This window comes from Clytia hemisphaerica, unplaced genomic scaffold (genome assembly GCF_902728285.1).
Source record: "Clytia hemisphaerica strain Z4C2 unplaced genomic scaffold, Clytia hemisphaerica genome assembly, whole genome shotgun sequence".
In the NCBI taxonomy this organism is placed as follows: Eukaryota; Metazoa; Cnidaria; class Hydrozoa; order Leptothecata; family Clytiidae; genus Clytia; species Clytia hemisphaerica.
The window spans coordinates 82,007-148,459 of NW_027104321.1; the positions used below are offsets into that span (position 1 = coordinate 82,007).

General features: G+C 36.1%; 5 protein-coding genes across 5 annotated transcripts; 4 read left to right on the forward strand and 1 right to left on the reverse strand.

Annotated features, from left to right (window-relative positions):
- The first annotated feature begins 14,463 nt into the window (after nucleotides 1–14,463).
- LOC136817600 (uncharacterized) lies at nucleotides 14,464–16,265 on the forward strand. The gene is made up of 2 exons (XM_067073927.1): nucleotides 14,464–14,937; nucleotides 15,189–16,265. The coding sequence occupies exons 1-2, from the start codon at nucleotides 14,464–14,466 to the stop codon at nucleotides 16,263–16,265; spliced, it is 1,551 nt and encodes a 516-aa protein (XP_066930028.1).
- A 3,725-nt stretch (nucleotides 16,266–19,990) lies between these two features.
- Nucleotides 19,991–20,484, reverse strand: LOC136817601 (uncharacterized). Its single transcript, XM_067073928.1, has 2 exons — nucleotides 20,223–20,484; nucleotides 19,991–20,049 (listed from the first exon to the last, which is right to left on the reverse strand). Exons 1-2 carry the CDS (start codon nucleotides 20,482–20,484, stop codon nucleotides 19,991–19,993), a joined length of 321 nt encoding a protein of 106 aa, XP_066930029.1.
- Nucleotides 20,485–43,341: 22,857 nt separating this feature from the next.
- Nucleotides 43,342–44,212, forward strand: LOC136817619 (uncharacterized). Its single transcript, XM_067073942.1, has 3 exons — nucleotides 43,342–43,390; nucleotides 43,653–43,868; nucleotides 44,019–44,212. The coding sequence occupies exons 1-3, from the start codon at nucleotides 43,387–43,389 to the stop codon at nucleotides 44,165–44,167; spliced, it is 369 nt and encodes a 122-aa protein (XP_066930043.1). The 5' UTR covers nucleotides 43,342–43,386; the 3' UTR covers nucleotides 44,168–44,212.
- A 686-nt stretch (nucleotides 44,213–44,898) lies between these two features.
- On the forward strand, nucleotides 44,899–54,877 carry LOC136817610 (uncharacterized). The gene is made up of 2 exons (XM_067073937.1): nucleotides 44,899–46,614; nucleotides 47,356–54,877. The coding sequence occupies exon 2, from the start codon at nucleotides 47,940–47,942 to the stop codon at nucleotides 54,504–54,506; it is 6,567 nt and encodes a 2,188-aa protein (XP_066930038.1). The 5' UTR covers nucleotides 44,899–46,614; nucleotides 47,356–47,939; the 3' UTR covers nucleotides 54,507–54,877.
- On the forward strand, nucleotides 54,785–57,128 carry LOC136817611 (uncharacterized). Its single transcript, XM_067073938.1, has 2 exons — nucleotides 54,785–54,877; nucleotides 55,252–57,128. The coding sequence occupies exon 2, from the start codon at nucleotides 55,260–55,262 to the stop codon at nucleotides 56,292–56,294; it is 1,035 nt and encodes a 344-aa protein (XP_066930039.1). The 5' UTR covers nucleotides 54,785–54,877; nucleotides 55,252–55,259; the 3' UTR covers nucleotides 56,295–57,128.
- Nucleotides 57,129–66,453: the final 9,325 nt, after the last annotated feature.

Sequence of the window (66,453 nt, forward strand, 5' to 3'; positions counted from 1 at the left end):
CTACTATTTAGTACTGAAATAACTTCATCCATTATCCAAACTTTCAAACAATATTATCAGTATAAAGGTTCTTTACAAAAATTGTATTTTCGGCTCTTTTGCAAAGACTTTGCTTTATTATCAGCGAGTCAGGTTCGTAATCAGTGCCATATTCTTTCGTTCGCGTATCTCTACATAAAATAGTCACAAATGAAGTGTTTAAATTATATGGTTCATATTCAGATTTGTTCTCCTTTTCTCCTCAAGTCCACAAGACTTCGGCCATTTCTGAAGTGCATTTATCCAAATGTTCGTGTTTTTGTTTTTAGATTTTCGCCATAATAAAAGAATAACATCATAAATAAATAATATTGTTTTACAAATTCGCAGGCCACCGTGCGGACACATGGGCCTCTATGAATCGCTCATACATTATGGGTTAATTTTTACATTGTTAATATAGACAGGTATGCAACAATAGTGACACTTTCAATCATATTCAAACTTTTTAGCTTTCCAGGCCACACTAAGGGTCTCTTTAAATTCTTCCACTGAGGAAGAGTTGACTACTTTAGAAGGCAAACTATTCCACTGCTTAATGCCCCGATAGTATATCTTTTTACTTGTCATTTGGTCAGCGTTTGTGTAAATTATCCTGAGTTCTTTAATTGTTGGGGTTGTTTCTGTAGGTTTGTTCATGTTTTGGTTTGATGGGTTTTCATTTGAGCTATCGTCGTTATCATTTTTGTTTGGCCTTATTGGCTGGTTGGGTTGTTGTGTGTTACGTTGGTTTGGCTGTTGTTTAGTGTCGTTTTTTTGTAAACCTTCTTTAGGTCGAATCCGTTTTTTGAGGATCCTCGGACTCTCCAAATGAACTCATTCGTGGTGAGATTACGATTTCGATCTTTAGCCTGCTGGGACAGTTCTTTATAGCATTCGCGGTCGGATCTAAAGAGGTCTTCCGTGATGCTCATGCCCTTATACTTTTCGTATCCCTTTAGTGACGGGAGATTTCCCATTAGCATATCTTTATCTTTATCTTCCTTCATCGCGGAAAATCGCTTAATAGCAAAGCCGACTTTCCTTGACCAGGTCGGGTGGATTGTTGGCTAGTTGTGGGGGGGAGATTCTTTACCAGGTCGGGTGGATAGTTGACCAGTTTGGGGGCAGGTCCTTGACCAGGTCGGGTGGATTGTTGACCAGTTGGGGGGGGGGTAGACTCTTGACTAGCTCGGGTGGATAGTTGAACAGTTGAGAGGCAGACCCTTGACCAGGTCGGGTGGATTGTCGACCAGTTTGGGGGCAGGTCCTTGACCAAGTCGGGTGGATTGTTGAGCAGTTGGGGGGGGTAGAATCTTGACTAGCTCGAGTGGATTCTTGTCCAGTTGGAGGGCAGGTCCTTGACCAGGTCGGGTGGATTTTTGACCAGTTGGGGGTAAACTCTTGACTTGCTCGGGTGGATAGTTGACCAGTTTGGGGGCAGGTCCCTGACCAGGTCGGGTGGATTGTTGACCAGTTGGGGGGTAGATTCTTGACTAGCTCGGGGGGGGATCTTGTTCAGTTGGGGGGGGGTGGCAGGTCCTTGACCAGGTCAGGTGGATTGTTGACCAGTTGGGGGGGGGCAGGTCCTTGATCAGGTAGTCACTAAGTTCGTTCGTTAAATAAAGAATATTTATTTGCAATGCAGTGGTTTTTTAAAATTAATTGACGTCAAAAAATCAAAAAATAATTGTTTCTTGCGCGTAGTCATTTTGAAAAATTTATTTACATTAGAAGTTTTGTTAATATGTACCGTAGTAAAAAGTAAACAAGACAATACGCATGCGAACCAATATTTTGTCTCTTTATTACTAGTAGTATGCCTTTGATTTCACATTCTCATCTGAGAATGTAAAGATCTTTTTCATACCCTTTTTGATACTTTTTATTTATATCCTAAAAGTGTTTCTCACTAGTTGAGTACGTTTCTACTCAGAAGCAGATTTCCTGTGAGAAGCATAGTATAAAGCAAATTTTTCTTGACATGCGTACAAGTTCAAATAAACTTCTCACAAGTAAGACATTACTCCTCAAATTTTTTGGGTTTTTGCAGTGCAACCCTGGATCCCATTTTATAAAAATTCAAAAAGGTTTTCCCTACCACGTTTTTCTGGACCGAAACTTTGTCTTCCTTCCTTTTTTTCTTTTTCACAGGTGCCTTGTTTACTTCAATCGTTTGTACTTCAGTAACTTCTTCCTGATAGGTAGCGACATGTAAACGGTATTCATATCACAGATGACTTGGATACCATATTATCTCGAATAAACCAGAATAAACGTCCCATCGAATAAAACACCCCTTTCAGTCAACAGAAATATGCTTGATTCTTTATGTCTAGCTCTATGCTTGATTCTTTATGTCTACTTCAATCGTTTGTACTTCAGCAACTTTCTCCTGGAATATAATGAAAAAGTGAATCAAATAAAATGAGGAAAACTCAAGATGTACCGAGACAAGCTTCTATTAAAAAGCGACTTATAGTCAAATCTAAGATTTAGTAAATTTAAGGGCGGGGTCATTATAAAGTGATTTCCGCCCTCTACAATATGAAGCCCATCAGAGCATTTTACCTTAAAGCTCATAATGGGAAGATAAAACGGTAAGGATTGTCAAAAAGGTACTCTAGAAAATACTGTCTTACCATCTCATTTTTTTAATGCTTTTGTTGTTCTGTTGTTTTCGGTTCTGATTGGTCCCTTTCTTTCCTCAATGTTTTAAGTTTATGGGCCAGTGCTGTGTGATCATCAGAAAATAAGAAATAGATTTGCACTCGTTTCGAACTTAAAAAATATAACAGGTTGCATGGAACTATGATTGAAAACACGAGTATCCAATCGAAATCAAACTTGTTTTTTTTCTTTCTTTCTCTTCGAATTTTCTTTTGCTTTGAATGCAGGATACACGCTTCAATTCAAATTTTTGATAAACAAACTCTGAATTTTGAAGTAGTTAAGGTAGTTTTGATGATACAATATAGCTGTGAGACAGGGGTGTTGTATTTTGTAGACTAATAGATTTTCTGATTAAAGATTGAGAAAATAGTTCAAACAGAAGTTCATCCGCATGATAGCTCGGTTGTCTTGCTGTTTCACTCAGTAGGTTGATTGTTTTGTTCGGTGGTTCAATCATTTTGGTCGGTGGTTCAATCATTTTGGTCGGTGGTTCAATCATTTTGGTCGGTGCTTGTACCGTTTTTTTCCGGTATTTTAACCGTTTTACTTGGTGTTTTGGCCATAATGTTCGGCGCTTTGATCGTTTTGTTTGGTCTTTGCACCATTATATTGAGTGCTCCAATCATTTCCATTGGTAGTTTAATCATTTCGGTCGGTGGTTCAACCATTAGGTGGTGGTTTGACCATTAGGTGGTGGTTTGACTATTAAGTGGTTTGACCATTAGGTGGTGGTTTGATCATGAGGTGGTGGTTCGACCATTAAGTGGTGGTTTGACCATTAGGTGGTAGTTTGACTATTAAGTGTTTTTTTGACCATTAGGTGGTGGTTTGACCATTAGGTGGTGGTTTGACCATTAGGTGGTGGTTCGACCATTAAGTGGTGGTTTGACCATTAGGTGGTGGTACATCCATTAGGTGGTAGTTTGACTATTAAGTGGTTTTTTGACCATTAGGTGGTGGTTTGACCATTAGGTGATGGTTTGATCATGAGGTGGTGGTTCGACCATTAAGTGGTGGTTTGACCATTAGGTGGTGGTTGAACCATTAGGTGGTGGTTCGACAATTAGGTGGTGGTTTGACTATTAAGTGGTTTGACTATTAAGTGGTTTTTTGACCATTAGGTGGTGGTTTGATCATGAGGTGGTGGTTCGACCATTAGGTGGTGCTTTGACCATTAAATGGTGGCTAAAAGTCAATTTAATTTTTGCGATTCATGACATTTCCACTTTTTGATGAACCTGCCTCCTTTAGGACCAGCAGTCAAGCTCTATCCAGATTGTATAAAAAGAAGTAGAACAAATAGGATACTGACAACGAGCTTGCAATTAGGCTAATTTTGGAATTAACATAACATAGTAACATAACTTTAATATTTGAAGACTTTCGGGTCTTAAAGTATATTTGTAGTTTGTGTCTAAGTTTGTTGAGTTTGTCTCATTTCCTAATTTGTTTCCAATGTGTACGGCCACTCGGTTACGGGGTTCCGAACCGGGCTCTCGGTCAACCTTTCAACTTCTTCTCTTTCTTTCTGCTGTACTTCACTGTATGGTCAGAAATTTTAAACTTTTTTGTTTACAATTTGTTTTATTTTAATCCCTTGTCTCTGTTTTTTTTTATGTACGAAATAGTGTCTGATCAACACTATTTCTTCTTTGGTAAAGATGACGGGTGGCTCGCGGGCCCTAGAGAGTGCTTACTCTTGGTACGTATAGTTGTTTGTTTGAATGTTTTGTCTGTTTTGTATCATATTTGTTGGTATTGGAGAGTTCATTCGAGCACTGTTTTTAAAATAGGCTTTTTCTTTAAAATAGGGTCTCTCGTGGATATGCGGTCCCATAGATAATAGAAAAGAAAGTTGAAGAGAAAAGAGAGAAGATATTAATTTTTCACAGATGTGTTCTGTAAACAACACTCACTCCTTCGTGTGTTGATTTCTAAGATAAGGGGAAGACGGGGAATTAATTTTCAAATACAATAGATAAAATAGAGTAGATTAGAGGAAAACCATCTGTAAAATAATAATGTTATAATTTTTTTATAAGAAGAAACAGTTTATGACATCTTTCTATAAACCAGTTTTCTTATAAAAAAAGATAAAGTGATGGTTTTTATTTATAAGAATTTTATTTATGTATCACAGGGGGGTATTTATATAAGAGGTTCGGGGCTGCTGAGCTTTATATAGACCCTGGAGGTAGGGTTTAGAAAGGTCAGTGATCGGGTCGGGGCGGGACACTTAGCTTTTAAGCCGACTCGCATATAAACGACGTGAAATAAAAAAAATTGACTACTATTCCGGGGGGATACACGTTTTTTTATATGAACAAAACTATATAAGAACATAAAAGGCTTCGATGGTCAAAATATCAAAAACAAGTTAAGTTAAGAACATTTTAAGGCTTTCGTGGACTCTAAAACACCAATTTCTTAGGAAAATGCATGGACAAAAATATATTCAAAAATGGCGAAAATAAGAACATGTTAAAGGACATTTTTAGGCTTAAAACTCAAAAAGTTAAGAGCATCTCCGAAGGTAGCCTGGGAATCCAAGCGTTAAACTTTTTTCACGGTCTAGTTTATGATATTTTTGCTGCTGGTTTAACGCTTGGCACAGGTAACTCGCCTGCAGGGAGATTTTTCCCTGCAATGCAGGTTCGGCCTGATTGGCCAGCTTTCGGCGTATTATGTAGCAGTATTTTCGCGGGCATTTTGATAATTTCGATGCGCGCGCATAATTTATGGAAAAAGCTGACTCTGCAGAAAAAAGGAAAACAAATGAAAATGAAAACATAGATTCATTTCGAAACAAAATGGCTGTTGGCTGGAAGTCTAAATACATGTGGCTGATGTTTTGATGTAGTTTTTAGTAGTTTTGAAAGTCTTTTAGAGCTTGTGAAAGAGTTTTTATGGTAAGGTAATTATGTGTGTTTGCCTGGGTTTCCAAAGTTCAGAAAGTCTGTCAACAAGGGTTCACACACAGACTGTTTATAACATTCTGTGTCAGACTAATCTACCTGCACCAAGCTCTATAATTTTAGAACTTTGTGAGCTGAGGTATTTTTTGTTTTATGTTTTCGAGGATATTAAGTCCGAAAATAGTAATTCTGAGTAATGAAAAAGCCTGTAAAAACGTCTAGAAAAATCCATCAAACCGAATAAAGATGCAACTCTCTTATTTAAATTTTGGAACTGTTACAGCCTAGCTAGCAAAAAATATTACTCATTGAGTGAGAATTTGGTATGCGTTTTCGTTTTTTATTTACAGATTTGAAAAAATATAAGATTTTTTTTTTATTTACAAACAGAAGAATTTTCTTTTGGGATCGTCATTCAAGTGTGCAGTCAGAAGTCATCCACAAGATTAATGAAGTTATCCAGCCAATCCTGGTTTTGTTCTTCCTGCATTGTTATGGTTTGGTGAAAAAAGTCTATAGTAATTATTGTTATCGTAATGATCGTGTTCACTTCCAAGCGTACAACATGTTCTGAAATCCACGTCACGGTGATCATAATTGAATTGGTTTATTAATTGCTAAATGATATAAACGAAGTTCAAATTAATCAATTGTAAAATCTGCAAATTTTTACGTTTGCCTAAACTTACTGATAAAAAGCAACCTTTCACATAAACCACGTCCACTCCACTCAGAGTTTTGAGACGTAATGAGAAAAATTTGGAAAAAATTGCTTAGGTCATTGAAATTTTCATACTCAAAGTTAGCAATTTTTTTCTTCTTTTTCTTCACCATGTGCACAAAAGTAACACCTGGCAAATTTTTTCTTCGCCGCCTAACTTTTTGTACAATTTGGCGTTTTAAACGAAACCTTTTTTTTTGAAATCATTGATGAACAAGGAACAGAATGACACCAAACAGTCCTATGTCAAAATAAATATTGACACTTTTATGACATAAGCAATCAAAAATGAATGGACAATTAAAAAAAATGAATGGACAATTAAAAAACATCCTTCTAACGTCCTTCTAAAGTATTCCGTAGCGTCTTTAGGGGTTGGGTTAGTATATCGGGCCTAACTCCTCGAGACTTTGACCGGACCACTTGAGATTGCACCCTGACCTTTTTTGGGTGTGGCCCGACCCCATCCGGGTGTTCCGGACTTTTCAGACCCCTCCGGAACTCCCCGGCAAGCCTCCGGAACTCGCGACTTTCTGCAAGCTTTGGGGGCTCCTGCAAGGCCCCCAAGGCTTGTTATAATGAACTCGAAAAGTGGAAAAGATGTCCGGGCATAAAGACCGGCGATTTGGGTCGTTTGGGGCATTATACCGGCTTTTCCCGGCTCAGGAAAGTCCGGAAATGCCCTTTTTAAGAGTACCGTAACCAAATCAGTTCAACGAGAAAACCAAACAATAATGTACATATATACATGCATTTATGACAGATAAGAAAAACCTCATGTCATGTTTGGCACCGAAATCGAATTACTGTTTTCTTCGAACACCGAGACACGGACGGAAAAAAAGCTAATACCGTCAAACCTGTACACCCCCCCCCCCCCCAAAAAAAAAAACGATACTTCAGCTGAGACAAAGTAGATGAAAAGTTGTTAAAACTGACAGATGTTTGATTGTCACCTGATTCGTCACTATCATCTTCATACAAACTAGTGTTGTCAATTATGATATAACGATTGCTAAGATTTTCGTGAAAAAACTTTTGGTCTAGATAAACTAAGAAATGTAACTTCCGATCAGAGATTGTATTCAAAGAACCCTCACAGGTAACCCGTTGTTCTTTGAGGCCGTCAAAGCGAAACCAGTCTTTTGAGATGTAACGGAATAGGCTGACATGGTTCATTGCTTGTAACTTCAATTCCAATTCCTGATGAGTAACAAGGACCAGTACAAAAGTGAATTTCTTATCTGACATATCAAAAGTTATCAAGGTTGGTAGCTTTTCAAATCTATTCAAACAATCAGCTGACATCATAAGGAAATGCGGAACCTCTGATATTGTCTTTGTCACACTACCTTCACAATCTAAACAAGGCTCCTTTTTTGGTTTCAGTGAATCGCACATCCTCTCTTCAAGTGGCGAACGGGCTGTCGAAATTTTTATCAATGTTCTCTCATATTTTGGATTTGAGCTGCAAGAACTACTACACGTTGATTCAAAAGTAAAATGGAACCCTCCGCTTCCAGATAAAGGTTTGAAGAAGTTTTTTTCATCGCCAGTGCGGAAATCAATATCATTGTAATGATCAATACTCTTACCAATGATTGAGGAAAACCATTCCAACCTACCCATATCTGCATCTTTCACAAAGCAATCTAATACATCCAGCAATTCTTTGGCAGAGTCATACTCGAGCAGCATTTCTTTTAGCTCTTTACAATAGTGTAGAGTTTGCGATAGCCAAAATAAAGGACCATCGATAAAATGAGTGTGTTTTAATGACAAACCTTTGACACAACCTCCTTTTTTAGGAACAGAAATCTCAAACAAAGGCTTTTTGGTGATGCATTCGAGCTGAGTCGCAATGATGTGGTTTTCACTCAGAATTTCGTTACTGGAATGAACAGATGAGGCTTTTCTACATTCAGTGCATGCCAACCTTTTGTTTGTATCGGATTTTAACGGATCACACTCCAAATGGTACCACTTTTCACAGACATTACATTTCTTGAACGCTTCCCCGTAATCGGGCTTCAAACAAGAGCAAAATAATTTTTCTTCCCACTGAAACAAAACGTCTTGCTTAGGTTTACTGCGCTTCTCTAAATACATGTCAATTCCTTCTGTTCCTTCCATGAATTTTACGATGCCATCAAGAATTTTTTGTTCATCAACGAATTTCAGAGTGACAGGATTCATATTTGAAGAAAGCATATAACCTAAACAAATTGCATATGGACCAGATAGGGAAACTTTCGAGGCTTGAGGAATATCCATAATCTTTATATTGATGCTGCTTCCCGGATACTCGATGAACGAACGAACAGCCCTTAAGAGAGACAGGGGGTACGACACTCGCTTTTCTTTGTGCTTGTAGAAGATTTTGTAGTGAGGGTCAAATATAAAGATCTTATTTTGAGGATTTTCCTTCTTTGAATGCACTTTAGGAAACCACTTGTAACAACTACCCAGTGGCCAATGGCAACTTCAATTATTTGAATAAATCCAAGTTCACACGGATAATAGCTTCCCTCTGACAAACATTGAAAGTCCGAAGACCTTGCTCCCTTCAGAAAAAACATAGCAGCCTCCATTATATTTTGATTAAAAGACTTCCCGAATAAAATCCAACTTTTATCTCTCAAAGTCATACAAAGGCTATCTGAGTCGGAGAATGGCAAGTTCCATGGCTCATCCGGCTCGGGTTTAGACGCACGGGATTTTTTGTCCGACGCAACGTTTGTCTTCTTCGCAACACTTTCGTCACTCGCAGAGCCTAAGAACTGTTTTTGCTTGTTCTGATGGCCTAACAACTCAACCCCTTGATTATCACTGTCATTAGTTTCATCATTACCAACTTCAACGAAACACCGACGTTTTGCTGTTCGTTCATCAACCACATAACCGCTAAAACGTTTTGCTTTATGTCTCGGTTGGTTCTTCCGTGTAACTGGAACTACATCAGAATCATGTTTTTTATCGAGTGATAATGAAGATTCCTCTGATAACGGTGATGAAGGAAGGGTTGAGCTGTTGCACCCCGTTTCAGCAGATCCAAATGACTGCTGGGATCTTCCTTTAAGACTACCCAGGCCCTCAGGCTCTTGTGTGTCTTTTGAACTGGACACCGTGGTTGTGCTAGAGTTTGACATATTAACTGCGTGGCTATCGACATTGCTGTTGAATTCTTGTAAATTACTCCTCCCAAAATTCAATCTACCTAGAAAATCATAATGGACTCCGTCGTATTTGTTTAAGTATCCATTCACTAACTTTCGATCTCTTTTTAAGTTTTAATGCCCTAACATCGATCGAAAAAGAAATATATGGTTGATAGGCGAACGCATATTCAAAGAATTCGTTGATTCCCGAAACTTTCTATGTAGTTGCTCCTCAACTTGGGTGTTAATCTGAGAATGAAGCTCAGGTATGATAGTTACTCGTCTCAAAATTTCGATTTCAGCATTAGTATTTTTCTCATGAAAGCGGTCAAACAGACAAAAGTGTCGATCACTACCGGTGACAGGGTGGCAATTGGGATTGTTATTTTCACCGCTCTTTAAATGTTTTGTTGGATCCATCCATGGAAAGGATCTCTCCAGTTCAACATTAGTTGCATCAGCAACAATTTCTGGGTCATCTGGATCATCAATCCTTCCATCGAATGGATAGAATAGTTTGCCTTCTTGATCACCTTTCTCTAATCTTAAAGTGTCTTCCCGTCTTGAGCCATTGGCATGACGCGCCAATATATGTGCCAAATCAACTATGATAACATTTGGTACATGTTTAAATGAAAGAATGGCATCAACATAGTCTCGACAACTCTCGGCTCTCAATAAAAACTTGACATAATAAACGATACCGTGCACACATGAAAGACTTAACCATCCCCCAGAATGACCCCAAAGCTTTGTGAAAATCTTTTTAAACTGATTACCTTCTCTCGCAAAAGAGTTTTTTATTCGGTTCAAAATGTCAAATTTAGAGCCGTCACTACTAAACCCACAAGACCTGGCGATAGTTTTCACCCTTTTTGCGGATTCTTGAGTTAGCATTTCCAAGATTCTTTCCTTACATACCTCTCTATAATCCTCTTCCATGGAATCAGTACGAGAAGACACTTTCTTGAATTCGGTATTCAAGAGTTTATGGGAACTTCGAGATTTCTTGTTCATAAAAGGTGACCAATAATGGAGGCTAGGCTTAATTTTGACAGTTTTGGATTCTTGAAGTGCCCTATTTACAATATCAAACTCCACATCTTCCCAGAACTTGTCAGAATCAACCTCTCCGTCAAAATCATCTGTGATTTCATCTGCACCAATGTCCTCCATGGAGCATTTGAATGCAATTTTGCGATTAACATCCGTTACCAATGCCCAAGGATGGTCACCACATATCGAGCATTTGAAGCAGATCTCACTCGTTGCGAGTATTTCAAAAAGGAAATAAGCGTTTGATACTTTTTGCTGATCCAACTTCAAATCAATAACAAAATCTAAAGACTCAATGTACGAATTTATTGAGTTGTTTTGCAGAGTGTGTCCTCGAAGTTGCATACAAACATCAAATCCCAGTAAAGGGCTGTCGTTATAGTTATGTATACCATCTTTACTTTCCTGGTATCGATAATATATCCGACAACCGGGACAATAACTATGGTAAGTCACAAAGTCTGTGTAAACCTTATTGGCGGTAATTAGCCTTGCCTTACGAGAGGCTATTTGCGGAACGGACAAATCTTCCCCACAATGAAAACAAACCTTTTCGGATGGATATAGTTTTCTCGGCGTATTTGTAATATCGATATGTCTTTTTTCACGCAAATCAGATTCTGAGTAAGTTTTGTTTTCGCGGATATACTTGCACATTCGGGCATAATCTAAATCTGAAGAACATTCGCTAGAGGTTGCGTTTATATCACTCTCAACAGTAACATCCCCATCTAAAGCACTTTCAGAAAGGAGCCCTTCATTTGACGTAACAAAAGTTGGCTTGGATGATAAAAGATCATGCATTGTCAAATAGCACAATGCCATTGCTTTATGAACGCAAATATATAATCGTTGCGCGCACCCACAGTCAAACTGCCCAGACGATCGATCATAAGTCACTACAAATCGTTTAAGTAAAGCATTGTGGTGTTTTTTATTTGTGAAAACAGAAATATGAATGTACTTAGGAAATATCCAGGGAACGGCCACTGGTTTGGAAAATGAGTTGGCAGAGTGCAGTAAGTTTATACACATCTCAATTGTTTCTTCTTTCAATGTGGAAGAAACAATATCATTCATAGCCACTTCGTGTATCTCTTCTTCGGTCATTTGTTGTTCTTGTGGAAAATCAGCGTTGCCATCTACATCCTTAAGATGGCGACACAGCGCTTCTCTGCGACTACTCAAACTGGCAACCCCAAACTCAACGTTGTACTCCTTGGACTCACAAAACACTAAAGGAGTACTAGAATGTACTAGAATGTAATGTCTTTGAACGTGAATTGGGAATGGTGTACCTGTTATGTTCTTCTTAACCATGAAGATAGCACTTTCCCGGTCTACACAAATTGCCTTTGATAAAGCTGGCGTGACATCAGGGTGTTTTAAAGACATGTGCCTCTTCAAAGAGCTTTTTAACATCGACTGACAACAAACGGAACAAGTTACATTTTCACCAGGATGTCGACGAACAGGCTTTATAATCGATGTGCTACGCTGGGCTGCCTCATTGGTCCTTTTCTGAACATTATTTTCCGTTTTACTACCTTTGACACTCATCAAATTCTTCTTGACATTTTCCTGAAAATGGGTATTGTAATGAATCAAGAAATTATTTTTTTGAAGTGTGACCTTGGAGCACTCGGGACAATGATAATAGTAGCTTAAGTTTTGAGTTTTATAATGATCTCCCTTCTTAAACCCAATTGATATAAAACCGTTTTTCAGCTGTGGAGCATGTTTTAAATTGAAGTGAGTATTTTCGAGATGTCTGATCGAACGAGAGCGCTTAACCTCAGTCCTGTCATCACACAATCTACAATGGAAATGCTCATTTTCGTATTTAGAGCATACTTTATTTTCAGCGTTGCACAACAAGCCAGCCAAGTTAAAAACCTCATCTTTATTAAGCCCTTCAAAATATTCTTTAGGGACATTATATTGAAAGCCTTGACTACCATCTTTAGGCGCACTATCAGCTCCACCTTTTTCTAACTCAAAGTCGACAAAAGATTCACCTTTATCAGATTTATCAGGAGATGGAAGCGGGCATGTTGTTATATTTTCTAAAGGTATTTTTGGGATTGGCTCTCTCCCCTGCTTCAAATCATCTAACAAATCGAAACCACAGAATAACCAACGAATAACACAGCGACGCAAAAAGGTACTGTAAGATGTAACATCTCTTAGTACGAGTAAACAAACTTTTTTCTTGGAATACTTAAAAGATTACATAAGTAATCTTTTTTGTAAATACACATTACTGCAACTATTATAACTACCACTCCACAAATCACTCCACAAGTTTGGAGGGGATAGTTCTCGGAACATTTACCCTTTTGACAAACGTGTTTGAATTGGTCTACCCTCTCGTGTGACCGGTCAATGGTAACCATGATAACCAAATAACTCCAGTAAAGAGTTCATTTTCTCGCTGAATTCTTCAGGGAATTCCCAGCCTGCCGAGCAGCTGTAAGTAATTTTCTGATCTTTTACGTCGATTATTGCTAAGGCATAATGACAAGCTGTAAGTCTCTTATCATTTCAGATTTGCCTTCCCCTAAGTAGGTCCTGAATTCTTTTAATCAGTCATAGCGGTAGCAACCTGTGTTCAAAAATACAAAAATGGTTTCAACATCGTGGGCATTCTCAAACTTACACTTAAATCTAGAAACAACTTCTTCACTCCATGCACCGTGATATTCTCGAGTGAAAGAAACACAAAATGATTTGTTACTGTCATCAGAATTCAGTCGTTCGATAACATGTAAAATAAGATCATCGCTAAGTCTTTCATCGGCTAGAAAATCATCAGCTAATGCCTTCAATCCTTCATCGACTACCCTCCCGTTTACAACCCCGTCTATTGAACCATAAAAAGATGAATTTAATCGGTAAGGACTGCGAACTCCAGCCTTCAAGTTTTCTGCCATATAGTTACTTCTTGATGAGGTTGAAGGTTCTGCTTTTGTATCTCCGCCATACCGCCTTGAAGTTGAGCACTAAATGAAAAAAAAAGATTTATCATAGTTTACCAAAATCACAATAATAATGGTCATAGCCCGGGGTCAAAGTCAGATGGTACACAGTATCTAATTCAACATAAGTTTCAATCATGTTTTAACCGGTTTTACCAAAAATACTTTCTTTTAATGAGTGACCATATAGTCAGGGGCTGAAGTTAGGATATTTGGCACAACCTATACATGGAGTATGAACAACATTTTATTGCTGGAATTGATAGTTGGGACCCTTAGGATTATTTTAAGCCAGAGTGCTATTTTTCTAAGGTTGAGCATTTTTCAAAATGGCAGATTTTTCAAAATGGCGGATTTTTGCAAAAATCCAAAAATGTGAAAATTTTAAGTTCTTCAAACATTGTCATATTATATACCGTTGAAAAGGAAATTTCAAGCTCGACAACTTTTTTGCTTACATCAAAAACTAAAAATGTACTCAAAGTGAGAAAAATGTCAAAAACGATGACGTCATCATTTTCATTTTTTAATTTTTTCTTTGAACATAGGCATGTGACACACCGTTGGAAAGGAAATTTCAGACCGAACAACTTTTCTGCTTACGAGAAACGATGAAAATGTACTCAATGTGACTCAAAATGAAAAATGATGACGTCATCATTTTCACTGTTTTAAGTTTTTCTCTAACCATATACACGAGACGTGTATCATATGAAACAGGAATCTGAAATGAAATCTCTTTTATTTGTAGTGAGAGCTAGAAACGTACTCAAAGTGAGTAAAGATTTTCCAGTAGTTTAGTCTTTTTTTCCTTTATAATGTTAAATTTGAGTTTGTTATCACGTTGAAAAGAAGTTGAGGGTTTTTCATGGAGTTCAAATGTCAAATTGTCGTTTTTTATCTTTAGTGAAAAAGAAAGAAAATAGAATAGTAGAAAGATCAAAATGGAGGAAGAAACAGAAGGAAAAGAAGGAAAAATTCAAAAAGTTTGCTGCTTTAAGAACGTTCTTGAAAATTGTAAGAAGAAAGAAGAAGAAAGAGCATTATTATTGGAATTAACTCAAAATCGACTATCAATAGTCAAAAAGGCAAGTCGAAAACGTAAAGATAACCTCGATTTATTTAGTGGAGAAGCAATGAAATTTGTTCATAAAGAATGTCTTCTAGAGTATACATCTACAGACCATATTCAGAGACATAAACGTAAAACTTCAGACAGCCATCAACCTGCAGCAAAACGGACCAGGAGATCTGATACTGCGTTCGATTTTAATGAACATTGTCTATTTTGTGGGAGCACATGTTTAGTCCAACGTGATCCAAAGAACCAAAAACGATGGAAAAAGAATAAAGGTATGCTTTGTAGAACAGCAGACAGAGGGGCTGGAATGAAGACAGTAAAGGAAACCTTACTAGAGGTATGTTATATTTCTAACATTTGCATTTCTGCTTTTCTGATTAATTTTTTTTTTCGAATACGAAATACAATTTCGAATTTCAGACAATAAGTGAAAGAACGTTAAATTGACAAGGAAAAGATGCCAAGAGAGAGGATAAGGATGGATGGAGAGATTGTGAGGTGAGGGGGAATGGGGGGGGTGGAGTGAGGTAAGGAGGGGGAATATAGAGGAAGAGATGTTTAGCAAGTTTTGCTTTCATGATTTTTCAGATTTGCGATAAGAGGAAAGACGATACAAGTGAGGCAGTAAGAGTTCGTTTGGAAGGAGCTACATCAGACTTGCATGCTGCTAATGGACGATATCATGTAAACTGCTACAAATCGTTCACAAATGAAAGAAGCATTGATTCTGCGAGGCGAATGTCTGCTAATGAGTCAAGCTCAGATAAGTCTCTCCAAAATGTTATTACCGCACTAAAGAGTGACCCTGAAAAGGTTTGGAATTCGATTGAGATTCATAATCTTCATATTGATAATGGCGGTACCGAATCGAATAGAAGTAGATTTATGTTGAAACTGAAAGAGGAGATGAAAGACGAAGTATTTTTGCTGTCATCGCCAGGAACTGCAACGATAGTTATGCTAAAGACAAAAGCAGAAACAATATTGAAACTCGAAAACGATGACGAGCAGGACTACCACGTTCAAATGAAATCGATCGCGGAAAAAATTGTAAAGGAAACCAAATCTTTGAAAAGAACTTTCGACCGATACACCCTAATAAACGAAAACATTTTTAACGGTAGCGAGACACTTCTTGATCTACTCTCAGAAATTTCAGATAAGTTAAAACATTCACTGCCTGCAGCTATGATAGAAAGCATTGTATCAAGCACGATTCTCGGAAAGCCTACCATGCTCCAAGTAGGTTTATCTTTGGTTGCTAAAAGCAGAGAAGCAATCGATCATTTTCGCTGTTACGGTGTATGCTCCACCTATCAGGAAACTCGACGGTTCAAAGTTTCAGCAGCAGCTCAAAACAAAAATGTGTCCCAATTTAGCGCAGTCAATGGACTTATCCAAGCCATCTCAGATAACTTTAATGCTAGCATTAATACTCAAAACGGTATCAAACAAACCAACGCTATGGCTACTATCGTAACCCAAACTCAGAAGAAACTTGAAGCTAAATATCTACACATTCTACTACCCTATGAACCTCCACCAGGGCTTGGCTCTGGACCCACTGTGGGGGAGGTTTTAAAAATGCCTACAAAACCCAAAACTTTATGGATGCACAGTTTGTTGAGAAGATGCCCTTTCAGACTTATTAGAAACTCAATCTAAATTTACAAAAACGGCCCCAGTTCAAAGTGCTTAGAAAAATCCCTGCAATGGTGTTTTACATCTTTCTTTCACAGTTGCCTGATTTTTAATATTATTAAAAGTGATTATCATTAATAAGATATTGAAAAAATAAAAATAAAAATAAATTTTTCCACAAAATTGTTAAAAAATGCAGAAAATGAAGAAATTCAATCACCTAACACTTTTTCTTTTTATGAGTATTTATAAAGCTCATAAAAGCATAAAATCCTATGGTGGTAAGCATAATATTTAAAATCCTATCATTACAACAATTTGAAAAGTCGAATAGGCTCTTCATTCTATTAATTGCATTCAAAAAAGATGAAAAAAAATCTGTCGTTGGTCTATCATCAACCCTAAAAAATATTTTGAAAGATGAAAGAGAGGACACCTTCTCTTTGATGAAAGTTGGAATCAAGTTGTGTAGACCAAGTTCTTCAAGATATTGTACCACCTGTTGAGTAGAAACCAAAGGGAAATTCAGAAAGAAGCCATTAATGCTGATAGTAATTGAAACATGAACGTACAATGTCAAAATGTGTGGGTTTCAGTCTGTTCACTTTCATTTGGGTAATTGTAATTTTGTCAAATGGGTTTACAAAGAATCAAACAAAATGCTTTATAAAAGCCGAAAACTAAACAATCTAATCTAATTTTACTTTTAATGAAGACAATAGACTGTCGATTTTTTCAAATCATTTCAAATTTAATCAAAGCTTGTTAAAGACATCATTAAAGAAAGAAAACTGAGCAGACTATATTTCTTATTATCACGTGAAGATTACACCCACATAATATAAAATGACAAAGGTTTTTGTAATCACTAATAGTCTAATGAGGGTAATACAAACATGAACATACTTTTTCTATACTCTTTTCTCTTTCGTGTAAAGCCATTTTTTGATGTTATGTCGAATCAACAGTTTTATATCTAGAGAGAATAGTTAATAAAATGATCAATCTGTTGTAACATTGATTTGGTTACCATTTTTAAACGAGTTAGATCTTTCAGTTTTGTATTATGGACAATTCTACAGCATAATTTGCTAATATTTTCTTTTCTCGGTTGATTGAGAGACGTTTCAGTCAACTATCTACTACTACTTCAGTCAACCCCAAAACGATTATAATTTCAGTTGATTTCAGGCCCTTTGTTTTTTGGGACTAGAACTGGTCTCCAGACCCAAAAATCAAAATTTAACCAATATGAAAACCAGCCAAGGAACAGTTGTATCAAATTTCAGCTTTTTGCTTTTAACAGCAACCATGTCAATGAATGTTTTTGTGAACAATTGATACAGAATTTAAACTATCTTAATTACAATGAAACCCTACAAGGAAAGTGCAATTGCTGCCTTTATAATAAGCCTGACTAAATATCAAAATCAACAATAGACACCGTCAACTGCTCTAACTTTGGACAATTGGTGAAAACATGGGACTGTTGCATATCTGGTCTGTATTTTCACTTACTGTAAAATCAAAAGAGAAATCGTGTATTTTTAAATACACCGTTCCTTAACCCAAATCAAATGACTTTGGTGGTTCGATGAAATGGGGGCCGAATTGCCGCCCCATGTTTTGTCAGATAGTCCCAAGTTAGAGCAGTTGACGGTAACTAGCCATTGTGAGTATCAATTTTAAAAATTAAATTAATTTAAAAAATTTTATCAATCAGTTATCGATTTTAATAATTTTAGATAATAAGTGAGTCCATTGATTGCCAGTAGCGTAGACAATGATCTGAGGAGAGCAGACTTTTACGACAAAGCACTTATCGGGGGGGGTTTGTACTTTAACGGTGTGACGGGATTGGCCCTTTTTTAGGGAAAACGGTATTTTGAAATCAGACGAAGACGTTTATTTGGCCTTATTTTTTGTCATTATGCCGGTATTTGAGCCTGTACAAACCGGTGTGACGGTGTTATTATTTTTTTTAATTTTCGGGATTCCGGGAATACAGAAAAAGTTTTGACGGGAAAACGATATTTTGAGCCCCTACAACCCCCCCTATCTATTCATAGAATAAAAGCATAATTACAGTACTGTGTTGTTTCAATCTAATTACCTAAGTACCGTGACCCGTCTCATGTCGACATCCCTCCTCTAATTTCGACACCCTTTTTATCAGCTGAAATTGATAGAAAGATTGAAACTGTTTTTCTTTGCTTAATGGTCAGAGAGGAATTATTCTTTTTCAATCAGTGATTCAAGCTTATTATTCCTGTCTCTCGCGCATTATTTTTTTAATAAAAATTTTTTTGTCCGGTGTCCAGAAGTTCTAAAAATTAACACCGGAACTAACACCGGACAAAAGGTTTCTGATGTGACTGAGGAATACTTTGTGGCACTGGATAAACACACTGGACTGTCCGGCCGGTCCGTTGCGTCAACAGGGAGGACCCTGCCGACGCACCGGACTGTCCGATTTATTTGTCCGGTGGCAAAAAGTATCCTTTCACTACACCAGACGTAATAAGTCTGGTGTCAGTCCGGTGTTGCATACAAGGAATTTTGGACGCCGGACATTTATGAAACAAAAAATTAAGAAACACCGGATGCACCGGACTGGTCATGTCCGGTGTTTTGATTGTCCGGTGGGAAAAAATATTCTTCTCTGACACCGGACATCCGACTTCCTTAAGTCCGGTGTAGAAATTGTCCAGTGGTAAAAAAAATTCTCATTTTACACCTGACTTTCGTAAAAAAGTCTGGTGCGTCGACAGGGTCCTCAACAGGGTCGTCCTGAAAGCCCTGGCTGGAAAAGGGCCGGTTTTATCTATATCAGATATTTTTTTCCTTTTATAGCTAAATCTCTGGAAATTTTTAACTCCAAGGCACCCCAATAACTAAAGGTTTGTACAGAACTCCAGAATTGATAAATGAACTAGCCCAATGTGTAAAAACATTATTTTTAAATGGATGAAAAGAATGCTTACTTTTAACCCAGTTCCAAAACTGTCCAATGCTACATACAGATATGTCATAAAATGTACGTACAGAATATACCTAATAGAAATTAAAAAAGAATACTTCCTCTTCTAGTCTGCTACACGCTTCAACCATATATTGGTCAAATTAAATTCTTCATGTTTTCAGATTACTAAATCAGGCTCTTGCATTCTTGTTTCACCTGGACCCTTTCTTTGGGACTTCGTCAGGACTTCATGTATAAAAACATAATATGTGTATTCTTATAACGATAGTATGATAAGATGATAAAATTATAGTATAATAGTATTAAATCTTTGATAGTATAAAAGTATGATACAATGCGAGGATGATGGTATTATGGTATTATGGTATTATGGGTAATATAAATTGCACATAATACGATACACTATATATGTTAATTTATACATGACCCCCTAACCATTTCTTTTCCGACATTTTTAAAAGTTATATCACGTGACTTGTGATCACGAAGTTGTCTCGCACTATTACCTGACAGTGCTGCTAGATATCGGAGTGTTATCTAACAGTGCTGTCAGATATCGGGGTGTTATCTGACAGTGCTGTTAGATATCAGAGTGTTATCTGACAGTGCTGTTAGATATCGCGGTGTTATCTAACAGTGCTGCTAGATATTGGGGTGTTATCTGACAGTGCTGTCAGATATCGGGGTGTTATCTGACAGTGCTGTTAGATATTGCGGTGTTATCTAACAGTGCTGTTAAATATTGGGGTGTTATCTGACAGTGCTGTTAGATATCGGAATGTAATCTAACAGTGCTGCTAGATGTTGGAGTGCTATCTAACAGTGCTGTTAGATATGGGAGTGTTATCTGACAGTGCTGTTAGTTCTGTAAATGCATTCAAAAATGCATGCAAATGCAATGCATTTTTTACAAAAGTATTGTCACAAAACATTAATTATCGTAGAAGAAAATTTAATTATAACATTAGTGACTTGTTGGTTTGGCCCTATTGTCATACCTTGAGATTTTGCAATAGTGATGGCATAACCTGTTATCAATGGAAAGCCAGTACGCTTACAACATTTCTTGACATCTTCACAAGTGTCAATATTGGCTGTGATTGGAACCCAGGTAGGGTGGTGTTCATCCCAAACTGGTCCTTTGTATCTTGGAAAGTCAACAATAACAATCTCTGGCATCTGTGGTGGTTTGACATTAGGTTTATAGATAATACTAATAACTGTTCCAATAGCACCATTGTTTAATCCAAGCCTGGCCATACAACCTTGATTTCGTGTCAATATAACTCTACATCCAACAGCAATGACAGTCCTGTTGGGTATTTGCGACAAGGACTCTTTTGCAGTGTTGTGGTGTTTTCCATAGCCATTTTGAATTTATCATTTACAACTCTCTCATTATTATGATATTTTGATTTTAAAACAGAGCGGTTGTAACAATTTGCCTTCTTCCATGTTTCTGTTAAGCAAATAACATCTGAAGTTTCATCATCAAAATTCTTTTTTTCTTCAGGAGATAAATTATCATAACATCGTTGATTTATTTCCTCCCAGTCCTTTCTGGTTACATTACCGATTCGTAGATTGTCTAAGCGTCTCAGCAATGCGGATTGGTTGGGCTGTTGGCGCATGATTTCTTCTAATACAAAAACATCTTCAAAATTTTTATAAACGAGCGCACCTGCTATATCAATTGGATCAGTTTATTCCAGGACTTTATCAAATAGATTGCGCTCCCCAATTGCTCTCAATTGAAATATATCACCAAAAAAGTTAAAAGTGGGAATACATCCAAATGGTACACAACTTTCAATGTCTAATAGATTGGTTGACATTTCAGAAAACCTTCGATGGAACCATGCCAAAACATACTGACCCACCAATCCTCTTTCGTCTGCATTAAGACATATGAGAGAGAGTTGTTTCTTATCATCATCAAGTGTTAAAGTTTTCAAATGGTCGCTCTGATCAGCAGACATGGGGCGGTCAGCAAGAGTAAATTTTTCTTTTGTTTTTCTAGGAATGTTAACACATGAATGAATGGTGCCACCATCAGGTAAAAGCAGACCTGCAGCACTTGTGGGGGCAACATTTAAAACAGATCGATTACATTTGAAAATGCAGCGGACAAGACGGGTGACGATTTTCACAATCTGTGATTTGCCCGTACCCGCTGGGCCCTGAACAATAACTCTTTTACAATTCTCGTACCCAACAGAAAAATTACCTCTGGCATACTCTAATAGAATTTTTATATTGTAATTAACAATCAGCATTTGAATGTAGTTCACTAATTTTGGGTCTACATCTGGCAAAGTACAAAGTCTTCCTTCTCTAAGAAAAGCTTCATTGGCTTGCTTCGATACGTCTGGCAGCCACATTTTAGTTTCTTCAATCTGAGCATCAGAAAAAGATTCAACACCCAACCATCTTAAACCATTTGTGTGCCAATCGAAATCATCCCCACCACTATATAGCACTTCCTCGTCAACAGGAGCCTCTTCAATGGATTCTCTGTTCTCTCTTGTAATGTCTCTAAGGAGAAGGGCTCCTATGTGTCAAAGACAGAGTCTTGTGAAGCTTGACTATCTTGACTTCCAAGTGTAGATTGCGAGAAATTGATCTCTTCCTGTGGTTGCTGTCTTTGATTTTTTGCTCTCTCACGTCTTGCAACCTTTTTATCATATCCTATCTTGGCAAATTCTGGACAGTGTTCAGAATCAAGGAAAACGGAGAAGGACTGTGTATATGTATCAAAACCATTCATAAGATCTTCAACTTTTCTCCAAGTACCAGGTGAGAACTTCATCAGGAGTTCTTTGGAAAAGTCTTCACCAGTTGACCACACCCAAAAGCGTTGACAACCAGTAAAAACAGGAACATGGTCCTTACCGCAAGGAGATCTCTTTGGGCAATCACATTTTTTAAGAAAGTCACAAAAAGTCTGGTAAGGATTTCCATTTCTTCTGCCTTCTCCAAGAAATTTATCCAATTTGTTTTCCTTTGTAACTTGTCCATCATTAGCATTAAGATCACACACTCTGTAACCACTAATACCAGCTCTTTTAAATCTTCTGCTGCAGCTGTATAACTTTCTTTTAGTATTGATAAAGTCAGCAGCAGATGATGGAGTGTCTACATAACCTACTGTCTTTAAAAGCAATCTCTGAGCTACCGACTTTAGGGATATTGTTGGTTCTGCTTTATTCAGTATTTGCTTGTATAGATCAATCAATTCTTGGGTTGAAGTGTTGCCTTTGCAACAATATCCAGTTATATATCTTATCAGTGCTAAAAGGTCTTGGGAGACAATGGGTTGGGTGTCACATTGCCCTGCCCAGGATAACAGCCTGAGACGTATATGTTGAACCATCCAAGGATGATCATTTCTCCCTTCATATCTTTGTATTTGACCTTCTGTAAGTCTAGCTGCAAAAGGAATTGTCTCTTTTGCAGAAGATCTTTTACTTTCCTCATCATACTCACCAAAATGATGCCTGCAGTATCGAACAACTTTTTTAACCTGTTGACCATTTTCATCTTTTTCCTTTGTGGTAACAGTATTCCGGCGGAGACAATATGAGCTACATGAGTGTAACATGACCTTATTAACTGTATCACTATGTAGTTCTTTAACTTTGTTTTCATCTGTTTGACAGAGAATACAGCTCTTTTGGAACAATTAACTAGCTTTTACGGTCTTTTTACTTTGTTTGAAAGTTGAGTCTAGCAAGCAGTCACAACAGTACACACGTGTCATGATGGCAGAAAATGAAGGCGTTCAAAATACAAAAACACAGCAAGAACATGAGGATGAACATGAGGATGTATTTCAATATATTGACAGAAAAGTACAGGAAGGGGAGCAACAGAAAATCAAGACAGACCTGAGAAACATCATACGTGAAGAATTAAATAAAGAAAGACAAACAAGACCAAGAAATACAAGGTACTCATTCAATGACACTTTCGAAAGAAATTTAGCTACAGTAAATGACTATAAGGACAAATTCATCTCAATGTTGGAAGTGCACATTATTTTCTTAGAGGAGGAAATTCGACACAAGAACACTATCATTGAGTCTCTTATTCAAACAAATCGTTGCACCCTTTTACAAGGAAAAGGGCTGTGTCAAACTCTAACAAAGAGATCACACGTAAAAACACTTTTCTACCTACAAATCAATCTAAAAACAATAATCTTGAACAAGCTAATGAGTTTTTTCAAATTCCCAAGAGAACAAGTAAAAACGTGCAAACAAAAGATGGGGAAGCTATCACTTTGGAAAACAGATTCAATCCTTTGCAAGTTAATGACAACACAAATGTACGACTATTCAAAACTGACTTCAGAAATGAAACCCGACCAACTTGTGATCCACGTGGGAACAAATGATTTGAAGAAAACTTCTAACAATGATGAAATTGTAGACAATATTGTGAAGCTTGCTTTACACTGCTATAACTCGAATGAAATACCGGTTGTTATATCCTCTCTAACTTATCGAGATGATAATTTCAAAGATAGGATTGGATTGATCAATGATCAACTGAAAGCAAAGTGTGAAGAACGAAACATTGGGTACATCGACAACTCAAATATTGGAAAATTTCATCTTAACCGGAGCAAGCTGCACTTGAATGCTACTCTGGCCAAAAATTTCAAAATGGTAACTACAAATTGACATTCTAGTTCCAACTCTCATAAAGAAAAATTAAATCAGAAAAGTAAAAACATAGATCTGGCTTATTTAAATATTAACTCTCTGAAAAATAAGATGGAAGGGCTGAATTCAGTCGTAGGAGATAAGTATGATATTCTATGCATAGCTGAGTCCAAACTAAATTCTTCTTTTTCCAAAATCACAGCTTGTCCGAAAGGGGTACAAGCCACCATATAGATTGGATATTTCATCTACGAGTGGAGGTTTAATTGTCTACGTTCGTAATGGAATTTCCTCACGTTTTCTTAGAGACTTCAGCTTACCTAAGGATATCCAGCTTATTCCTGTTGAGTTACGCCTAAAATCTCACAAGTGGCTAATTTTGTTTTTATACAGACATCACTCACAGAAGCTAGAATCTTTTTTCCAATTATTATCTGATTTGTTAGACTTTTATTCCAATTTTGAGCGATGTATGTTGATTGGTGACTTCAACTGCGAACCAACAAACCCAATCTTAAATAACTTTCTGGGAGAAAATTCATTATATTGTCACATTAAAACAAAAACTTGCTTCAAAAAAGTTGAAGGAAGTCGCGTTGATTTAATACTTTCGAACCAAAAATATGGGTTGCAGAAGACAGGTTCTTGGGACACCGGTCTTAGTGATTTTCACCACTTAATATACACCCAGCTCAAAAGTAGATATACTAGACTCGTAAAGCAAATTATCGATGCTATAATGATTTTGTCGAAAAGAATTTTTTGACAGATCTATCTTTACAAATGACATCATCAAATATCAATGAAATTTATGATTTTGAGAACAAATTCGTAGATGTTTTAGATAGGCATGCACCTCGAAAAACAAGGATAATTCGTAGGCATGAAAAACCCCACTTAAACAGGACCCTTCGAAAAGCCATCATGGAAAGGTCCAGACTTCGTAACATCTATCATCGATCCAACAGTTTTTCAGATATGCGTGCCTATCATAAACAGCGAAACTATGTTTGTAGCTTGAATCGAAAAATTAAGAAAAACTATTTCAAAAAGGTTGCCTCAAATCCCGGAAATTCTGGACAAAACTTTTGGGAAATATGTAAACTCTCTTTTTCAGATAAGCATACCGTTTCGGAAAAGATTATCTTAGTTGATAAAGATGAAATTGTAAATAGTGATATTACTACTGCTCAACTTTTCAATAATTACTTTAATGGCATAACCAAGACACTGGATATTTACGAATGGCCGCAATACACTGAGCAGGTCATTGGTGATCCGGTGCTCAATGCTATTGCAAGATATTTAGACCATCCTAGTATCATAAAAATCAGAAACATTTTTGGTGATAATTCCTTTGAATTTACAAATGCTGACACTGAAACTGTCCATCAATTGATTATGTCATTAAATTGTAATAAATCTACATCTAGGGATGTAAGGTCAAAACTCCTCCAAAAGTCTGCTAATATCTGTTCTTTTGTACTCAAGAACTGCTTTAACTCTTGTCTTAACCAAGCACTTTTTCCTGAACGCTTAAAGCGGACCACAATAACCCCAGTCTTCAAAGAAGGCAACCCAACGAGTGTTAAAAACTACAGACCTTTTAGCATAATTCCTACAGTATCCAAAGTATTTGAAAAAATCATTGCCCAACAGTTAAATCTTTTCTAGAAAACTGCTTCTCAGAGTTACTGTGTGGCTTCAGAAAAGGGCACAGTACACAGCATGCTATATTGCGATTATTACATCTCTGGCAAAGGGCACTTGACGATTCAAATATTGTGGGTACTGTACTCGTGGATTTATCTAAAGCTTATGATTGTCTACCCCCTGATTTACTTATCGCAAAGCTAGCAGCATATGGTGTAAACCATAATATTCTATTATTTTTATATGATTATTTGACAAATCGCCAACATAGAGTTAAAATTGGAAATAGTTTAAGTAGTTTTTTATCTATTAGTATGGGTGTTCCTCAGGGATCCATTTTAGGCCCAATTCTTTTTAACATATTTTTAAACGATCTTTTACTCTCTACCCGCGAGGTTGAACTTTGCCGATGACAACACCCTCTTTGCAATCGCAAAAACCCTTGCTGAAGTTATTTTGAAACTTAATATCGAGATTCAAGATATTTTACACTGGTTTAAGATCAATGGGCTTGTTGCTAACCCTGGCAAGTTTCAAGTTATGTTTCTCGGTAGATTCGAACCTATACATATTTTTACTATAGGTAATATCAAAGTCAAAGTCAAAAATCAGGTTAAACTATTAGATATATTTATTGATGACAAACTACGCTTTAGCTCTCACGTTGAATTGAAATGCCAAAATGCGGGAAACAAAATCAGCGCACTTAGACGCATCCGCCCCTTTCTTTCTCTGAAAACAGCGAAGGCTTTATGCCACGCCTATATATTCTCAAACTTTAACTATTGTCCACTAATCTGGATGAATTTTGTAAAACACAACAATAAGCAAATTCAGAAAATTCAACGTAGAGCATTGGCTGTAGTTCATCAAGATCATGACTCTAGTTTATCTCAATTATTAACTATATCTAAAACAGCATCTTTTCACATCAAATTCATTCTTAAAATCCTTGAAGAAATCTATAAAACTTTGAACAAACAAAATCCCTTATTTCTAGCAAAACTTTTTACCATTAAAAATTCTGGCTTCAATCTAAGAAGAGGAGAACAGCTTATGCTACATCCAGCAAACACTGTCAAGTTCGGTTTGCAATCTTTAAGTTTTGTCGGCTCTTTAATCTGGGATCGTCTCCCGAAGGATGTGAAAAGCTCTGCAACATTTAATATTTTTAGGGGAAAGCTAAAAATGCCTCCAGATAATTTTTTTACTTGTCCATTATGTAAATTGTGGTAAATAGCTATTTTTATGAAAGTTGGAATTTATTAGTAAACGGTCACGGCTGTAACTATTTAGGACACTAGGTCCTATCGTTGTTACCAACTGAAAATAAATTGATAATAATAATAATACATTTTTTTAACACATTAGCATCTACATCTGGCAAAGTTCCTTCTGGTAGTGGCCATTGATGTTTATTTGGAATCCATTCAGTTGGTTTATCCTCATAGTATTCAACTGCACCCCCTGCAGGATGCATAGAAACAAATTGGGGAGAAAAAACACCTTCTCCATTCAATTCATTGGTTTGGAGCCATTTATCTAAGTCACTGGCAATGTTGACTGCTGGATCATCCTTATCTTGAGATAATGTAGCCTTGACTATTAGATAGTGGAGTTTTCAAAAATATAATGAGTGAGAATGGATTTGGCCCCGTGATTTGGCAAATTCATAACGACTCCAAAACTCTTCATATTGAAACAGGTCTTTTAAAACAGTATCTTTATAATTGGTATGTCTTATATCAAAGTAAGGGGTGACAATGTGTTGGTTTTGTAATATAACCTGGTGACGGTACTTGGAATCATTTGTAAATTTAAGTCTAACATCACTTTCTGATTCTCCATTAGTTTGAGCAATATATTTGATCAAAACATTATGCAATTGAGGCCAGTGGTGCTCAGCACAGCTACTGGTGTCAAAATAAGTAGGGTAAACCTGGTGTTCTTTCAACATAAAAAACAGAGTTAGTCTAATTCATGTTTTCTCTCTCGCCAATATGGTGTTGTGTCAACTAGATTAGCACTCATTGATAATATTTTGCGAGGAATTGCCTCGTTTTCATTTTCTAGTTGTTGAACTAACTCGTCCCTTGTTATATGCTTTTCATTAATTTAACGCAAAAACTTCCTTGATTTAAAGCTTTTTGACGCAGACTGATATTAATGAGATGAAATTTTAAGAATCTGTGAGCAGGTACACGATTGTCTTTACAAAATCATATATGATCAATTCAGTCCTCAAATTTTAAATTTCTGGCTGCTTTGATAGTGTAATCACAGGTTTCCATTAACAAATATACGAGGATAGCACATAGTAAAAAATCCCTCTGTGGAAAGCTCTGGGATAGGTTTTTCCCTTTTGTTATTGTGTAGCTTACCTATGTCGGCTATCACACCTGTTTCAATAAGTTCTTCGATATTGCAATTTTCTCCGAGAAATAGGCGTAATGCATTTTTAACATTTTCATCTGCATCAGAGTTGGTTAGTGGGGCTGCAAATCCTGAAGATGTTGTTAATTCTTCATCTACAGCAAGCTTTTCAAACTGACCTGGTGCTGGTCCCCTATCTTCAGTAGCCTGTTCAGTGTTACTATTGTCAGCTGAAACTATTGGAAGTCCTTCAACAATACCATGATTTTCAGGAATGTTAAGAAGCCGATTTAGTTCAATTGTTACATCATGATAATATGGATTGGGCTGATATAAAAAATATTTACCTTTCAGAATTCTCCCTGATATATGATCTTTTCCATGATACTGTGTGTATCCGTGTTGTGGGTTGTCTAATCCATAATAAGGAAATCCAAAAACTAAACCATTGAGAGCATCTTGAACCCTTTGTCTAGAGGCCATGTATGCTTTAGAGTTATTGCTACCACTTCTTATCAACAAAATACCAATCTCAGTGGGCAATTGAGGCAGTTTTGTAAAGATTTTTAAATTTGAAGGTATGGCTACTGCATGTCCTTTTGAAGCAAGCATGCCATATTTCAAACAATGAACATAAATGGCAATAGAGATTTTTCTAATTAGCAATGTTTCAACAAAAGTCAACCCTTTTAAAAATGGAGGAACATCAATGAAGTTTTGATTATTGTGCATCAAATTTCTTTGGTCATCATGAAAACAATCAATAGGAGGGGACAGAGCTCCTGATAAAAACAGTGCTTGGTTTTGATTACCTTTTTGCTTTTTATGAAATTCATTACTGCACCTATTACATCTTTGTTCTTGAACTTGCCAAAAGTTAGGATCCTTTTGTTTTTTAGGGACTTGTAAAACAAATTCTGGCATGTAATACATTCGGAAACAGTATGGCTGTCTTCTCCTTCAATAAATTTTGAAATAGCCTCTTTAACAAGAACGTTTTCATGGATTTGAAGATCACCGTGACTGTGGACATACGAGTTAGGTATAACGTTGCTTGTTACTTCAGGTTGTTCAACCATTTCAATGTCTCCATTATTTTGCAAGGGAACATGATTGTTATCTGAATGATGTAGTTGTATATCGTTTTTCTGTGTTTTAAGTGGATTTTTTGGAAAAAACGTACTTTTACATAAGATGTCTAGCTCCTTGGCAATCTCTTGATGCTTTTTTGATTTACCTATGGGTATTTGTTGATATGATTTTGACACAGGAGGAAAAGTTTTGGTCAGCCTTCTGAGAATGAACAGGAGGATTAGTGTTAATTTTTTTGTTCTTTTGTGATGGAGATGTACATATTGAGTTGTGACCAGAGTCTTTAGACACACTAGCAGAACTAATTTCAAAATGAATTTCTTGTGCATTTGATTCATTTATTTTAGACTTATTATCACATGTTTCAATGTTAACGGACTTTGTAATCTTATTATTATTATTGATGGTTTTCTCTACACAATTTTTTTCTTCTTTAATTTCACTTCGCATAGCTTTTCTACGTTTCCTCTTTTTTGTAATCGATTTATTTTCAATAGTTGGTAAAAAGATGACATTACACATACTACATTCTCCCTGTAAAAGTTTATCAGCTTTGTCTTGACGATGTTTCTCTTCGCCTGTGTATGTTGTATTTTTCTCTCCCTTAGACAATGTTAGAGATGAAAGCTGTGTGGTTTGATGATACTATTTTCTTTTGAATTAAGGGTTGATAAATTTGATTGGGTGTTGCTCCTTCTTTTTTGTTTGATTTTCTATAGATTAACAAATATGGAACAATCTGATCATTGACTTTGCAATTGAAATTGGGATCTGGAATATTTGACACTTTTGCATCGTTGACAAAATACCATATGTTCCCATAGTTAACAGCAGAAGTATAGTGACCTGTGTTAGGAGTATCGCCATGATGGTAAATAACTGCTTGCAAATTTAGATTCCCTAGCAATGTATTTTCAAAATAAGTTTCAATATTCAAGTTGGGAACTAATTTTCTTGAAGTGTTTGAAGCATGATCATAGCAAAATATTTTCAGTGAGACAATCAAATATTCAGATATGTTGATAATAGTTTTACTTCTTGTGGCCTGTGTGTGGCATGGGCAATTTGCACAATCATATAAGTCATGAAGCAATTCTCCATGTGGATCGTTTACTAGTCTCGAAATTTCATTTTTTATAGAATAATGATTTATTAAAATATTTAAATAGTTAGTGATACTTACAAGAAAGCACGCGTGTATGGTCTTTTTTCAACTTTTTGCAACAAGCTCCTTTTCTGCTGCTTTGACTTGCTCGATGGAAGATGCCTGAATTTGTCGAGAGATATACTGGATGACGTTCATCACTGCTCGAGGGATGGTGTGCATCCCGTCAGGTTGTACGTCTCTACTGAAGTCGTGTAATTACCTGTTGAACATAGGAGTATCAGCTTTTTAAAATAATAATAATAATTATAATAATAATTTAAGAGAATAGATCAATCACTGAGTCACCATATAATTTAAGAGCTGACGCTTTTACTTGGAATTTCAGGTGTTGTTACTTTAATATTCTTTCTATGTGCATTCAATTTTATCCCAATTCTTGTTTCGATGAATCCCACGAACACAAAATCAGGGCGCAGGTTGAATTTTTCACGAATGGAACAATATATATTTCTCATTGTTGCCTCATTTATTTTCTTCATTCTACTGGTACCTTTGATGTTCCCGTATTTAAGTTCTTGTGGGCTGAATTTATTCTTCATCATTTCGATTCATCATTTCATCTGATTTAGCAATTGCCTCTGTTTCTTCAGTTGAAACCTCACTGGCTGACTTCTTATTGTTGATTGTCCCACTTTGGTTGATACCATTCCCCAAGAGTTCCTCCATGTAACCACCAGGCAAGAAAAGGTCTTGTCTGGTATCTTCAATTCCTCTTTCAATGTTTAGATTTTTCAGTTCATTTTCGACCTCACCGTGATGAAGAACTGGCATTGGTGGTTGGTGGTTTCTTTCAAGATGTTCATTATCGTGTTGATATCCTTTGCCTGTTGCTCCATCACCCCACGCATTCTAACCAACTCCAAAGAAAGTTCATCAATCTTATCACGTGTACTTTTTTTATCTTTGCTTTCTTGAATAAAACGACCACCACTTCTTGACGAAACAACATAATCTGTTTTTTTTAAGCGATTGAAAAATATTGTTGCAATAGAAAATTTTGGAAAAAACTTCCGGGAAGTAGATGTTAAAGTTTTCATGCAGCAAAAACTTTTGTAAAACCTCTTTTCCTCTAGAATTTGAGAGAAATTTTAAATTTGATCGACGTTTTGGGGGCCATATACTATAAGAAAAACTTTACCTCTTGCCAGCCATGGTGATTTTTCAAATCTTTGTTCTTGTTGGTGTAGACACTGCCCTTGTAGCCAGTATATTCTGGTGGAAAATTAACCAAATCAACACGAGCTTCCATGAGTCTTTTCTTCGCCTATGGAAAAGTAATCAATTGTAAAAGGGGTTACGCACGATACGAAAATCTCGTGTTCGCAAGCGAAAGGATTTTTACACTACATACCGTAGGATTGCTAAACTTCCTTATTCCCAGCGAAACTTTCCGATTGCTAGTGTACAACGGAAAGGGACCAAAACGCCACAAAAGTAGACTTAACACCGATTTTAGCCGGAGACGCCTAGAAGCAAAAAGATCCCGGAAACGGGGCAGGTATGTTTTCCCGGGAATGAGAAAGTTAGCCATTTTATGATACAATTTTAAAAAGTTGTACCCAGCCGATTATAGAGTTATATCGTCGTCAAAATCGTAACACTGTAGTGTCGTCCCTTCGTGCTCGACGCCGTATAAATTATCGAAACTTCATGCTCAGCATTGTACTAAACATCGTCACTTTGTGCTCAGCATCGTGCTCAGCATCGTACAAAACATTGCCACTTCGTGCTCAACACCGTACAAAACATCGCATCTTTAGGCACAACATCGTACAAAACATCGCAACATTAGGCTCAGCACCGTGCAAAACATCGTCACTTCGTGCTCAGCATCGTGCTCAGCATTGTACAAAACATTACCACTTTGTGCTCAACACCGTACAAAACATCGCAACTTTAGGCACAACATCGCAACTTTAGGCTCAGCATCGTACAAAACATCGTCACTTCGTGCTCAGCATCGTGCAAAACATGGTCACTTCGTGCTTAACACCGTGCAAAACATCGTCACTTCGTGCTCAGCACCGTGCAAAAAATCGTCACTTTTTCGTAAACAAACTCGTTCAAAGGGATACACTTCATATAGTACATAATATATAGTTCTATATAGTGCCTACTCTCTATCACTTATTATTCCACTATACCTGTATTCCTCTATGCCCGTTCCTCCATTTCAGTGTATTTTCTGTATTCCCCTATTCCCTGTATTGCCCCTATTCCCTGTATTCCCCTATTCCCTATATTCCCCTATTCCCTGTATTCCCCTATTCCCTGTATTCCCCTATTCCCTGTATTCCCTGTATTCCCCTATTCCCTGTTTTCAGCAAAAAAATCCTGACGTCAGCAAAACTTGTTTTTTGAATAACTCCAGTTAGGCTTGATGGTATCAACATGAAATTATATCTTTAATAGAAACATTTTTGCATAATTTCTTTTTCGAATTTTGCTGACGTCAGCAGAAATTAGCAAAATACGAAATTTAGCAATAAAATGCTGACGTCAGCAAAACTTCAAAATTTCAAAGTGATCCTTTTAATAATGTGCAACTCTGGTCAAAATTTCATGTTTATAACATGAGCCAACTGGAGTTATTCGAAAAACAAGTTTTGCTGACGTCAGTATTTTTAATTTTTTGCCTAATATAATAACTTTTTTCAGTGCAAAATTAATTCTATTAACAGTGATTTTTCAATTCTACATCTTAATACGCTTCTTTGAAGGTATAAATGAACATGTCTAAGGCCCCCAATTTCTGCGCAAAACTTATGTCCTTTTGGACATGCCATAAGTTACATGAGGAACAATTGAAGGTCGTACAAACTTTCGCGAGCAGAAACTTTTGCGATTTCGCGAACTTTGGCCTTTTTCGAGAAAGTCTTTGAAAATTATTAACATTGCAGTTTGCAAAAGTCTATGCTTGCGAAAAATCCCCCAAAAAAATGAAAATCTATAAAACCTTGAAATCGTCAAAAACATAAAATTTTTGGTATACTTTAATGCCTTTTTTAAGTCGAAGAGCAACCGTATTTATCAGATTTAAGGTAGTCTATATGTTCAACTTTTAAAGCAATTTTCATTCATAAATTCTCATTTTTATCCAACGATTCGCGAAAGTTTATGCTCATGAAAAACATTTTTTTTGCCTCGAATTCGCGAAAGTAAATGTTGTAAATTTTGTGATTTTTCGACCTCGCGAAAGTTTATGTTTACGGAAGTTTTTATGCCTAAAGTACCTCGCTTCTTTAACAACATTGTTACTCTAAGGGTCAGGTTTTTGAGGTCCACTACTAGTATTTTGGTGGAAGTTGTCCCCCCAGCGGCCGATATTTCTGGGGGGCGACATATGAAGCGCGGACAAAGACGCCGAACTTATTACGAATTTCGGCGTCCCTTTGCCGTCTTTACACCTTAGAATTGTTAGTTTTCGTCAAAAAAGCGAAAAAGTACCCAAAAATTATCACTTCGTTCGCATCATTTTACAAACATTTCTACTTTTAAAAAGGGGTTGCTACAATCGAAATTTTCTGAAATTGCCTCCTCAGCTTGCTCGAATTTTGGTCATCCTATCACGCTACTGTATCCACCACACACAAACGGGTCTTCCCCCAATCCCAGTACATGGCCTCCTTGGAGGCGTTTTATAACTGGAGCCCTTGTTGAGGCCCTGTGGGAAGATAGGTGTGCGATACCGTGATTGAACCATTGAATTCAAAACCCCGAGAATATAATTTCCTGGTGGGAAATGAAACCACTCATCTTATCGGCCCTTTTTACGTCGACCCTTATTCCGCTCCGCATGTCAATTTTAGCCTTACGCCATTTAGGGCCGCAAATTACGCGAAAACTACCAGGAACGGGAGTACTTATTTATGCAAAAATGGAGATCACCTTTCCGAAAGGAAAGGTCGGAAAAACCACACGCATCTCTAGGAAATTTATGTGATTTTGAAAGAAAAAATTGTAAAAAAGTCTCTCAGAGGGCAAGACTTTTTTCAAAAATTGAAGAAAATTTTTTAAAATTAGCAATGTTTCACTAAGGATGAGAGAAAGTAACTGAAAATTTAATTACTTTCGAAAAAAAAACATAAATCTAATATCGGTATCGGTATTAGGCTTCTTTCATCGACAGTATTACGGTATTTCACTAACAACTTTGTCGGTATGACGGCATTTAAGACCCCTCAAAGCCCCCCGTGAAGGAATAAGGGGAATAGAGGAATACAGGGAATGGGGAATACAGGACCAAGAGGAATACTGGGAATATAGGAATACAGGGAATGGAGGGAATGAAGGAATGCTGGGCATAGAGGAATACAGGGAATAGTGGAATGCAGGGAATGGAGGAATGAAGGGAATGGAGGAATGAAGGAAATACGGGAATAAGGGAATACAAGGAATAAGGGAATAAGGGAATACAGGGAATAAGGGAATACAGGGAATAAGGGAATACAGGGAATAAGGGAATACAGGGAATAAAGGTATAGTGGAATAAGTGATAGAGAGTAGGCACTAGGAGAACTATATAGGCACTATATTATGTACTATATGAAGTGTATCCCTTTGGACGAGTTTGTTTACGAAAAAGTGACGATGTTTTGCACGGTGCTGAGCACGAAGTGACGATGTTTTGCACGGTGCTGAGCACGAAGTGACGATGTTTTGCATGATGCTGAGCACGAAGTGACGATGTTGTGCCTAAAGTTGCGATGTTTCGTACGGTGTTGAGCACGAAGTGACGATGTTTTTTACGATGCTGAGACTAAAGTTGCGATGTTTCGTACGGTGTTGAGCACGAAGTGACGATGTTTTGTACGGTGCTGAGACTAAAGTTGCGATGTTTTGTACGATATTGTGCCTAAAGTTGCGATGTTTTGTACGGTGTTGAGCACGAAGTGACGATGTTTTGTACGGTGCTGAGACTAAAGTTCCGATGTATTGTACGGTGTTGAGCACGAAGTAACAATGTTTTGTACGGTGCTGAGCACGAAGTTGCGATGTTTTGTACGATATTGTGCCTAAAGTTGCGATGTTTTGTACGGTGTTGAGCACGAAGTGACGATGTTTTGTACGGTGCTGAGACTAAAGTTCCGATGTATTGTACGGTGTTGAGCACGAAGTAACAATTTTTTGTACGGTGCTGAGCACGAAGTTGCGATGTTTTGTACAATGCTGAGTACAAAGTTGCGATAATTTATACGGCGCCGAGCACGAAGGGACGGCACTACGGTGATACGATTTTGACGACGATATAACTCTATAGCCGATTGCGTGATGCGTGATCGGGAAATAATTCGAGGCATGATTTGGGCTATTTTCGCGATATTTGCATGGTGAACCAAACCTTTTTTGTTAATTTTCATGATCGTCACGAGAGAAAGGAAAATTTCTATTAATGCATTTTAAACATGTACAAACTCTACTGGTGAACAAAAAGAAAGTTGATATTCTATTTTCAAAACAAACTGCTTTTTTGAAGTTTTTTTAACTCAAATATCTTAAAATTTCAACCTAAAATACTTTTTCTCTTTTCTCGTTTTCTTAAAGTATGTGTTCACCTTTCTTGACACATTCTCTTTAATTGATCATATCTTTAGAACAACAAATTTTTATATATCAAAAGTATATATTTTCTGAAAGCCAATAATATTTTCTTTCTAATGGTAAAAGTTTCAGCTGAATTTAAAAAAATGGGCAGGATATAATTAAAATTTTAAGAAGTTTAACCTTACCTACTTTAAAGAAGTTAAAGTCACCCATAGCTTTTTAATTTTGAAAAAATAATTTCGATACTATGTTCCCAATAGATTGAACTAAAAAAGTGTCTTTGGGATTTTTTTTGGAATTGACTTTAACTCTTTAAATCCTAAATTCTGTGAAAGTATCGATAAAAAAGTAAATTTAAATGAGATTTCTTCAGTTATCTGTAAATTGAGGAAAAACAACTCGGTTAGAAATAAAATCCTGAGACAGTTTTTAAGTTTGATCTTTTGGGAATCTCATAAAAAAAGAATAAAGTCGATACCTAAATGCTATGGGTGACTTTAACTTCGTTAAAAGTAGTATGGTGTGGTAAAATTTCGTTTTTTCTACATCAATTTGAAATTTTTAACGAGATGATTGCTGTTTATTTGAGTAATCAGTGAAATGTGTCAAAAATATTACTATTCAATAGAGGTGAGAATAAACATCAGCTGAATTCTCTCTTTTGTCTTTGTTGTTTCCGAAAGAGACAATTATTTGAGTAAATAATCCATCATAAGACAAACTTTGTTTTGAAATTTAAATGGTTATTACGCACGGAGCGAGCGTTAGCGAGCGGAGTGCGACTCTTTTGGCAAACGCATGCGCGTAAGCAAAATTTACAAAATTTCAATGATATGCGGGTACTAAAAATGGAAATTCAGTTTTTTTTCACGATTTTTTTCGTCTAGCCGCTATTCCAACATGTTTAGCCTCTGGAATGTTTAAACTTTGAAAATTTCGTGAAAATTAGCGTTTTTTGAGATGAAGTCGTTGCAGTGTCAATCTTTCGCAAATTTAAAAACCCACTTTCCCTTGGAAAAAATTGACGTTTTTTGGTTTTTTGGGACCCTTGGGGCACAAGGTACCTGTTGACCGCGAAAATTTCAAAATTCGCGAATTGACCGTTGATAACATCAATCGTAAAAGGGGTTACGCACGGAGAACGAGTCTCGTGTTCGCAAAGCGAAAGGGATTCTATAGAGCCCACTAGTATGTAAGAAGAGGTGGAGGCTATCAATCCGCTGCTCAAAAGAATATCGTACTTTTTTTCCGAAAATCCCAAAAGAAATTCCGAACGAAAATCTAAAATTCCATAAATCTAAAAATTACAACTTAAAACGGATCAAAACTCAAAATACTGCGAATATTGTGATGATGATGACGTCATTATGGCCCTAAATCTTTGAGTGCAATACGAGAAATATTTTACGGGGACAAGCTAGAGTTTTTACAAGCTATCGTTTGATTTGGTTGGTCGTTAACCTGTAATAAAACAACTTTGTTACTTTTTCTAAAGAACGCGCCATCTCTTTTACTTCAAATAACCAATTAAATTAGTGAAGTCTCTTGTAAAAACTCCAGCCCATTCCATTTTACGAGGCGAGCCTTTTTATTAGGCCAATCAGTGTAACGTAAATCTATTAACAGAAAGTTAAAGGAGGCAAAAATTCCCGAGTTAAAAAAGGAAAAATAACTCGAAAGCTAAAGGAAGCAAAAATGCACGAGTTACAAAATAAAAAATAACTCGGAAAGTTAAAGGAAGCAAAATAAACCGAGTTATGAAATGTAAAATGACGTCACTTAATTCCAAAAATGACGTCATCGCTCGGGATAACTCAGTTTTTTCGTAACTCGGAAAAAATAACTCGGGAATTCCGGGTCTCTATAATTTCGAATGTTTTTGTTCGAAAATCTTGTTAGATTCGAACAGAAAAATTCGACAAGTTCCCGCGCCGAAAATATGCACATCAAAATAAAGAAAAAATTTTTCGATCCAGAAGCTTCAAAATGCAGGAGCTTTTTCAGAGATGTGAATTATTATGCATTATACACAGAAAAAGAAGATGTATTGTATTTTTTCGATTGAGAAGAAATTCTTCATCGTTGCGTTTCTCTATCAGATTGATAACACTTTTCAATGTTTTTGTTTCGATGCATGGATGAGAGAAAATGCATACTGCTGGAGAGACACGAGAGACCTTTTACAAAAATCCCTCGTTACCTGGTTTAATCAAAGACATTGAATTTCTCTTGTTTTGTTACGGAAAATATTTTTGACAAGTATTAAAGAATTTCAAGTTTTTATGCATGCATTGTATTGATAAAAAACTGTTTGGTTTTCACGAACGAAAGTGCCAAAAGCTGAATTTATATGCTTTGGGTTGTGTCATGTGTGTGTCGAGTAGTTTTGTAATAATTTCTTCATATTTCATCAGATTTAATTTCACTGACTTTTTGGAAAGAATAGAATAAGAGCTCATCAAAAAATAGTTTTTTTTAACGTTTTCCCGTTAGCAATATTTATTCCGAGAGTTCAGTTCTTTTCGGCTGTTTTGTTTTGATTTTCTCACACCGCTTACCCGATTGTTAGCCAATTTTTATTTATTATCTCTTTTTTTTTTTGATGACGTCATCAGCTGAAAATGGCTAAAGATTCAGCCAAATTTGAAAGTCCTACTCAAGCGTTATAAACTCTTCAATCTCATTCCCCATAAAATTCCCGATAGAATGAGGGGTCAACGACCTTCCAACTCCTTTCCAATCTCATGTTATTGCATTTTTTTGTTTTGATGACGTCATCAACTGAAAATGGCTAAAAATTCAGCCAAATTTGAAAGTCCTTTTCAAGTCTCATAAATCCTCCCATCTCATTCCCCATAAAATTCCCGATAGATTGAGGGGTCAACGACCTCCCAACTCCTCTTCAAGCTCGAGATATCGCATTTTGAAGTTTTTCCCAAACCCGTGACGTCATTGGGTCCCTTTACCCCTAATGTTATCAACGGTCAATTCGCGAATTTTGAAATTTTCGCGGTCAACAGGTACCTTGTGCCCCAAGGGTTCCAAAAAACCAAAAAACGTCAATTTTTTCCAAGGGAAAGTGGGTTTTTAAATTTGCGAAAGATTGACACTGCAACGACTTCATCTCAAAAAACGCTAATTTTCACGAAATTTTCAAAGTTTAAACATTCCAGAGGCTAAACATGTTGGAATAGCGGCTAGACGAAAAAAATCGTGAAAAAAAACTGAATTTCCATTTTTAGTACCCGCATATCATTGAAATTTTGTAAATTTTGCTTACGCGCATGCGTTTGCCAAAAGAGTCGCACTCCGCTCGCTAACGCTCGCTCCGTGCGTAATTAGCGAATTCAATTGACATTGATAAAACGATGAAACATGAAACTTTTACTTATGTTTACCGAGGGTAATTCCATCCTGAGTCACTTGGAAAGTCCCTTCATACAACAAAAAGTATAAACTACTGACTTAATTTTATCATTTTTATCCTGTATCAAAAAACTTTTTGCTAAGATCTCTTGCCTATTATAACAACAAAAAGTCTTATTGATTAAATAAATATTTACTAATTTCAATTAGTCTAGATGTGACGCTCATCAAAGCTGTTCGCGCACTGGATTTCCACTACTTGCTGCATATAGTATTCCTATTGCTAAAAGTCAAGGAATGACGATTGGAGAAGGTAAACCAGCTACGCACATGCGCGTTAAATTACAGCAGAAAACTTTCATGGAATCTTTATCGTTAGGCACTACCTATACAGCTCTCAGTAGAGTAGAGTCCGACAAACGGTGGTGTCTTGTCGATGAAGTGCCCATGGATCGTTTAATGGTTATCAACAATCATAGTGGAATGCCTGGTAGAATAGAAGAGGAGAAAAGACTGAAAGGGATGTCCGATCAAATTGTAGCTGACTATGTTCATTATATGGATGGTTCCGATTCCTATCTAACTCTTTTAAATGCGTTTGACGAGTTTTGTGATGATGGAATAACGTCAACTGTATGTGAAAAGAATGATGCCAGTTGCCCATGTTTACTGTGCAAATCACGTCATTCAAATTAATTTTTCACTTAATAACTGTACAAAAAGCCATTCAAAATTTACAACAATGCAACCTTACTGCTCTTTCCAGGTCACATTTTCCGCATAGAAAATCTCGTCAAAGAAAATGTTTCGTCGTAAAGTTTACCATATTTTCCAAAATAATACTTTCTAGTATAATAATTTTCAAAAACAAGCCAATCTACGTGCTCCATTAAATTTCCATATTAACCTGTAATAACCTTTAAAAATGATTCACTCTTTGACGATTTATTTTCTCGCTGTAACCTCCTTGTCACAGATTAAGTTTGTTGTGTGCCTATTATTTTAGTTTTGGACAGTTTTGTCCTGAAAGCATACGAAAAAAACTTCGGAAAAATCCCTGAAAAGACAACTTCTTGCTATTCGACCTAAAAAATATTTTCAATAAGATTCTTTGACATGTTATGAATATAAAAGGTAAACTTTTAGAATGAAATAACTATGTTGCTTTAGCCATATGGTTTTTTATCCTCAAAATAGAGAAATAGAGGTTTTTACCATGTAGTGGAATCAACGCTGTTATTTTGTTGGGCAAGCGGAGGGGTATGATAGATTTAGCTGAGAAACTAACTTGTTCCTTGATGAAAAGGCTTATAGCAAATGCTTGACCTGGCCAACTATCTATTAAATTAAGAGCTTCATTCAAAGGAGGACTCGCATTATCAAAGTCGTACTCGTAAATAGGGATCTAAATAGAACCCCGGCGCCATAAAAAACAATACATATAGTGTTGTTGCTGAAACAAGCTTTGTGCATTAATAGGGAAATGCGGAATCCCGGCGCCAGAAATCAATGACTCAGTATTTAGCTGCTGTCAGCACTACTTGTTTTAGCCTATGGGAATAAAATTCCCCTTGTACGACTAATTATTGTTTGCAAGTCAAACTCCCTTGGATAACCATTTGAAACATTTGTTGTAAATTTTGTATGGACACTATGAATCATCACTATTTGGCGTGGCTAAGGGCTGACTGTGAGGGGAGTAGGGAGGTCAGCCGTGATGATTCAAAATTTTCTCTGACATGACTTAATAATCCAGACGTATATGACAATACTTTAAAATATGTATTCTTTTTCTATTTTAGGTTGGTGAATTCATCCACAACAGCAAAATTTTACTCAAGTTTGATCTTACTTTACTTATTGCTTCTTTATACTTCATAAAAGTGTCTAAAAGTGAAAATCGGCCAAATCGTATGAGGTACTTCATGCATATCTCTGAACTGGAGTGACATTTTTCAAACAAACAATTTTGCATTTCTGACGATATGTTAAAAGTTAACTTAAACAAATTTGTTTACTTATAGATTTCCTGGGCTATCTGTTCTGCTGTATAATGAAGCTATAAATTGCCACTTACGACATTCGAAATTGTTTCTAATTCACCCAAGATATTGATCACACTTTCTTACTGAACGCTCATTGGTTCTTTCATGTTGAAAGTGAGTATTCTGAAGTTTTATAACAACCAAGTTATATCTTCTTAATGATTTTTTAAAAACGAATCTGAAATTATCTGTTCGCTCAGTCTGACCGGAGAAATTGACCTGACCGCTAATCTTTGAAGAAGAGTCTCCTAGACATCAGTTCTCCCAGCTATGAAGTTATCAGCTAGAGCGGGAATATAGATATTATCAAGGGTATATTCACTCTTTTTAAACATTTTAAAATACTTTCAATTGTTTTTTTTTATTTACAGGTTTCTACTCTAGCACGGTGGATGAGCATGTTACGACGTCTATCAAAGCCAACGACGCCCAAAGATAAAATTTTATAAATAGCTGTTATTTTTTATGAATTTGGGAAAATAATAAATTGAAAGTAAACTTTAACTAGTCAATTTCCTGCTGGTGTTCCGGGGGGGGGTGAGATACTACGTTTGCGAGGTGAAGTATATGTCCGAGCCAAAGTTAGAAAATCAACCCTTTGATAGACTGAATTTTGCCGCTGTTGCGACAATTCAAGGGACTACTTTTCTATTTTTTACTCAATTACCAAATATTATAACTTTTTAAGGGAATTGATTTTGAGAGACTTTCGAGGGTTTTAAAAAGGAACCATTTAGCACATAACCGACACCCATTTTGTCCATGTACCCCCCCCTCCTCCTCCACACGTGGTGTATCTACCATTTCGGGAGTATGTATTAAGTCAAAAACATAATAGAAAAATGTCCTTCTAACCTTGACCACAGAGCCAATTTTACAGTGGAATAGCATTATTTATCTTTTCTCAACCGGGACAGAATTCGAGAGATCTATCGCCACCGGACACGAAGTTTGAGCATATTTTTCCAGTGGGGTGGAGATCCCTGTGACACAAGGGTGTTTTAAAAATATCTACTCGATCTACTTTATTTTTATGTGATTTTTTGTGTACATGTTTTTTTTATAAGCAAGTGTATGCCCCTTGGTCAGGCTCGTGTATGCTTAAGTTCTTTAAGCATCCAGGCATATCTTATGCTTATTATATGCTCATGATTCACCTCGAGCCAAGTTTGTAGTGAAATTTCAGAAAAACGTACGTGCTTGAAGTTTTGCAAAGATTTGTTCAGATTTTGGGGGCAGTGGAATGTAGGAAACCTTGGAAAGTCTTATTTTTACTTGACCTCTACCAAACCTTTTTAAATAGATAAAAATGACAACTGGAAAAATATTTTAGGCTGACATATATGCTTATGTTATGTTTAGGAATCCTGCAAATCTGAGCTTCATATGCTTATAAACGCTATGCTTAAAAAAAAACATGTACTTGATTGTTTCGCGTAACCCCCCTCCCTCTTTAGACCTCACGGTAGATCGTAAAAGTATGTAAAAGATTTCTTTTTTAGTTTGTTATAATGGACTGTGCAACTTCTTCAGCCATATGTTGGTAGAATCGAGTGCATTCAAAATTTGATAGTGTTTTTTGTTCAAAATCCACCAAACTAAATCCCCGCCAAATTTCTGCCTTTTGGTAGGTCACGTACGTGATTTCAAACCAGAAAGCTACATTTATACAGATTTATGTAACATTGAAAAAACATTCGATTTTCGTAATGCAACAATAATGAAACTCCGAAAATTCGAATGTTTTCTTACATAATGGTTTGTTGCAACAAGTTATGTATTGCAACAAGTTATGCAACTCAGCGAAAATCTATAATTATGTAAGAAAACATTCGAATTGCAATGTTGATTGAAAGTTTGATGTCAAATTGAAATTTATGTCATTCTCAGTTCAGACAGCACCCAGTCAACATCAACCACCAACGGAGATATATCATGGAAGAACAACAACTTCAAGCACGTATGTTTTATTTCAAACTATTATTTCCTTTGCTAGAAATAATGTACTCTTAAATTCAAAGATCATTTGTTCGGTTGACTGGAAATAGAATAGACTATTTTTAAGAGCAAAGCATAAGGTTCCCTTACCAGCACCTTTACTATTTTCAAATTATTCTCTAAGATCAATCGTCAAGTAAATTATTAGTATTTTTATAGCGTATCTAATCTGAATTATGATTGTTCTTTTAGAATTGGCGCAGAAAAACAAGCCCAAAAAGTTGCTAAGCAGGAGGAGGACCGTCTAAATGAGGCAATGGGTAAGGCTTTTTTTAATTGATTGACGACTTCACATATTTCATAAAAAGGAGTTTTTGCATTATTTAAGTCACCAAAATGATACTTTGAAAGTTTTGCAAATACTTCTACCAACTATTACCAATTAATCACCATTATAATAGGCCATATTTTAAGGAACATATTCGCTTGGCTTAGTTTTAGTGTAAGAAATTGTGAAGGAGAAGAAATTATGCTGTATTATGCGGAAATAAATAACGAAACAGCAATACAATTATTTTTCAGCATTATGGTTCTCTGCTTATTCGGCGTCGAAACCAATCAACAACAACAACAACAACAACAACAACAATTTCAATTACCACCAGCGTCACCAACGAGGAGGGCAGAAAAGGAAAATAGAAAACGAGGAGGACAGGGACGTGAGGGAATTCGGATCGTGGGTGGCTCGGGGTGGGTTTTTCGAAAACTCAACAGAGAAAGTGGTGGACGAGCAAAAAGGTATTTGCATTAATATCATTTATTCTATACAATTTCCTTTCACTTTTAAAAGAGCCCTGGTTTATGGAAATCAAGAACATCGGAACTTTCGTCTTGTCATTCTATAATGAAAGTAACAGTGATACATTATATATATATTTTTTTTTGTAGCTCGTGCATACGTTCGGTATGCACGACAAAAAAAGAAGATGGGGCACAGCCACACCGACACGCATTTGGAGTTCGGCCGCTGGGTAAAGACCGGTGGCCAGTTGTATGGGTACTCCCATCATGGAAGCCACAAGAAGAAGAAAACCTAGGTAAACAAAATTTTTGTAATATTTTTTGTCATCGATACCTTTTTAATCAACATTCAGTTTAATACTAAAAAGTTTAACTAAGTTGCTTTCTTACCTAACTTTCCAGTGTCTTGACTATTAAGGTGTCTATGGTTGTAGTATTAACATATTTTATGCCTAGGATTTTTTCTTCTTGTGTCTTCCTTCAATGAAAAAAGTCCCATACACTGAAAATTCTATTTGTGCCTTTGCCCCATCTTCTTCATTATAAAGCTCATCCACCACTTTTTTTGTTGAGTTTTCGAAAAATAAAATACTCAAGAGTTTTCTACATGATTACCCTCCTCGTTGACGTTTTACTTTACCACGATTGAAATTGTTGTTGTTGTTGTTGTTGTTGTTGTTGTTGTTGTTGTTATTACATTCCTAAAAATAGCTGAGCTGAAATTTAAACTAATCTTAACCCTCTGGCCTTCATTCGTTTTCATTTATAAGCGGTAGAATGTTTTTTTTTATAATGTATATGTTTTACAGTATGATATATTTTCCATTTTCAAATAATGAATCATAAGAAATTCTTAACAACTTAGCTAAAATTGAGTTTTTGTTGACTCTTGTTAACTGGGTGCACATGATTTTATTTGAAGAATGACTTCTCTTTTTTCCTGTTCTTTTTTTGCAAATTTTTTTGTCCATGAATGAAATGACATGACGTAAGATACATACATGAGTTTAATATATGGTTTGATACGTTATTGGCCCAGCAGCGCAGCGTAGTGGGCCTTTCATCTGCACAGTGCCCGTACGTTTGTTAGTTAGTTACGCAAAGCAATTAGGCGGTGTTCCGCGAGAGTACATATATTTTCCAGGCTAAACTTAGCGCTATAATGTAGAGGGATTGACAGGGATCGTCATAGCGCTATAATGTAGAGGGATCGACAGGGATCGTCATAGTCAATTTTGTCTGTCGGCTAGCATACAATTATCTATCCTCTAGCAAAGCCGAACAAAGCCATATGTTGATATATGGCTGAAGACTGTATCTTGTTATTGTCTGTATTTCGTATAGTCTACCACCTACATAGACTATCTTCAAGTCAACGTGGAGTGTTCAGCGTGATCTCTTTTTCTCTCAAAGACTGAGAAGTAAAGAGTTCAAGAAGTAAGAAGATAAATCAAGATTTTACTGTCACTGACTGCTGCTGCCATTCATAAAGGTAAATCTCTATTGTGTGCTCCAGTAGTATCATAAGAATATTGACCTTTTGCAACAAGACACTCTGCGAAATACAAAAAATCTGCAAGGTTAATTCTCAAATTAAGGGCTAGGTAGGAGGGGGAAAGAATCAGGCAATTCCACTTATACAAAAAGTGCAGCGCCGGTCACTATTGGGTTGTTTGGTGTCTGCCTTTATTTTGAAAACAGCTATTCTATCGATTACGTCGGTCGGTCGATACTCGAAACCAATGATCTCAGTCGAACGGAACCAATGGCCGAACCAGATCGAACGCAATCAAACGATTAAAATTGATTGTCCTTTTGCAACAAGACACTCTGCGAAATACAAAAACTCTGCAAGGTTAATTCTCAAATTAAGGGCTAGGTAGGAGGGGGAAAGAATCAGGCAATTCCACTTATACAAAAAGTGCAGCGCCGGTCACTATTGGGTCGTTTGGTGTCTGCTTTTATTTTGAAAACAGCTATTCTATCGATTACGTCGGTCGGTCGATACTCGAAACCAATGATCTCAGTCGAACGGAACCAATGATCGAACCAGATCGAACGCAATCAAACGATTAAAATTGATTGGCCGTTTGCAACAAGACACTCTGCGAAATACAAAAACTCTGCAAGGTTAATTCTCAAATTGATGGCTAGGTAGGAGGGGTAAGAATCAGGCAATTCCACTTACAAAAAGTGCAGCGCAGGTCGTTTGGCGTCTGCTTTACGAAAATCTCAATCGAACGAATCAAATATTACCTGAAATTCTGCCGTTGGATTGAGATTTGTTTGCGTTCGACAATCGAATTTCAATTCCGTTCGATTGAGATTGTCTGGTCAAAATGAAGAAAAAAATTCTACTTGGGGTAGCAAAAACTTGAAATTCACTAATTTCAGTTCTAACCAAAATTGATTCTTGTCGTCAATCATTTAAAAAAGGTAATAGAAAGGGAAGATTTGCCTGGCCATTCGCCAAAATAAGTTCTTATCAAAATTTATAATATATTTATTCACATTTTTGCTGACTTCAGTTGTTTGCCAAAATAAGTTCTCGGCAAAAAATGTTCCCTTAAAGGTATTACTCCAGGTCATGCCTAATGATTGTACTTTTTGTTAATAAGAATCATATTTGTTTTTCTTTTTGTACAGTTTTGGACCATCTATCATCCATATACATCAAGACTGTTATCGTACATCATATCCAGACGGATTGGTTCCCACTGATTGATTGATACCCAATCTTAAGGTGAGTTTGAATTTGATTTTCTTCAGGATTTATCATTAAAAGGCTTGGTAACCTAATGACTTAAGTGAAAAATCAAGTTGTGTATTACCATTTACTGCAAAATCTTTGTGAGGCTGGGGGAAACGTGGTAAAGAGAAGGCCATTGTTGGCTATAGTCTAGAGAAGGATTTCTTTTTTTGATTCGTAATTTTTTGTCCTTTTTGAAACTTTTAAAGGGATAACAAGATAAAATATGAAAATTGGCTAAAAGATTCTTTCCATGGTCCTTAGTAAGCCCTCCAAATATTTTAGAGAAATAACATTCCAGAGTCAAGATATGACAATTAGAAATCTCAGTTTTTCGTACCTCACACGTACCTCACGTTGAAATTCTATTGTTTTCCAGCAGAAATTAAAATTACAAACCTAAATATTTCGACTTTGAAAAACAAGTAGCCTGTAAAATTTGGTTTGCTAAGGACTATGGAAGGAATCTTTGGGCTGAATTTTATTTTTTATCTGGTTATCCCTTTAAGGTAGCTTGGAAATGAGATTTTCACTTGTATTTGTAAAACATCATGATCAGATTTCATCTCGGGTTCTTTATGTTGTGCGAAAAAATTGTGACCTATAAATGCTTGCATGCCTCAATTTTCAACAAAAAGCAAGTGTCTTCCTGAGCTTTACGATTTATGAACATGGTAGTATACTCCAGTTGAACGTGACTGTTTGGGTAATTTCGTTTTTGTTTTTATTTTTCAGGGTTCATGAAGTCCACATCATTCAGTGTATAGCTACTCTGGTCAATCTGGATTTACATTAGATAGCTTGGTTATAAAAAGCTAACTTGGATTTACACAGTTAACTCAGATTTAAAGGATTCCCCTCTATTCACTTGGCTCACCAGAATACACTTCGAATACTTTGTTTTACTCAGTTTATTTGGTTTTACTAGGCTCAATTGATATTACTCGGCTCACTTGATATTACTCGGCTCACTTGATATTACTCGGCTCACTTGATATTACTCGGCTCACTTGATACTACTCGGCTAACTTGATATTACTCGGCTAACTTGATATTACTCGGCTAACTTGATATTACTCGATATTACTCGCTAACTTGATATTACTCGGCTCACTTGATTCTACATAGTTCACTTGATTCAATTAACTTGTGTTTCATTGGCTAACCCGGTATTTATGATTTTTTTGACATTTCATTGTTTACCACTTACTTGCTCAGCTTTTTTTAACTTGTTAAAAAACAATAGGCTATTAAAATAAATATACATTATATTTGAAACTGACGTATTTATCATTTTTTTACATTCCCCTTTTCAAAACATGATATCAATCGAAGCATACCGTAGTTCAATCGGCAACTTTAACGGGACAAGGCAATATGATCTCCGCTCAATTTATCGTCATTTAGTAGTCAACTCTACTATTTCAAGCAACGGGGTTTCACGATTATTTAAGCCCTTACCCTTTTTAGCCATTGCTTTATATATTTTTATTATGCTTCTTCGATCGGGTGATGTAGAACATAATCCAGGCCCAGTTACAATATTTAAGGTAGTAAAAGCATCGACCCACCAAGGCAATGCCGTTATTTTCGGTAGGACTGCAGGCTCCCAATGTACATTTATGTCTCTCTCAGCAATTGTTTATTCAAACGTAAAATCGCTCACTTACTGGACACAAAACGATTTAGACGCTATTCTTAATACCGGTAATGATTTGTACTCTAGTTTCGGATATGTCGATACATTTTTAGATCTCCGTGAGTTGCCCCTTCAAATTCAGATAGAAAATACAAAAATCGAGTTTGAACGAACAGTTCCTAATGTTTCGTCTTTGTCTTCGGAAAGTCGAAATTTCATTGATATACCGGCTGGCTACAATAGCGGGATAATATTAGCGGGCTCAACGAGTAGGGCTTTCATATTCTATAAATCTTCTTACTATCTATTTGATTCCCATAGTCGAAACGAGGAAGGTATGTTTGGTGGAAGCACAGGGACGGCGGTTTTGCTTGTATTCCAGACTAAATTTGACCTTGAAAACTACTTAACGGCGTACCATGTTGATCAGTTTTCCAAGGAGTTTGAAGGTATTGAAATTCAATATGTGAAGGTTAACGTTACCGTTGATTCTCTTCAAAATCTGAGAACCTTTTTTCGTAACGTGATTAGGTTTAGAAAACGCACAGCCTCAAGCATTCCTAGTGCATACCAGACTCCTGAAAAAAAATCTAAGATAAACGAACATAGCAGATCAAGAATGTCTAAATTTCGCGCAAACTTCTCACCTGAGAAAATAACTACAAATAATGAAAATTCTCGAGAAAAAATGGCCGATATGCGCGCAAATCTTACACCTGAGAAAAAATCAGTCATCAATGAAAAATCTCGTGAAAGTATGGCCAATATGCGTGCAAATCTCACACCTGAGAAAAAAACAGTCACCAATAAAAAAGAACGTGAAAGAATGGCAAAAATGCGCGCAAATCTCACACCTGAGAAAAAAACAGTCACCAATAAAAAAGAACGTGAAAGAATGGCAAAAATGCGCGCAAATCTCACACCTGAGAAAAAATCAGTTAACCAGAAAAGACAGAGGACACGAAGATCCACTAACAGAGCAAGAGGTAGGACATGTGCGACTAAAATAGAAAAATTTAGAACGGAAATACGACAAGGCCCGTTTTATATTTGCGTCATTTGCAACAGACTCCTGTATAAAGTAACTGTCAATTTATTTGACGAGAACAAATATCGTGGTGTAGACGGAGAGGTTTTTCAATATCGCGTTCTTAGTTTCGATGGGAAAGAATACATTTGTAACACATGTAATAAAAAGCTAGCTAAAAATAACATTCCTTGTCAAGCTGTGGTTAACGACTTGCAAATCATTGATCTACCAGAAAGATTCTCGGATATCAGAAAACTGGAACGTGTCATCATAGCAAAACGCCTTTTGTTTAAGAGAATAACAATAATGAGTAAAGGTCAAGCGCCAAAAATGAAAGGAGCTATCTGTAATGTACCTATTAAAGCTGATGATATTTGTAACATTCTACCACGTGGTATGGATAATAACGGTGTAGTGCGAGTTGCTTTAAAAAAGAAATTGAGCTTCAAATCGAATGTGTACTTTGAACCAGTTAGACCCCAATTCATAAGAGAAATTTTGATGTACTTAAAAAATAACAATCCTTTGTATTCTGACATTGAGATAAATGTCGACGATATTCCAAGATTTTGGATAAATATGATCAATAATGAAGATGATGACGAAAGTAATGACATTGATTTCGTTAATGAAGAAGATTCAGAGCACGTAGACAAAAATGATAATGTCGAAGAGAATGATAACCCATTAGATCGTTTCCGAATTCCAGCTTCCGAAACTGTTTTTGTGCCAGAATTAGCTCATCATATTATTGATGACTCAAATGTCACCATAGCGCCTGGGGAAGATAAAGAACCTTTGCCAATTATTTGCGATGAACAATGTGAAATACTTGCACATCCTTATTTATTTCCTACAGGTAAATTTGGATATACCTATAAACGCGATATCAAATTAACTCCATGCAAGTATTTTAATCAGAGGTTACTAAATTATACTCAAAAGTTCTCCTCAGATTCGGACTATATATTTTACGCACAGTCTGTAATGCAACATTTGAATTTGAATAGCAGCATAAACACAGCCTTGAAGAAGATTCAAACTGAGGGATTAACTGCTGGTCGTTTGTCACAGAATTTCAAAGAAACAATATCTAATCTAATAGCTAATGATGACGCTTTTAGATTCATGAATAATTTGAAAGGAACTCCAGCTTACTGGAAAAGGTTTTTATATGAAACGCTTGCTATGGTAAAACAATTAGGTCTACCAACCTGGTTCATGAGCTTTTCTTGCGCTGATTTGAGATGGCCTGAAATAATTGAGATCATTCAAAAGATAAAGGGTAATGAAATGACAGAGGAAGAAATAAAAAATTTGACCTACAAGGAACGAACAGAAATTCTTCAGTCTAATCCAGTTTTAATGGCGAGACATTTCCAATATCGCGTTGAATGTTTTTTCAAAACTATTTTGGCGAAAGACACTCTGGGAGGTACACTTAAACATTATTCTATCAGGGTAGAATTTCAAGCTCGTGGTAGTCCCCATATTCACTGTCTTGCATGGATAGAAGGAGCTCCAACATTAACACACGAAAATATAGATGAATATCGAGATTTTATTGACAGAGTTGTTAAATGCGATCTACCAGAGGATAAGGAGAGTGAGTTATATAAATTAGTGACAACATATCAAGTTCATAGACATTCGAAATCCTGTCGGAAATACAAAAACCAACCATGCAGATATCACTTTGGAAGGTTTTTTACTGAAAGAACTATCATTGCCAAGCCTATTGACCCTAGCGTTAGCAACAGAGATGAGATATTAAAAGAAAGAAAAACTATTTTGTCCCCGGTTAAAGAATACATTGACGATCATTTTGACCCAAGATACAATAACACACTTGATCCTTTAAAGGATAACTACAAAGAACCGAAATCAATCGATGAAATCTTAAATGAGCTAGGAATACCGAAAGATGTTTATTACAAAAATCTGGCTATTTCAACTGATACGGGATTTCAAATACACTACAAGCGCTCCCCAGCTGCATGTTTCATAAATAACTACTTCGAAGAAGGTTTACTAGCATGGAGAGGAAATCTAGATATACAGCCTGTCATGGATTATCATAAAGCAGTATCTTACATGTGTGCTTATATTTCAAAATCTGAAGATCAAACTACTGAAGCTATGAAGCAGGCGGCAAAGGAGGCTATGAATTCAAATCATACCCTTAGAGAAAAAATGAAATCTGTGTCAAGAGCATACCGAACGTCAAGAGAAATGTCAATTCAAGAAGCTGTGGCAATAATACTTCCAGAAATTTGGCTGAGAAAAACCTCACCAGGTGTAATTTTTGCAAACAGTAACTTGCCAGAAAATCGTTATCGTGTATGCAAAAGCGAAGAAGAAATTTTAAATATGGATGATGATGATACAAATGTTTTTAAAAAGAATATGCTGGACCGATATATAGATAGACCGAACAGAGCTTTCAAAAATGGTAGATATGCTGCAATGGACGCCTTATGTTACGCTCAATTTTTGTCGAACTACTATTTAGAACCTAAAAAGAAAGAAATTGAGAATGACTATCAACCAGAAATTCTCGACGAATTAGACCCAGCTGAAGCTGCAGACCTAGCACTGCCCAACTCGGTACCTTTGATGTCAAGTAAAGAGCGTTTGAAATTACGAAAAAATAAATCTGTTTTACGGTATCATGTACCAAGTAAAGAGAAAAAACCCGAACATCACGCGCATCATCTACTTTTCATGTTTTATCCTTTTAGAAACGAAGAAGAGCTCAAAAATACACCTTCAGGATCATTTACTGAGAAATTGTTCTCACCCGAAGTTATTGAAATTGTCAACAGAAATAAAGCAATTTTTGAACCCTATGCCGATGCCGTAGATGGTGCAATGCTAAATTTTCGCGAAAATGTTAGAGGATTTGACATTTACGGTGAGCAGGAAAATGATGACGTAAGAGAAGAAGAAAGAAATTATGCAAGCGGAGAAGAATTGGATAATGAAGAAAACACTGAAAATGTTTATAGTGGTGGAGCACCTATTCAGCCAATAGAACCTTTAATATCTGATAATGAACTAAGTAGGAGAATACGATCCCTCAATGAAAAACAGCGGGAAATGTTTGACTACATTGTAAAATGGTCTAAAAAGACCTCGCAAAACTTACGAACAAGTACTGCTACGAAGCCCGATCCGTTTTATATCTTTCTAACTGGTAGTGCAGGTTGTGGAAAATCGTACACTTTAAATACGATCAAGTATTATTTGCAGAAAGCGTTATCTTATGGATCAAGAGATGCCTCAAAAGAGCGGTTACTTACCATGGCACCGACGGGTGTGGCCGCAGTGAATGTAGCCGGTTCAACTATTAATTCTGTATTTAGCTTACCCCCTGGCTATGAGTTTAGTAAACATATAAATAAACTCCACGACAGTGTCCGTTCAAGCCTTCAAAAGCGGCTTTCAGAACTACAGGTCATTATTATTGATGAAATTTCAATGGTTTCAAAGTATCGTCTATTACATATTCATCAAAGACTTTGCAATATCTTTGAATGCACTGAGAACGTTCCATTTGCTGGTATTTCAATAATAACTTGTGGAGATTTTTATCAATTACCTCCAATCAAAGGTGGTACAATATTTTCACTTTTTCCGGATGCCCTTTTGAATATTGATCATTGCTGGAGACATTTCAAAATAGTCGAGCTCACGGAGGTTATGAGACAACGAGGCGACCAGGTTTTTATAGATATACTCAATAACATTAGAATAGGCGTCGTCGATGAAAACAATATTGATATCTTAAAGGAAAGAATCGTTAATAAAGACCATCCTGAATACCCTAAGGATGCCGTACATTTGTGGGCTGAAAACCAACCAGTTAATGATCACAACATGCTAAAATTGAGTGAGTTACCCGGCGAAGAAGTAAAAGTAGACTCAATAGATAAATTTCCCGACAAAATAAGTCCAGAAGATAAGGGTAATGCATTAAAACGAAGTCAAATGCAAACTGGAGGTCTAGCCCATAAGTTCACTTTCAAACTTGGTGCAAAGGTAATGATAACTTCAAATATCGATGTCGAGGATAAGCTTTGCAATGGTCAAATGGGTACTATACAATATATAAAGTTAAACCTCGAGAGGAAAGTGACACACATTTATCTAAGAATGGATGAAGATGATATAGGTACAAAAGCGAAAAATAACGATACTTATGGACGCGAGAATAACCTAGTGCCGATAGAAAAAATAGAGAAAGAGTTTGGTGTTAAACCAGGTAGACATCGCCCTTCAATCAAACGAATTCAATTTCCACTAATGCTAGCGTGGGCATGTACCGTACATAAAGTTCAAGGACAGACGTTTTCAAAAATTGTTTTCAATTTTGATTTATACGGCCAAAGATATTTTAATGCTGGTCAAGTTTATGTAGCCTTAAGCCGTGTTACTTCATTGCAGGGTTTATACCTAATGGGGAAATTTAATACAAAAGCAATAAGATGTGACACTAAAGCCACAGAGGAATATAACTACATGAGAGAAAATTTGAGTTTGAAAACTACAACTGATGAAGAACTGCTTAATGATAATGGACTCAAGATTTCACTTTTGAATGTACGTTCACTAAAGAAACATGCCATTGATATAAAGCATGATAGATCAATTTCTGAAAGTGGTTTAATATTTATGACAGAAACTCAACTAGCAAATAACTCTGAAGAAGTTGAAAATATATTAGCACCTTTATCATTACATACAAACAATTATGATGAACACGTATTTTCTAATACTGCTGCTGCATACAATAAAAATCAAATCCGGTTACTAGATGCCCACGACATCCCAGGTGCCACTTTATACAGTTTTAAACATTCCATGGTAAATTTTCCACTTAATATCATTCTTCTATATCGTCAACAAAATCTTGAAAATGATCATTTTCTTTACAAAATTCGGCATTTACGGGATATAGTTGAAAAAACCCATATCATTCTCGGAGACTTTAACAAAAACTATTATACTGCGGAAAGTAGCTTTTTAAAAGGATACCTAGAAGAAGAGTATGAAATGATTATTAAAGAACCTACTCATATTTCCGGTTCATTGATCGACCATGTTTACGTTCATAAAGATTTAAAAAGAGACTTTAAAACTCAAATTTCCATGCATAGTATATATTTTTCAGATCATGATGCAATTCAAATAAAATTCAAAAACTTCTTCGAATAACCATTGCGAAATTTCAGTATCATGATGCACATTAAAAATGTTAGCCAAATGTTAAAAATCCGATATTTCCTACTTTCTCTTTTTTACAAAATGAAATTTGAATTTACCTTACGCAAAAGCGGCCTGCCACAAGATAGAAAGAATAATACGCATGCGGTGCGAAAGCAACTAACTTGTAGCGTATTCTCGGCTTCATTTTTGAAGGCGTGCACCCCACCCGCCCGATCAAGCCGCGGGTGGCGGGAATAAGTGCCCGATATCATCAATGTGCCCAAGTCGATTCGAATCATCAATCTTTTCAAGAATACCATCTTCCTTTTTTGCAACGACTACGGAAGAGAACACATCCTGTAAAACCACAAATTAAATCGGTAATTATCAAGCATCCATTTTACAAGAAATTATTTTCACAGCAAGTTTCGCAATGCTATTTCTCTCTATTCGTTATAGATTGCTCAATTTTGTTCTAATAACAGGGATAAAGATTTCAAATCATCAGATTTCCTGCCTAAAAAAAACTACAAGATCTTCTTCAAAGTATCCAAGAAATTTCTTTGAAGTATCTAAAACCTAATAAATTGAAAGTCTAGAAATTGAATATCTGAAATCTTTCTTCTTGTAAAGACCCCCTCGCTCAGGTCCCTCCCTATAACGATTTCTGGAGTAAGATGAGGGGGGAAATTTCTCCTAAACAGGGCATGGCATGGTAGAAATTTTAAGTTTACTTTTTATCTTTTCAAAATAGAAAGAAGAATGGCAAGCAACCATAACAAGCGAAAGTCCTTAACGTGCTACATTCACCAAACTAGTCCGATGAAAAAGAAACATATCAACTTCAGAATACAATCCTCCGAAAATTCAAATTTGAGACGTGCTGTTTGCTTCAAAACGAATTCTTGCCAAGAATTTCAAACCCTCGAAACAAGTGGACAGGCAGTAACTTTGAGGAATGTCAGAGAAATCATACCTGATAATCCTAACTTTGCTGAAATAATTTTTGATGATCACTCTTCAATCGAACAAATAGCACCGGGCAGCATGGCATTTGACAGAATGGAAACAAAATTGCCACCACGACAGACCGTCCAGGAAATTGCTCAATCTTCTTGGGATGCGATGGACAACAACGTTACCACGAAGGGTGTTGTTTGCCACAATAGAGAAGTGGTTACCAGAGGCGGCTTTCAACTACTTGAAGCTACATTTGGGGACACAACTGGCCAGATGCCCATCTCAGTTTGGTCCAATAGCATTGAAATTTTTTTAAAGAATGAAGAAGCCTGTTTTGAACTTAAGAACATCGGTGTCAAAGAGCGAAATGGGGTTCTGACCCTCACAACCAACTCAAATACAATTATCACCATCATCAATTTGGACAAAAAACACAAATCTGTCCATGAAAAGTTAAGAAAGGCATCGTTGAAGCAAATGGAATCTGTTCAAGGTGTTATCCAGTTGGTCAAGGACTTTACATGCGGTTCCAAATGCAAAATATGCCAACGACTGGTCCCACATGCACTGACATCAAACAAATTTCGCTGTAACCCATGTAAGTCAATCCAGATTGCAGATTCGGTGTCCAAAACAGTTGTATTGGGGATTGATTCGCTTTTCCTCGTGCTCAATAGTGAAGTCTGGACTGGTACTGTTTTTGAAGAGGAAGTGTTAGCAGATTTTCTTCTCGGTAAGAAGGTTGATGTTTCACATATCAAGTTGGAAATTAAAACAATTAAAGTTTTAAACAATGAAGAAATTGGTAAGACAGTTGTTGTTTCAAAATCCAAGTGACATTTTTAATCATCTTTAGTTCTTTAGTTTACTGACCATATATTTTAGTTTTTTTCGATTTTGTTTTAGAGGTTCACTCTTATACCTTCATTTTCTCTCAAATTTTGAATTGCAACTGTTTTCATTCGTTTGCTATTCTCTCAAGTTCAGATTTCAAAAATTTAATTTTGAGTGAGTTTTGTTTCTCAGACAGGGATCAAAAACTCAATTTTTCATGGTTTCACTGGGAACAAAGAGTTTGCCAGATTTTCATGCTTTACTTTTTACATATTTTCTACTAGGTACACACGTTTTTAATCTTCATGTTTTGACATTTTTACATTAGGTATTTTACTGGGAACATAGAGTACCAGGTTATTATTCTTTACTTTCCAACCTTATTTTTATATTAGGCCAGGCCAATTTAATTGTTTTACGGGCCTGACCGATTGATTTATGTGCTGACCAACTGACCCATTTTTTCAACAGACCTTGCTCGTAAAACAATTAATTAAATTGGACTCATTATATATTTTTTGAACCAAGATTTACCCAGGATTTTTATTCTTTACCTTTTTGACATTATTTTCATATTAGATATTTATACTGGGAACAAAAAGTTTGCCAGGTTTTTATTTTGTACTTAAAGTGCTTTTGGATTTGCTGATAAAAATCTTATTTTGCTATCTAGATCAGAAAAACAGGGGTTTGGTACGTAACTTTCTAAAGTATGCTAAGTAATTTTTACATTAGAAATATTTTTATCACAAACAGTGATTGAAATTAACTTTTGTTCCTTTTGTTACAGTTTATTGAAAAAGATTGATCTTAAAGAGAAAAACTGAAAACTGTTTACTATTTATTTGTACTAAAGCCTCCAATATTGAGTTCTCAAAAAGTCTTCTATCGAAATAATCTTTTTTCAGACATATAACAAATGTCGGACTGAAAATAAAGTATATAACACAAATTAACACAAATTTCAAACTTTGCACTTTGACTTTGTTTACATTTAAAATTCTCCGTTGTTCTAGCTTAGTTTCCTATTTCCCTTTTTTCTCCACACTTATCTCAACGGGGATTCCCTGCCGGGGAACCTCCATCTAGCTTAGTACCCCAATTATTTGTTATAATGCTACTACTTGGGAACAGATCCGTATAACCATTATTTTGGTGGTAAAAGAGAGAAAAAAAACTAAGTTTTAATCCAATCCGTCAAGACCATAGATATCATTTTTCTTCATAAATTCAATAGTTAAAATTATTTTCAAGCCACAAAATTTGTGAATGTAGATAAAATTCTATTTCTAATCTATCAATCGGAGGTAATTTGCGCTGACGCCTGCCAACGTCAAGAAATCCCATTCAAAATTGACTTCACTTTTTGCCGCATAGATTCTGATCTAGCCCTTCAAAACTTTCTTTGTGGTCATGGTAGAACTCTCCATATCAGACAATTTGTGAAATAGTGACGGGAGAAAGTGACAATCAATTTTGCAAGCGAAGGGTACAATTTTCCCTTCAAAAAAAGGGGGGTGGGGTGAAATAGTGAAGGGAGATTTTATTAGTACCATTAAAAAGTGACAGTGTCTAGATATATTACATGTTAAAAACTACTATTGATATTTACATATTCAGGAGCTCTTGCTCCTCACACAACCCCTTGGGAATGCAAAATGGGTCGTCCAGTTGTTTGATCATCGATCCCTACAATGTGAAAAAAAACAGTAGACTCCCGGTTATTCGAAGCTCCAAGGGGGATAAGAATTTACTTCGAATAACCGGGAGTTCGAAAATAGCTGAAAAATTCGTTTTAAGATTAATCAATCAATTCGTTTTAATCAATCTACTGTATAAGTCATAAGATAAAACAAAAGCGGAAATTATAGAAAAATCTATTTTGCGGATTATTTTTCAAATTAACCATGTAGCAAGTATCCTTGTATTTTGTCTCTATTACAGAATTTTTTAGCTGGGCCTTCACGCCCTTGGGCGCCTTGTTTAATATTTAATTTTAAGTTGGAAAAGGTTATTATAGTAATGTTGATGTATATTTACAATTATTTTTAATTTATTCAAATTATTTATTCAAATTATTTAAGAAGAATTAAAATCTATTCTAAAATGTAAAAAAAAATTAATTTCACACTTTTTTGACTTTTTGAGTGGCGATTTGAAAAATTTAGCGGTCGAATGGCAGTATCAATCAAAACCTGTTATTATCGTTCTCACAATTTAAAAATCCCTTAATCAAATCGATCTGATTGGTTGAAACTCAAAATTATGATCTAATGGGCCTATGCTATATTACCTGTCATACACATACTCAATTCAAAAAAAATATACGAGATTCTTTTTAGCAAGCCACCCCTCTTATGATACGAATAGCCCCAACATTCACATGCCTAACATAACTGGTGGGCGGGTTTGGGGCGTCTGTAGAATCCCTTTCGCTTTGCGAACACGAGACTCGTTCTCCGTGCGTAACCCCTTTTACGATTGATGTCGCTACTCGTACATTGAACCTATTTATTACGCACGGAGCGAGCGTTAGCGAGCGGAGTGCGACTCTTTTGGCAAACGCATGCGCGTAAGCAAAATTTACAAAATTTCAATGATATGCGGGCACTAAAAATGGAAATTCACCTTTTTTTTCGTCTAGCCGCTATTCCGCTGTGTTTAGCCTCTGGAATGTTTCAACTTTGAAAATTTCGTGAAAATTAGCGTTTTTTTAAAAGAAGTCGCTGCAGTGTCAATCTTTCGCAAATTTAAAAACCCACTTTCCCTTAGAAAAAATTGACGTTTTTTGTTTTTTTGGGACCCTTGGGGCATAAGGTACCTGTTGACCGCAAAAATTTCAAAATTCACGAATTGACCGTTGACAACATTAGGGATAAAGAGACCCTGACGTCACAGGTTTGGGAAAAACTTCAAAATGCGATATCTCGAGTTTGAAGAAGAGTGGAGAGGTCGTTGACCCCTCATTTTATCGGGAATTGTATGGGGAATGAGATGAGAGGGTTTGTAAGGCTTGAGTACGACTTTCAAATTTGGCTGAATTTTTAGTCATTTTCAGTTGATGACGTCATCAAAATAGAAAACATGCGATATCTCGAGTTTGAATAAGAGTTGAGAGGTCGTTGACCCCTCATTCTATCGGGAATTTTATGGGGAATAAGATGGAATCGGAAAGGAGTTTGGAAATGGCTAACCCCTCTTTGGATCGGAAAATTTATCGAGAATGTAATGAGAGAGGGGTGTTACGAGGCCTTAGGACGACTTTAAATAAAACTTGGTTAACATTTGGGTAAGCAGCATGAGAAAATCAAAACAAAACAGCCGAAAAGAACTGAACTCTCTGAATAAATAATGGGAAAACGTAAAAAAAAACGATGATGAGCTCTTACTCCATTCTTTCCAAAAAGTCAGTGAAATTAAAACTGATGAAATATATAGAAATTATTACAAAACAACTCGACACACACGTGACACGACCCAAAGTAAATAAATTCAATTTTCGGCAATTTCGTTCGTTTCGTGAAAACCAAACAGTTCTTTTTATGAATGTATGCATAAAAACTTGAAATTCTTTGATACTTGTCAAGAATATTTTCCATAACAAAACGAGGGAAATTCAATATCTTTGTCTTTGATTAAACCATAAACCAGGTAAAACGAGGGATTTGTGTAAAAAGTCTCTTGTGTCTCTCCCAATCCTCCACAAAACTGTGTCTTTGCCTTTTCAGCATCAATTCTTCAACAATCAACACTTTTTACTTCGAAAATTCAACCCAATTAGTTTTTGTTGCAAAAATGTTGTTTCAGACCATTCATAGCTTAAACCAGTATACATTTTCTCATCTATGCATCGAAACAAAAACATCGAAAGTGTTATCAATCTGATAGAGAAACGCATTAATGAAGAATTTCTTCTCAATCGAAAAAATTCAATGCATCTTCTTTTTCTGTGTTTACTGTAATGTATAATCACATCTCTGAAAAAGCTGCTGCATTTATTTTGAAGCTTCTGGATCGATAAAATTTTTCTTTATTTTGATGTGCATAATTTTGGCGGGAACTTCGGTCGAATGTTTTTGTTCGAATCTAAAATTCGAATCTAACAAGATTTTCGAACAAAAACATTCGAAATTATAGAGACCCGGAAGTTATTTTTCATTTTTTAACTTTGGAATTTTTGCTTCCTTTAGCTTTCCGAGTTATTATTGATCTTCTAACTCGGGAAATAGTTGGCTCTATAGAATCCCTTTCGCTTTGCGAACACGAGATTCGTTCTCCGTGCGTAACCCCTTTTACGATTGATTACGCACGGAGCGAGCGTAAGCGAGCGGAGTGCGACTCTTTTGGCAAACGCATGCGCGTAAGCAAAATTTACAAAATTTCAATGATATGCGGGTACTAAAAATGGAAATTCAGTTGTTTTTTTTCACCTTTTTTTTCGTCTAGCCGCTATTCCAACATGTTTAGCCTCTGGAATGTTTCAACTTTAAAAATTTCGTGAAAATTAGCGTTTTTTAAGAAGAAGTCGTTGCAGTGTCAATCTTTCGCAAATTTAAAAACCCACTTTCCCTTGGAAAAAATTGACGTTTTTTAGTTTTTTGGGACCCTTGGGGCATAAGGTACCTGTTGACCGCAAAATTTTCAAAATTTGCGAATTGACCGTTGACAACATTAGGGGTAAAGGGACCCAATGACGTCACGGGTTTGGGAAAAACTTCAAAATGCGATATCTCGAGTTTGAAGAAGAGTGGAGAGCTCGTTGACCCCTCATTCTATCGGGAATTTTATGGGGAATGAGATGAGAGGGTTTATAAGGCTTGAAAGGACTTTTAAATTTGGCTGAATTTTTAGCCATTTTCAGCTGATGACGTAATCAAAATAGAAAACATGCGATATCTCGAGTTTGAAGAAGAGTTGAGAGGTGGTTGACCCCTCATTAGATCGAGAACTTTATGGGGAATGAAATCGAAAGGTTTATAAGGCATAAGTAGGACTCTAAAATCTGGCTAAATTTTAAGCCATTTTCAGCTGATGACGTCATCAAAACAAAAAAGTGCGATAACTCGAGATTGGAAAGAAATTGGGAGGTCGTTGACCCCTCATTCTATCGGGGATTTTATGGTGAATAAGATGGGAGGGTTTATAAGGCTTGAGTACGATTTTTAAATTTCGCTGAATCTTTAGCCATTTTCAGTTGATGACGTCATCAAAACAAAAAAATGCGATAACTCGAGATTGGAAAGGAGTTTGGAAATGGCTAACCCCTCTTTGGATCGAAAAATTTATCAAGAATGCAATGAGAGAGGGGTGTTATGAGGCCTTAGGACGACTTTAAATAAAAATTGGTTAACATTTGGGTAAGCAGCGTGAAAAAATCAAAACAAAACAGCCGAAAAGAACTGAACTCTCAGAATAAATAATGGAAAAACGTAAAAAAACTATTTTTTAATGAGCTCTTACTCCATTCTTTCCAAAAAGTCACAGTCAGTGAAATTAAAACTGATGAAATACATAGAAATTATTACAAAACTACTCGACACACACGTGACACGATCCAAAGCAAATAAATTCAGCTTTCGCCACTTTCGTTCGTTTCGTGAAAACCAAACAGTTCTTTTTATCAATGCATGCCATAAAAACTTGAGATTCTTTAATACTTGTCAAGAATATTTTCCTTAACAAAACAAGGGAATTTCAATGTCTTTGATTAAACCAGGTAACCAACGAGGGATTTTTGTAAAAAATCCCTTGTGTCTCTCTCAATCCTCCACAAAACTGTGTCTTTGACTTTTCAGCATCAATTCTTCAACAATCAACACTTCATTACTTCGAAAATTCGACACGTTTACAGCTTGACGATAGTTGAAAGTCGAAAAGTTCGCCCCAATTAGTTTCTGTTGCAAAAATGTTGTTTCAGACTATTAATGGCTTAAACCAGTATGCATTTTCTCATCTATGCATCGAAACAAAAACATCGAAAAGTGTTATCAATCTGATAGAGAAACGCAATAATGAAGAATTTCTTCTCAATCGAAAAAATACAATACATCTTCTTTTTCTGTGTATAGTAATGTATAATCATTTCACTGAAAAAGCTGCTGCGTTTATTTTGAAGCTTCTGGATGAAAAACTTTTTCTTTATTTTGATGTGCATAATTTCAGCGGGAACTTCAGTCGAATGTTTTGGTTCGAATCTTAAATTCGAATCTAACAAGATTTTCGAACAAAAACATTCGAAATTATCTAGAGACCCGGAAGTTATTTTTCACTCGATTTTCATTTTTTAACTTTGGAATTTTTGCTTTCTTTAGCTTTCCGAGTTATTTTTGATTTTCTAACTCGGGAAATTGTGCTTCCTTTAACTATCCGAGTTATTTTTCTTTTTTTAACTTTCTGTAAATAGACTAAATCTATTAAATTTTACGTTGAATAAAAAGGCTCGCCTCGCTCGTAAATTATTTCTCGTATTGCACTCAAAGTCATGCGATAACTATTACTTATTGAGTCTTCATTGGATTGGTAATCATCGATAGATAGAATCTATCGGATCAATTAGAAATCGATTTTATTTCAGTAAAGCTAAAAATTTATTACCCTTTCGCGGTGACGACATTTAGGGCCAAAATGACGTCCTCGTCACAAGATTCACAGTATTTTGAGTTTTGATTTGATCCGTTTTAAGTTGTAATTTTTAGATTTATGAAATTTTGGATTTTCGGAATTTGTTTGGGGTTTGGGATTTTCGGAAAAAGAGTACGTACGATATTCTTTTGAGCAGCGGATTGATAGCCTTCACCTCTTCTTACATAACTAGTGTGGGCTTGAGGCGTCTATAGAATCATTTCGCTTTGCGAACACGAGACTCGTTCTCCGTGCGTAACCCCTTTTACTATTGATTTAATTTTTAAGAAAGTTTTCTTTGTATATAGTAAGTGACTACTAATTTCTTGTTTTCTCCTTGTTGCGGTTAGGGTAAAATGTAAAAATTGTACATATACATTCTCAAACAATCGTTATTCCTTTACTATTCTACTACAGGTCAAGACATTCAGGGACAAATTCTTTTTAGCATAATCTTGAGTTGCGGGAATTAAAATATTTCATATATATAATGTTTTGAATGATATTTTTTTATAAATAACTTCAGAGGGATGTCTACATCGTGTAAAGTTTAGCCAATTTTAGCTATTTTTTAACAATAAATTTGACTGTTGGAAAAAAGAAAATGTCTGACTTGTTGTCGCCCTTTGCTGAAAAAGCAAGATTTTGATTAGGGCATCTTTTGGGCATTGTTTCTTGGCAAATTTCTTCCAGTCTGTACAGAGAGATTACACACCAGATCTGAAGTCAATCTGAAGAGTGCTCTAGGATTTATGGCAATTTTAATGCTACATAAGTTAATGTAAAATTTGGTTTCGCAATAGCAGACAGCATAATGTTTAAATAAAGAAGTTAGCAAAACAGAACTAAAACTTAAATTTTATCCTTATTTTTTTAAATTTATACAGGAAATCAAGAAAAAAACAAATTTATAATTTAGAGATTACTTCAGAGATTTTAATTAGGGTGAGAATTTGTTCTGGCATTTTTTGGTTTAATTTCTCGAAACCCTGAAAAAGCTCAGTTTTTACTCCAATCAGCCGATTAAAAGCAATTAAAAGGCCATTTGTAGAATATGTAGTACGATATGTCTGAGAAAATAGATTATTTTATCTTTTTTTAAATAATCATTTTTTTCCAGCGAGGATTTTGATAAGACTTTCAAGTAGCATTGTATGGTAGCAATAACAGCATATTGCTGTACCATGAACGTCTACAACTTCTACCTAAGGCCAGAATATAATTATATTTAAATATAGAATATGGTGAATTTGAAATATAAAATTTTGTAAACAAATTGTCTTCAATTGTCAAACTATCCTGTTTTGATATTTTGTATCAGAATAAAACTCTTCTCTAGCTGCCAGAAGCACATAGTTTACCTTCAAATTGATACCATCTTCCAGACGAACAAAAATTAAAAACTTCAAAATGATTTCCTGTGGCTATAATTATACTTCTATACTACTGAACATGTGCAATATAAAAAATATAAAAGTTAAAAATTAGTATATAACTTGTAGAACTTCTAACAAAAAAAAAATGGGGAGTATTGAAAAGAAGGTAAATAGCTGTTTTTATCAGAAGGGAAGTGTGTAAAATGATACTAAATGTACAGCAAGTGTGGTGTCTTCGAGTTAAATTAGTTAAAAAGAAAAATGAAGGTTATGGAAGTAAAAATATTAACAAAAAACCTGTTAGTCTTTGTGGTGATTATTACCGAAGTCAAAGTATGCTAAACATATGAAGCATGGCTCTTAAAATTTAAATACTTGTTGCAAATAAATTGCAAACTAACATTCTAAATTTGAGCTACAAAATAAACCCAAGAATTTCATGCAAGAAACTCCTTCAGCCAGTAGAAAAATAAGAGTTGATGCTGTACGTTTTCGAATGTTTTGAAAGTGGTCGAACCGAATCGTCAATAATACGCAAAGGCAAATCCACGGCTTTTTTCAGTTTTTTTCTGTTGCGCCAAATTGGTATCGTCTAGACTGTAAACATCTCAGCCACTGCTTAGTCCACCCGAATTTATCCCGCCTCTATCACCTAAACTATTCCCTTTTTTAGTGATCTTGTGTAGACGATAGGATCGTCTAATTGTACATTTACTGTCACCATATTTCTCGTCCATCATGTCCCCCACAGCCATTTCCTCAAGTAAATCAACAGGTTATGGGCCCAGCAGTCAGTGGCAGAACTTAGTTTTCGATGGCAACGAAAGGAAGTTTGAACTTTGGGAGACAAAGGTACTTGGATACATGAAGTTGAAAAAGTTGAAAAATATTTTCACAACCACTGATGAAATCACTAACGAACAAAACGAAACAGCTTTTGCTGAGCTAATCCAATTTCTAGATGAACGTTCATTGAGGCTGGTGATGAGGGGAGCCCAGGACGATGGAAGGCAAGCTTGGAAAATCCTCAAAGAACATTATGCAATTGGAAGCAAACCTAGAATTATAACACTATACAATGAACTGTCTACTCTGAAGAAATCACACTGTGAATCAATTACCGATTTTCTATTACGCACAGAAAATGCAACAATTTCCCTTTGCACAGTCAAAGAACAAGTCAGTGACTCCTTACCTATAGCCATGGTGCTTAAAGGACTGCCAGACGAATACAAAACATTTGTGGCTGTTACCACACAAGCCGAGAATGTTGACGATTTTTCAAAATTCAAAACTTCAATAAGACATTTTGAAGAAACCGAAAGTTCACGTAGTCAATCAGGATCTACTAATCAAAATTCTTCTGTCATGAAAATTAACAATACATCAAACATATCGAAACCGATCGTGTGCTATTCACGTTGTGTCCCGGGTCACAAATCCTCAAAGTGCGTCAAGAAGAAAGGAAAATGGTGTAGCATTTGTAAAAACAAATCTCACAACACGAATAATTGTAGAAAGAAAAAGGACAGTGCTAACACAGTGTCAAACAGTGAAATCCATTCCTTTGTATTCAAGGCAAATGACCAAAGCCCAAATATTGAAGCTTCTAACAATACTTTCCTTATCGATTGTGGAGTCACAACCCATATCGTGAATGATAAATCCTGTTTTATAGACATTGATGAATCTTTCAACCCAGCCGACCTATCGAGCTAGCAGATGGTACCACAGTAAATGGAATTTCCAAACAAAAAGGAACTGTCATTACCCAGTTTATTGCTTCTGATAATAACTTTATGGATGTTAAACTTTCAGACGTGTTTTTTATTCCTGATTTTCAACAATGTATCTTTAGTGTAAAATCAGCTACGTCTCACAGCTGCAAAGTAATCCTTTTGGAGAACATGGATGAGGTTAACATTTAGCTTGAGTAATAAAGTTATTTGACAGCTTTTTCGTTAATCAAAAAAAGATTTACACTATTATTGAACAAGATCTCTCCCTGGAATTGTATGGAATAGTAGTACTTTTTCGGCTGTACCAGTCTGACTACAATCAACTTCTTCCTGGGGTAATTCTATTGATTGGTATGTCTTGACTGCAGCAATGTTATTAACTTCTTTCTGAAACACCTAGAAGGATACCTGTGTTGGTTGCATTTT

Bases quoted from the DNA above. Each gene is read 5' to 3' on its own strand.
- LOC136817600 (XM_067073927.1), top strand. From the start codon at position 14,464: ATGGAGGAAGAAACAGAAGGAAAAGAAGGAAAAATTCAAAAAGTTTGC. The intron at 14,938-15,188 runs GTATGTTATATT...ATGATTTTTCAG, and splicing joins TAAAGGAAACCTTACTAGAG to ATTTGCGATAAGAGGAAAGA.
- LOC136817601 (XM_067073928.1), bottom strand. From the start codon at position 20,484: ATGGCCAGGCTTGGATTAAACAATGGTGCTATTGGAACAGTTATTAGT. The intron at 20,050-20,222 runs GTATGACAATAG...CATATCTAACAG, and splicing joins CACTATTGCAAAATCTCAAG to CACTGTTAGATAGCACTCCA.
- LOC136817619 (XM_067073942.1), top strand. The intron at 43,869-44,018 runs GTATTTGCATTA...TTTTTTTTGTAG, and splicing joins AGTGGTGGACGAGCAAAAAG to CTCGTGCATACGTTCGGTAT.
- LOC136817610 (XM_067073937.1), top strand. From the start codon at position 47,940: ATGATATCAATCGAAGCATACCGTAGTTCAATCGGCAACTTTAACGGG.
- LOC136817611 (XM_067073938.1), top strand. From the start codon at position 55,260: ATGGCAAGCAACCATAACAAGCGAAAGTCCTTAACGTGCTACATTCAC.